Consider the following 72,089-nt stretch of genomic DNA (forward strand, 5'->3'; position numbering starts at 1 on the left):
GGTGCAGGGGGGAGAGTGATGTGAGGTGCAGGGGGGAGAGTGATGTGAGGTGCAGGGGGGAGAGTGATGTGAGGTGCAGGGGGGAGAGTGATGTGAGGTGCAGGGGGCAGAGTGATGGGAGGTGCAGGGGGGAGAATTATGGGAGGTGCAGGGGGAGAGGGATGGGAGGTGCAGGGGGGAGAATGATGTGAGGTGCAGGGGGGAGAGGGATGTGAGGTGCAGGGGGGGTGGGATGTGTGTGGTGTGCAGGAGGGTATTGTGTGTTTGATGTGGAGGGGGAGTATTATGTGTGTGGGTGAAGGGGAGAGATGGGGGTACGATAGATAGGGAGTATCGCAAAGGTTGATAGTGAGGGGTTCTGGGGGAGATATAAGGATAATGATGAAGGGTGCTGGGGGAGATATGAGGATGATGATGGGAGGTGCTGGGGGAGATATATGAGTATGATGATGGTGAGGTGCTGGAGGATAGATGATGATGATGATGATGATGATGATGATTTTACCCGTGCGGCCCAATTTTTTTTTCCTTGAAGCAGTTCGGCCCTTCTCACGTTACGAGTTGTGCAGGCCTGTTCTAAACAAATGCCTCTCTGAATATTTTAAGGAAGTGTTAAGCTTAAGCCTTTGAAATGCCCTTCAGATAATATGCAAGCATGTACAGTATGCAATGTTATATGAAAAGGGAGTGAGGAATGCTTCCTTCCACACGCTAATTGGGTGGAAGATAGCAGAAATCATTGTACAGTATTATTCTCGTGTGGTTTTGAATGATTTAAAAGAACAATGTTATATGCTGTTGTTTTGACTGTTATAAGCCCGGTTATGCCTAAACATACCTAATAAATGTAACTGGAACATTTACAGTGGTGTTGCATATCTATTCCGAACAGCCATGCCCCTTGAATCACCCTTTGCTTCTGCTTCACTCTCACTCACTGCAGTATGAGCATGTGACTGCTTCAGTGGTTTCTGAGCTGGCAGTCAGACAGTGACAGGATTGTTAAAATAAATAAATTACATTCCCAAAAAATGTTTATCAGCTCAATCTTGTACTACACAAACATGGCTAAGCCAAAAACAGATTTGCGCTGTGTTTAGATTTTAACAATGCGTTTAATGTATTCAGCACAGAATTATTACTCGAGTGTGTTAAATAGAAAAATATAACAAAGAGCCAGTGCTCATAGTACAATTTTCTAAATAACCCAAAATACCAGTGTTTCGTTGGGGACTTTTCATAAACTTGAAAAGGTGCACACTGCGGTTATGCTGTGTTTTAAAGGAGCAATCCCGCCTACAATGTCTTTTTTAAATCTGAACTAGGTTTGGGGGGGGGGGGAGGGTCCCAGGAGCTGACCTGTGGTCCCACGATGTTCGGTGTCCCTCCGGTTTCGAAGAACAGAGCCTGGGGTCCACCGGCAAACTGGAGGATCCAAAATGGCTGCAGGGACATAGCTCAGTACCACGGCCAATAGAAAAGCCACAACATCATTGGGGAGATGACGTTGCAGCTTCCTATTGATCTGCACCCATGTTTGTTGCTGTTTTGTGTAATATATATATATGAGTCACTCGCTCAAAAAATAAAAAATAAAGCCACTCGCCCCCTCCTCCCTCTCTAAACCCCCTCATTTTACCCGCTGGCGAGATTTACTGGCAGCGTGGTGCAGCGCCTCCCGGCATTTTCCTGCTTCTCCCCCTTCAACTCCCGGCATTCTCCTGCAACTGCATTGAATATGGACGTGTGGAGTCAAATAATGACGCATTGCCTTGACAACGAGATGCTACGTGGCATCTCGACGTCACGCGGCGTCCCGTTGTCATGGCAATGTGGCATCACTTGACGCCACGCAGGCGAGTGGGCGAGTGCATTTGTCGAGCCCTGATATATATATATATATATATATATATATATATATATCAGGAACAGGGAGATCCCTGGAGATCCCAGGGGACCAACATTCAGATCCAGGGGACAACCCGGTTAAGGTAAGCTAAAAATAATATATATATTTTTAAGTTACTAGGCGGGTTTGCTACTTTAGAGAGTCACTTCCACGTAGTAGGTACATCATGCCACCTAATAATATCATCGGTTTCCCTATAACGTTTCACCTACCCTTTAAGTTCAATTTCTTCTTATTTAATTGTGCAAAATGAATATATTTATGTTTTCGAAGGATCTTTTGAAATGTATGCTTATATACTTATTGTCCTCGATGCTTATACGCTTGGCTAATAATGGTTTTACAAAAGATTAACAAAACTGGGTAATCATTTGAAGAATTATTGTGGAAACATTAAAAGTTTAAAAATCTTAACAAATACATTCACTGGTCAGAAAAATGATGCCACTACCATTAGTTCTCCATCTCTGAAAGGTTTTCTTGGGATGCTAAATTGAATGTTACTTACAAGTAGCACTTTGTGGCTCAGGTCTTAATTGCTTAGGAGATAAAATTGGAACAAATTACTTTTATGTGGGTGACTCAATATTAAGAAAAATAAAATAAATGTTGAACTGGCATACACAGTATGTCTCTTCCGTTGGGTGCAGAAAATGAATGCAGTATATCACTGTCATCTGTATGACAGGTGAGGTGTACATGCATACAGACTAGCACTCCCTTCTCATGATGGAGACTCACTTATAACTTGCTGAAAATGTATAATGTTAACCCACTACCATCATCTTCTGTAATATGTCTCCCTGCCTGTCTGTGAATTTTACAATGAACCCCCTCTCACCCCCCTGCATCTCCTTCCCCTGCACACTGCTGATGGATGGTCCTGTGTCTCACTGTCCCTTTCATCCATGTATTGCCCTATCTGCTTATTCCTTCTCTGCATCATCTGCCTTAGATTGCTCTTGGTTTTTCTTTTTTTACCTGTGTTAAGCTCGTGGAATCTTTGTAAATCAGTATTGTGACCCGAGGAAGAGTCAGATCTCTCAAAAGTTTGTCTTATAGTATCAATTATTAGTCCAAATTAAAAAGGTATCACCTAATACTGAAGTACAGACAGTCCTCAGGTTATCCAACGGAATCCGTTCTGGAAGTAGCATTGGATAGTGAAACCGTTATAAAGTGAGTCCAATGTTAATCAGTGGCGGTGAGGGTTGGATAACGCATTCAGGTGTCGGATAACGCATTCAGGCGCTGAAAACCGGCTCATAGGGTTGCATTGTAAAGCGTTGGATATGCCATTCATTGTAAAGTGAAGCGTTGGATAGCGAGGACTACCTGTACTCATTTACTCTCCATGGTGGCAATTGGACTAACACGGCTTTTTCTACTTAATTTATAACGTTTTACGTTTTCTCCCTGAAAACCCCACCAATCCAATAAAAGCCAGAGGAAGACAAAACATTCTCATGCATTTTCCAATGTTCACTGCTAAAAACAGTTTTCAGTTGTTGGTACATGGTGTATTATAAAGATGACCGACATGTAAAATGTGCATGGAGAAAGCAATGAGTGGAGTGCATCCCTGGCAATGTGTCTGCAGGCGGATTTCAGATGCTTAATCCCTTTGGATGTGAGATACTGGACAAGGTGTGTGTCCCTGGTGTCACTTGGGTAAAAGATAAGAATGGGCGTGTTCCTGATGTCACTGATTAATAGAATAAGATAGGCATGCCCCTGATGTCTGGGAGGGAAAGAAAGCAGGGATGGGTCCTTAATGTCATTCTGGTGAGAGGATGAGGTACACTGTATATGTTTCTGGCATTGACCCAGCAGCACTGGTATATTGCTGCAGGGATGGTAGATTTGCAGCTATAGCATAAGAACAAGTCAGCATCACAACCAGCTCACTTCTACTTGTCAGCAAGCACTACACAATGCCTCACACACAGCTCGGGCACTGTAGTGGTCAGCAGCCGAGTCAGCGCTGCTCCATCACATTACAACCTGTGTGTGCAGGAGTGTAAGGTGCATTCAGCTCAATGTATTCGTTTCATGGGTTGTCACCTACCTGGCGCATCCTAGGTAGGTTGGAGGGAGACACCCCACCCACGGGTGTGGTGGGAGAGGCCATCTTCCTGCAGCCTGGGCTCCTGTCCTCTCCCTCCTTTTCAATCTGCTCCTTCTCCTGCAGGTTTCTCGGCACTGGATCCTCTTTCCTTCAAGCACCTTCCGCATAGGACTGTAGCATGTGCAATGATCTCACTGCCTCCCAGATCACACACCGCTCCCCAGTCCTCCCCCTTATCTATGCCTGTGTGTCTCTTCAACCAACACCGAGTCTCTTCAACCAACACCGAGGTGTCAGAGGTCTCCGTCTGCTCGATCAGGTGTCCCTGTGCGTGCCACAGAGGGTCCTGCGAGGAAAAAAATCACCAGCAGCCAAATGAATAAGCCAGTCACGTTTCACGGAGTGGGAGCTGACTGCATTGCGAGGCAGCGGCAGAAGCAATGACCTTCCCCAGCCCTAGTAGAAGTCAGTCGGTAGGGCTGCAGCAGGGAGAGCAGCACTCAGCGCCTGGCAGTCTGCAGTGTTTATGTGTGAGAGGAACAGGGGGAGAATGCTGCTGCTGCTGCTGCTAGTGCTGCTAGTGCAGCCAGTGCTGGGATTATTATAGCAGCACACACAGACATGCACACACAGGGAGAGGTGGAGGCTGGGCTGCTGGTGAGATCACAGACAGCTCCCAATCACTATCATGCAACAAGCACTGGGATCTTTTATCTCTTTATCACAATCTCTCTCTCTCGCTCTCGTATGTGTACAGTATATACTATATCGGTTGTAATAAAGATCACAATGCTATGTAAGCTCCCTGGATACCATTTTATTAGAGATTCGAAGATAAATAACAAATGTAAATAAAAAGGGAGTGGTAGCTTCACACCTCATTCTGTTATATCATACTTTAAACATATTTATATATATATATAGCGCTGCTCATAGCGTCATCTGCCGAGATGCAAGACAAAAACAGTATACGGTACATAGAATAAAAGTCAGCACTCTCAGATTTTAAAAAGTCTTAAAAATGTATTGCTCCAGCAGTAAAGTCGATGTTTTGGAGACTCCAGCTGGCCCTTTTTGAAGATATATATATGTAGCCCCGTTTCCCCCGTGACTAAGGGGAACCACACGTGCTGCCGTTACCTGTGGCTCACAGAAGGCCTGAGTCTCCGCCGCTGGGAGCCTGGGGTGGTCTGTCGTTCTACCGGATGCAGCGCCTCCACCTGGGAAAGATCCTAACGCAGTAGGATAACCTCTCCCAGGAACCCAATACATACAGTAAATACACACACCAGTATATAACAATAGGTTTACTGAATATGAACACGGTAATATAATATACAGTGCACCCACAATATACTGTCCCCACAATAACACCACCCTGGTGGAACCCCCAACGCACTGAGGTGCCTGGGCACTTAACCAAAAAGTGTCCACAGACCAGGCCACCCAAAGAGTGTGTGGAGTAGCGCTACCCACAATGTGTGTGTGGCCGTTTGTGCACGTAGACACAATACCTTCCTGGTCTTAGTCCAGCTCAGCCCGCCTTAACTGAGGGTTAGCTGGGCTGCAATGTGTCCCAGGCCGTGCGGATCCCCAGGCGTCCGGTCCACCTCTGAAGGAGCTCCCGTTGGAGTGTGTCCCTTTTCTGGTATCTCTGATAATATAGGCCCCGTCTGGTCCCAGACCGTAAGCCGAAGTTCACAGATGCAATTATACTATATAGTATGGAATGTTTAAAAGCACCCAAGAACGGAAAACATTTGAACTCAGAATGATTAGACTCTTTGACACCAAAACCAAAGGACTTAATGCGGACATGGGTTTTCTCACACCCTATCAAAATTGTTTGTAATTATCCTGCTTGCCTCAATTCTTATCCACACTTTCTCTCCCCCCCAGCATCCCTTCCCCTCCCCACCTTTCTTTGACACTGTCCCCTGGCTTCAAACACTTAACACCCTACCTTATCGACAGTAAATATATCTTTTTTTTTCCCCCTCTCTCTACACTGTTTTAGCCATTGAATCCTTTGTATATCAGTATTGCTTGACCTGAAGAAGAGAGGAGAACTCTCGGAAGCTTGTCCTATGACATAAATTGTTAGTCCAATAAAAAAGGTATCACCTAATACTGACTAATTCATTTATTCTGCACTATATATATATATATACATATATATATATATATATATATATATATGTTATATATTATATATATATATATATATATATATATATATATATATATATACACAGTGGTCGACAAATCACAAAGAAATCTACTCGCCGAACAAAAAAATCTACTCGCCACCTAGTACCAAACGTGTGCTGCTTGGGCCAATAGGCGCTCGCCACGATGTTAAATCCACTCGCCCGGGGCTTGCAAATGTATAGGTTTGTTGAACACTGTATATATATATATATATATATATATATATATATATATATATATATATATATATATATATATATATATATATATATATATATATATATATATATATATATATATAAAAATCAAAAAATAAATAAATGATACCGTTCTGTGGCTAACGAAATGCTTTTATTTGTGCGAGCTTTCGAGATACACTGATCTCTTCTTCCGGCGATGTTACAATGAATGAAGCAAGCAAAAGGTATACTTAAAAACAGTGTCTCTTGGAATGTTATCTGGACTAGCACAGATAACATTCCAAGAGACACTGTTTTTAAGTATACCTTTTGCTTGCTTCATTCATTGTAACATTGCCGGAAGAAGAGATCAGTGTATCTCGAAAGCTCGCACAAATAAAAGCATTTCGTTAGCCACAGAACGGTATCATCTATTTATTCTTTGATTATATATATATATATATATATATATATATATATATATATATATATATATATATATATACAAATACAACTGTATGCTCATCTGCATGTCTTAGGCAGGTCTGCAACCCCGCCTTTCCCCATTATCACCCAGCATACAGCACTTCCACTGCAGCAAGGGATTCTGGGAAATGACATGCAAATGAGCACACAGTGTCACTTTTTGCCTCAAAAACCATTTTTAACATGGTTCCCTATAGGCTTAAGCTTGCTGCATGGTCACAGCTTTGAGCACAGCCAGGGTTAAGGTGCATACCCAGAAAACCACCCACAGACAGCTGTTTCGACCTTGCATGTCATTTCCCAGAGTCCCTTGCTGCAGTGGAAGTGCTGTATGCTGGGTGATAATGGGGAAAGACGGGGTTGCAGACCTGCCTAAGACATGCAGATGAGCATACAGTTGTATTTGCATATTTGCTTTCCTGTGGAGGGTTTTTGTCACTTTTTTTACTCACCATAACTTAACTCAGTATTATGGTATATATATATATATATATATATATATATATATATATATATATATATATATATATATATATATATATATATAACAGCGCCCTTATTAGCCCACACCTATACCATAGCAAATCAAATCTCACACTGCAGAACGATGCACCCAGCACAGATGTCTTCCAATACAATTAAAATGTGATAGGAACAGTAGGCTAATAGCAGTTAAAAAATAAAAATATATATGTAGCGGTCATGTAAAATGCCTACAGTCATCTCTCCTGCTGGCAGCAAGGCCTGGTAAGTGTGGGCATGCCAGCAGTAATCATGGAGGTTTTCCCTCACACCCTGGTGAGGTGTCCTGTGTAGCTATGGGAGTGGTCACAGACTCTGACTCCCTGGTTGGTGATGTCAGAGTTGTGTCAGCCCCCAGAGTACATAAGACACAGCACTGTGACTAACAGTTAGTTCTTGCAAGGTTCAGGAAGGAGTTCCAAGTCTAGCAGGAGTGTTAGAGGAGTAGTCTGAGAGGAGTTCAAGTTCTGCAGAGTGTTAGTTATGTTATAGTAACTCCAGAGTAGACTGTGTCCAGGGACCTGGCACAGGGCAGTGAATCCCTAATCTAGGAGACATACCTACCAAAGGGAAGCGGCTGGAAAATGATTGGCTAAGTACACCCCATTGTGGAGGGCAGCTATGCCCACCAGTACAATAAAGATGGAGCTGATCAGAAAGACCCCTGTGTGTGAGAGTATGATTACACAGGAGGTTGCACCACCGAGGAGTTCCTCACCAGGACCATCCCCATGCGGACGCAGGGACCCTGATGAGGTGGAGGCGCTGCACTGGAACTAGGTGAGACTCAGCACACTACCTCAGCTGCCTGTCTGACGGGTCCTCCCCATACACCATCATGCGGGAGACTCAGGAGTCCTGTTGCCAACAGGTGCACCACCAGACACTATCACACTGTAATGGGGACCGGTTAGACCACAGGGGCCAATGTGAGATTGGGTGGGTCAGGCCGGGCCAGAAATACCGTTACATATATATATATACACACACACATTTACAGCAACATCCCCCACAAGGATGGTATTGAGGCATGCTTGCAATTTCTTTGAACATCTCCCCTAGATCAGAAATACAGCGCGGATGTCATTTAAAAACTGATAGAATACATCCCCACACACAACTACTTCAGCTTCAACAAGGAAATGTACCTACAACTAATGGGTACCAAGATGGCACCACAATATGCCAATCTTTTCATGGCAAATCTTGAACAAAAATTCCTAACTACATGCCCCCACAGACCTGTTACGATTGTGCTCGCCACAAACCGGGACCGGACCGCGGGGCTGAGGTGGGGTTATATAATCACCGACCTTAGTCCGCGCAGACTGATCCGGAGTGCGCAGTTCGTAGTCGTACATAGCAGGGTCAGGATTGGAGAAGGTAGGATCGTCGTTATTCAAGCAGGAGTTCGGCAACAGGTAGTCAGGAGTTCCCCGCTTCAGCTTAGGAGCGTGAGCACGGGAGTGGCCTCTGCGCGGGTCTCAGCAGGGGGAGACAGCAGGCTGGCCGAAGTACACCACGGGGCAGCGTCGGGAAAACCAACGCTTCAGCACAGAAGTCAGGAACGGGCGTCTGCATGGAACTAGCAGAAGTCCTCAGGAACAACGCTTCAGCACAGGAGTCAGGAAGGGCCCTTGCATGGAAGTAGCAGCAGGGCCTCAGGAAACAGGAACTAGGGATGACAACTAGGGAGGTTAGTACAACAGCAGACAAGTCAGGGTGGCTTGTGGCAGAGACAGTAACGTCCAGGGTAGGAATTATGCTCGGCACTGGTTCAGTGCCAACGCCCAGGATATAAAGGGCGGAGATCCAATCACAGGGGGAGGGTGTGTGAGTATTCCTCCAATGATGGAGCACAGAGCAGAAGCTGCAATGAGAGGCAGCACATGTGCCATTGATTGCCAGAGGAAGCTTTTGCAACTGCAGAAGTCTGCAAAAGCTATAATCAAAGCCAGGAGCGGATTCCTTACAAGACCCTACAAATACTACAGATACATTGATGACCTGTTTATAATATGGACAGAGGGTGAAGGAAACCTAAAACAATTCCACGAGTCCCTGAACTCATTCCATCCATCAATTAAACTCAAAATGGATTATTCTGCAAACCTAGTAAACTTTCTAGACACAACAGTAATACTGAAAGATGGCAAACTACACACATCTGTATACAAGAAACCAACAGACAGATGCAGTTACCTCCACAACTCCAGCTTCCATCCCACTCATACAAAACAAGGTATCATACACAGCCAGGCTCTAAGATACCACCCCATATGCTCTGAAACTGAAGACAGAAACAGGCATCTCACAACCCTGACCGAATCGTTCAGACAGAAGGGATACAAACCAAAGACCATTGCCAGAACTATTACATCTGCACTAAAAGCCCCACGAGAACACCTGCTACAATACAGACAGAGAGAACCTACCACACGCATTCCACTAGTGGCCACATACAACCCTACCCTAGAGGGAATACGAAAAATAATCAAAGATCTGCAACCCATGCTGGAAGAGGATGTGACATTAAAATAAATCTTTCCCAAACATCGCATTCTTGCATTCCGGCAAACACCAAACCTCAAACAGAAATTAGCCAACAGAAAACTTCACAACAAACTTAAAGACACTGATAACGGCACCAAACCGTGCAACAACTTACATTGCAAACTCTGCAAACATATATGCCAAGATCCCACAGCCAGTCACAACAATGGAACATTCAATGTTAAAGGATCATACAGCTGCACATCCAGGAACGTGGTGTATATGATTCAGTGCAACAAATGTGACCAAGGATGCTACATTGGGGAAACCAGCCAAAAACTTCAAGGCAGAATGAATATGCACAGACACTCTATACTACACTACGAAGAAGGAAGATACTGCTCTCCAGTGGGACATTATTTCTCACAACCAGATCATTCCATAATTGATTTAAAAATCAAAATCCTTAATGGAATGTTCAAACGCACCCAAGAACAGAAAACATTTGAGCTCAAAATGATAAGACTCTTTAACACCAAAACAAGTGAACTTAATACAGACATGGGGTTTCTCACACACTATCATAATTTTTGTAATGGTCCTCCCTGCCATTGTGCCATCTTATACCCCTTCCCCCTCCCCCCCCCCCAGCATCCTCTTCCCTCTCTGTGCTGCTGTGCATGTACAGCCCCCTATCCCTAATTCTCACTTTCCTTATCTCTGTTTTAACACCCTTCCAGTCCCTCTCTGTTCTTTATTCTTCCTTTTTTTTCCAATCCCTGTCTAAGTCATAGAAACCTTTGTATATCAGTATTGCTGACCTGAGGAAGAGAGGAAAACTCTCGAAAGCTTGTCCTATGGTATAAATTGTTAGTCCAAATAAAAAAGGTATCACCCAATACTGTAGAACTCATTGATTCTATATATAAATACATAGTCAAAAACGAATAGACAATACCATTCTGTGTCTAACGAAATGCTTTTATTTGTGTGAGATTTCCAGATACACTGATCTCTTCTTCCGGCGGTGTTAAAATGGATAAAGCAAGAAAGGGTTTTACTTAAAAACAGTGCATCCTGGAATGTATCTGTGACTGAAGCCTATCCCTCCCCCCTGTGCAGTATGCGATTTATGACTTAAGGTGTTAAATGGTCCTTGAATGTTAGTGATGTAAGAGTATGTGTGTGTGTATGTATGTGTGTAAATTGACATTTATAAAGCGCCCACAGTGTATACAGCGCTTTACAAAAGGTTATAAATACATATATACATATACCGTTCTGTAGCCACAGACGGTATCGTCTATTCGTCTGCATGCGCAGAGAGATAGGGGTGCGGCGGCCATCTTAGGTAGCTCCGTAAGACGCCACGCTTGACTACAGGTCCCATAGTGCTTAGCAAGAGGGGATGCTCACATGGTGAGTCCCAGCCAACAGGGCTTGATCCAGCAGGGAAAATCAGGATATCCTCCGCAGCGGAGAACACATGCGCCAGTTGGACGGAGGGCGGCAAGAGGTAGGGTTGCCAGGTGGCTTGTCCAAAAATACTGGACACAATGGTAAAAGATGCGACCCCCCTCACGAATACATATAAAAAATACCCTCACTCCCCCTAATACATATAAAAAATAGCCCCATGCCCCCGAATACATATAAAATATACCCCCACCTCCCCAGAACATATAAAAAATACCCCCATCTACCCAATACATATAAAATATACCCCCCCCCCCCTGAACAGTCACTGTACAGACATGCGAGTTTGGGCATTTTTTCAGCTACCACACTACTTGTTATAGCCAGACTGTTATAGCTTGTTAAAAAAGCCGTTTTTGTGCGATATTGCCATGTTATTGAAGCTTTGTGAATAGCTACACATGCAATATCGCTCTAAAAGGGCATTAATGCACTTATCAAAGTTAGGCCCCTAAAACTCCCAGAACACTATACAAAAATGATCAAAATGAATGCATTGTATATATTCTCCAACATTAATTTAATTAAATCACTCCCACACCCACAGGTTTATTCAGTAAATGAATGTCATACTTTTTACATAATTGATGGACAGGAATGACAAGCAACAGCTGTCTGTAATTGCTGCCAGTTTGCCTTAGGCCAATTGACTCCTCCCACTTCCCAACCACACTGCTAGCATCACTGCCAAGTACCAACTTGCACCATATACCCAATGGCGTGATTCTGTGCAGATACATAGGCATACTCTGTGGCTGTGTGAGGAAAAACATTAAAAGCAAAACTGCACTGTACTTACTCGATTCTGACCCTGTGGACCCTTCTACAAATCTTCCTTGGGAATGATACCGAACACAGGCTAGTGTCAACTGGATGCCTGCTTCCTGTAGCCACCGTTGGATGTCCATTATTCTATAGCCCTTCTTGTCAGGGCCGACAACAGATTTCCCACCTATATTTCTCACCCCCTTTCTCTCACTCTTCCCCCCTCGCTTCCTCACTCACTCTCTCCCCCCCCCACTCCGCTATCACTCAATTACCCCCTCCTCACACTTATTTCCCCCTCCTCTCCTGCTGGCCTCACACACAATATCCCACCAATACAGACACTACTACACCCCTCCAAATACAGACCACTGCACCCCCACCCAAATACAAACACCACTGCACCTCCCAGGTACAAAAACCACCACTACCCCCTCCGGTACAATTACTACTACACCACCAGATACAATTACTACCCCCAGATACAATTACTACTACCCCCCCAGATAAAATGACGTCTTACGTCTGATTGACCTCGACACCGCTGCCTGGCTCCCCCCAGCTGCTGCCTGCCTCTTCCCATGGTCTAGGATGATGACCAAACCTCAGCCAGTTCTCCACTGCCAGAACAACCCACTGCCAGGACACCTTGCCATTAGACATGTCTCTGCTCCTGTTACGATCCCCACTCCGATACCCCCTGCCGCTGAAATACCTGCTCAGATGTCCTGTATGGCAACTACTCCATCTTTAAATGTCCAATGCATGTGGGACATTTTGTAGATGGAGTGGCAGCCACACAGAACATCTGAGTTGAAACAGGACATTTGAGCAGGGATCTCAGCAGCAGGGATCGGAGCAGGGATCAGAGCGGTGACATCTTAGGCCGTGCTTATAGTGCCAGCGACAGCGACACTGATGTCACGCTGCTGTCGCTGGAAAAATCAAATTGATGTGACTTCCAGACATCGCGACCAAGCCGTCGCACCATCGTGTCGATCCTACTAAAAGCGCACGCATTTAGTCAATACATTTGATTTGCCATGATGTCACGTCGCTGGCACAATAAGTTGTCAGGTGTCCTGGCGGTGAGTTGTTTGGCGGTGGAGCAACGACAGAGGTTTGGTCGCAGCCACAAATGGCCCATTCCGCTCTTCCTACACCAGACCTCCCTCTCCCACCAGTGCGCACCAGGAGCTGAGTCAAACTTTCGGGCGCACGCACGTAACACCAGAAAGGCCCAGTCTGAGAAGAGGCAGGAAGCAGCTCGGGAGAGCTGAGGCCCAGCGGCGGCAACCAGAGGTCCAGCAGCTGGACACAAAAGTTGAGCCGGACCTATGATTGGGACTGCGTAGCTCTGCCCAGCACTGAATGCTGCCACTGTGACATCAACTCATAGAAATTGCAGTTCCCTTGTGCTTTCAGATATCTTTAGCTTGAATAGATCGATCCAGATTCTACGGACGGAAGAGCCTGCTTACTGCTGCTGTTCCAGCCCAAATCCTCCGAAAGCAAAAGATGCTACTGTAGCTCTACCGAGCAACACCCAAATCATCTAAAATGAAGAATCTGGGAACGGTGTGGAAAAAGAAGAATGGCAAAAACCCTATCCACTCAAATATTTCAACCAAGAAAACCTGCTTCTGCACCAAGTACCCCAATCCACATCAATCCCAGCTCCAGAACTTCTTCACCTCGCCCAGGATCCAGCTCAGTCAGATCTATGTTGGCAATAACGCATGGATATGTAACACCTGTCCCATCACAGACATACAGGGACAAAGTGGAAGCAAAGTAACAGGGCAATTCCCATTAATTTGAAGAAAGCCATTATAAGCACTAATGCACAATTCAAGACCATCAAAGACAAAAAGGAATGCACTTTTACAGCATCAGGGGAATGTTGGCGGGGGTCTTCTGAGTGAAGAAGAATTTTTGGATTGAATAAATACGTTTTTTTCTCTCAAAGTTTTTAATTGAATAAATACAGTTTTACAAAAAAATGTTGTAATCATGTACTTTATTGAAGTCATTGTTTATTTCTTGTTTTCTTTCTTGCTTTGTAGGTTTGGCAAGCTGATGAGCATCAACACCGGATGTAGGAAACACATCTAGCGATACTGTCAGGTAATGTACTGTATTGTAATTCATACATCTACAGTATTATCTTCTCTAAATACCATGCTCATAATTATTTAACATTTGAACATGTAAAAGAGACAGCAAGAAGATTGCATTATTTCAAAAAGTAATATTTTAGTCATTGTCAGGAAACACATCCAGCAATACTGTCAGGTAATGTTATATAATTCATGCCTCTATTTTTTTGGTCAATACCCGTACTGCGCATGCGTTCCATACCGTTCTTACATACTGCACAGTTCGCATGCACAGAAATTCAATGACGCATATGAGTTTCAACCAGGTTCAATATAAACTCACATGCTCTGAAATTCAATGACACGCATATGCGTTTTAAAGCAGCAGTTCAAGCAATATCCTACATGTGTGGTTTTTTTTTATACAAAATTCTGTACTTTGAGAAAATACATGTAGCATTTAAATTAAAAAAAGTTATAAAGACATTTTTAATGTTTCTAATGTAGACGGCATTTCCAAAGTGACAGCCCCCTTGCCTCTCCTTTCTCTAGCAGTGAACCAATTGTATCTAGTAACTGCGTAGTCAATCATATTCCATGATCTACATTGTCCAAAATGCTGTTCAAGAACTGAATCAAATAGCATCAAGTAAGCGATTGATTACAGGAGAACAGATCGATCTGCATCTTAGCTAATCACTTGTCAGTGTGTAGATTGTATTAATGCACATATTGAATGGGGAAAATATATATATTTTTTTAATATTTTAAAAATACTTTGTAGTCATCTGATGTTTTTAGGGGAATAAGTGGTGAGTTACAATTAAATACATGGAATATCATATCAAACGAAATTAACGGGCATAAGGGATGAGTTATATTGCATTTAGATTGAAGACACACTAGCGCAACCTATCTTTACTACAGAGTACTGCCACCAATGCTAAAACTCCATTTTTTATGGTTGCGAGGCACTCGTGAGTCAGCTGCGAACACCCAACAAAACATCGGGAGATCAGACGTACTCTGCAAGACCCCACCAAAAGTAAATGATGCTACGTCTGTATCTGTACAGGAAGAGAACTTTGAACCAATTTGATGAAGAGGGCACTGTCTCACGGTCTAGGACATTTGGCCGCTGGACACCGGGACAGTTGGCTGTTTGGACATTTTGCTCCGTATCTGTTGAAGCCAGGAATATGTAACCCCTAGCTTTAACCCATAAACCTAACCTCTGAACTTTACGCCTAAACCTAACCTACCTCCGACTACCAAATTTGGGCCGCAAAACAGCCGCAGATAACTGTCCCGCAGCAGCCAGCTAAACGCCCATGACAAAAAGTACCACTCTGCTTTCTCACCAGCACATATTTGCTAATTTTTGGCTAATTTTATTGATGGTTGGTGGTTTTGTGTAATTTTTGAGAGCAGTGAATATCGGATATGTAACAGTTTTGCAAACTGGCATGCAAGTTTTGAAGATTTCTAGTTGGTGTGGTATTGCAGTTCATATATGTATGACATTCGAATCTCCTTAAATTGGTAAAGAGCAGCACTCCAGAGAACTGATTCAAAAGTAGGAAGTTCCTTATTAAACAGAACTGACGTGTTGATCCATTACTCGGGCCTTTGTCAAGATAATGAAGTGCATTGTTAACATTGCATAAATACACACAAGAGTGATTATACACCTGTGTAGCTGAAGTCACCACATTACCTATACTACAGACGTCATTACGTTGTGTGCGCAGAAACGAGATTGGTATAAACAAATGGTTGCCTGGCAACAATATTTAAATGCCTGACCAACCATTATAAGCAAAATACAGACTGAAAGTCCAGTGTAACCGTCGTGTTCTAGCAAAATGATCTAAAAGTGGAATATTTAACCCTTAAAGAAATTGTGAATACCAATTAACAAAACTGTAGAAAGTAATAGACGCACATTGAATACAGATCAAGAACGGCAAAAATACAGTCAACTAAAGCCACTTATGCATGTTAGTGAAATAAGCAGATTAGAAAACATTCCGAGAAACTGGATAGCAAATTACTAACTAATTGCAACAATTTAGTAAAGAGTATGTTGCAACTTGCAATTCTGAATCACTATTGTGTATCATTACTTACTCCTTTGGATCCTAAAGAGACTCCTAATATAAGTAATGTTATCATGTTACGAAATACTCTCAAAAATTAAGTTTGGATGGAAACTAGATGCTTGTAATACCGTATTGCGGTCAGTGGGTTTCATGTACAAATTCGTTTTCAACAAGGTATCTGATTTATTGATAAAGACATTCAGATAATTGATACTAGTTAAATCATAATTAATAGTAAATCGTAATGAACTTGGTAAAATGTTTAAGGAATTATTCATTTACCTTCTGTCCTGGACAATAGATAAAATAGATCATCAATATATCTAGAGTAATTAGATATTAAATATCTATATTTATCATCACTAAGGATGTATATGTTTTCAGAATGCCCTATGTAGTAGTTGGCAAAAGCCAGGGCCACACTGGAACCCATTGCTGTGCCTGTCAACTGGAGGTAGAAAGACTTCTCAAACTTTAAGTAGTTACATGCCAAAACTAGGTTGAGCAATTCCAATAAAAATGGAATTGGAGATCCAGCAAAATCAGTGGATTGTCTCAATGTATCGGCAACTCATTTTAACCCTTCTGAATGCAGAATGAGAGTGTATAAACTGTGTACATCCATAGTGACCAATAATGATGGAACTTAATGTTTAAGGTTGATTTTATTGAGAAAAGTTGTCGTATCATTGTATAACTGGAGAGCTGTGACACCAGTGGTTGAAACCAAAAATTTAAATATTGTGAAATAGATTGACAAAGGGACCCACATGCAGAAATAATAGGACAAACTGGGGGATCAGTGAGGGACTTGTACATTTTGGGAAGTGCATAAATTATAGGACAAATAGGATGTGCTTGTGTGAGGAAAAGTGCAGTATCAGAATTTATCCAATCTAATTGTACACCCAGTTAGTTGAATAAAGGGTCAAAAGTTAATTGTTTGTATGTCAACCGATCTCCCAATAATTTCAGCATTTGTGATATGTATTTCGTATAGTCCTGAACAACAAAGCCACCTCCTTTATCAGCTGAGTCAATTATTATATCTGTTATTATATTTTTGCCTTTCAAGATAGGAAATATTGGAATACGATTTTTGAGAAGTCTTAATATGTCCTTTTAAGTCTTGTGATAATAGTCTGTTAAATGTAACTGTAGCCGTGACCCCTGATTCACCCTGAAAGAGTGGGAGATTGCACCTGCACAGAGTATTTGCAAAAGCCTGCGAAGGAGGAGAGTGCTAATTGGCGGGAGGGAGCAGACCCTTGTCCCAGCAGCCCCGCGGGGAGTGTCATGTGTGAGAGTGAGCCAATGGGCTGAAGAGGTGGAGGAGATATAGGGAGGTGATTGCGCGCACGTGGGGCAGTTCTGGTTGGAGAGGAGAGGAGACGGAGTGTCTGTGTAGGGGAGGTTATTAAAGCCACCCCGGCGTAGGCCGTGTGCCCCCGGCCCACTTAGGCCCTGAGTCACGTTAGAGACAAGCAGAGCTAGGGATCGCCATAGCGAGGTTCCTGGTCCCGTAGTAGCATTAGACATTGAGCTGGACTATATTATCGAGTGGGAGGTCTGGGCTCAGACCCCGCTTGTTTGTTGCTGAGGTTCGGGTGGGATCACCCTGGACCATCGCCCAAGAGGGAGGACAGTTCGACGTGCGGAGACCCTTTGTGAAGAGTGTAGCAGTTCCGGGTACTGGAGTGCCCGGCAGGTATTTCATCAAGTGCACCAACGGTACCATTCTTTCATTCGGAACACAGTGGCTGCGCAGGCACCCATACACACATATAGTTTGGCTCACTGTTGAGCATAAGGACTGATCTGTGGGGAATTGGACACGGGGTGGGATCACCCGGTGGCGGGGTCGGGGAGAGTGTTGGCGCCCGCCGTGGAGCATGAGAGTGTTGGCGTCCACCGAGGCGCAAGATAGAATTGGCTTCCGCCGTGGCGTGTTATAAAAAGGTCTCTGACAGGGATGTTATTGCATGTATCTGTATATGAGTTTTGTCTGCAAGTAAAAGAAGTTGGTTACGGTAATTGGGTGTGTTTTGGTACTTATTGCTTAGATGTCCTGCGAAGACCCACTCCCCCACTGGCGGGAACTGCCGCAGGTGGAGGCGCTGCACCCAAGAAATATATTGTGCGTACCCCAGGCTCTCTGTGGCAGAGACTTAGGCCCTGCGAGCCTACAGGTGACAAAGCACATAGTAGCGGCTTGCTAGCGATAGGAAGCAGGGCTACTGAGGCATTATTTGTAAAAAGGTTCAAACGTGCCTTTTCTTTTAAAAATGTGGATTGATTGTATAGAATCAGAAGTAGTGAATGTAGTCTGCTCATTTGGCAAAGTTTCACTGTTTTTAAAGTACCATATTGGCCCGAATATAATGCGACCTCATACTTAATACGACCCCAACAGTTTTTAAGGTGTTCTACATGAAAAATAAAAGGTGTTAGGCTGCGCATATAATACAAATACAGTTTTCGGAAGGACATTTTTAGGAAAAAAACATAACACTATATCCAGGCCAATACGGTATTATTTAAACGATAATGTGCGTGTAAACTTAATTTAGTCAATGTGAGAGGCAAATGCACCTGGTTTGGTGGTCGGTATGAAGGATGAACCTTTTTCAAAGAACTGAGATTCTATGGGAGTTAATTGATGACTTGATAAATTGTAAACTAGGAATACTTCTGACACGGAGGTGTTTATGTATACAGGCAGGAGATGCACACCTTTCTGGTTCTACACTTCTGAAACCAAATACTCCATTGTGGTACTGTAAGTACTGGGTGCTCACACATTACATCTGCTTCATTCTGCACAACATCTAGAAATGAAGATAGCCGTGTGGCTCAGCCAGTATTAAATCAAATGTATTTTATACGAGACTGGTTTGAGCCACGCAGTTAACTTCATCCGTGGTATTGCAGACACCAAAGAACCATGTTTACTCAAGATTCATAACCCAACCAAACCATGTGTTATGGAAATTCATGCAAGCTGCAATTTAACACCCATGGCGAGACTTCTGAAAGGTAAAGCTCTAATATGGCTACATTTCTCAGGAGCTCCCATTCAGCCTACTAACAATCCGTAGACATCACTGTTTTCTACAGCAAAAGTGCAGATTAAAAGGTGCCGCTAGGGAGTGTGCCATCAACCTGCTTTACTGAGACCATAATTGATCTGATTAGTCATTTCCTCAAAAGTCAATACTTAAAAGAAAATATGACAGCCTTTGCATATCTCAGTGCACATACCAAGTACCACATTCAAGGCCCAAACTCACAAGCCTCGGTTAATGATAATGTCAACAAATAACATTAATTCATAACTAAAACTGGCATTACTCCCACCCATACACTGAAACAGGGCAAAAGCAATACTTTTAATTGGGCAAATCCCTATTTCAGTGTCTGGATGGCAGTAACATCAGGTTTAGATGTACCGTATTGGCCCGAATATAGTACGACCTTGAACATAATACGACCCTAAAGTTTTTAAGGTGTTCTACATGAAAAATAAAAGGTGTTAGGCTGCGCATATAATACGAGTACAGTTTTCGTAAGGACATTTTTAGGAACAAAACATAGCACTATATTCAGGCCAATACGGTAAGTTAAATTACATTGTGTTATTTCACTGCATTATCTCCATCTCCTCCCCTCCAAAAGCCCTATGTGTGTGGCTGAGAGTATGCCAAGAGTTTAATAAAAAAAAAGTTATGTGTGCTGAGCATGCGCATTGTAAGTGAAACTTCTTTGTGTTTTGTCACTGTTTTGTCACAGAAATTGTATCTGTGCTGGTGATGTTTGTAAATGAAATAAAGAGATTTGATGTTATTTATCTGTTGACATTTTCATACAATCACTTGGAATACATGAAATAATTGATTTATGGTAACTAAAGTAAGAAACATATATTTTGGATTCTAATGTATCTAAAGGGCGTTGGAAGACTGCATCAATAGTAGAACCTGAGGTTGTAGTGGCTGGATTGGTGTTGAGACTTAAAATGATTTTTTTGCTTCAGGAATGTAATGAACAGCATTGCTTCTTCAGAGTTAAAGTTGATGTTAAAATCACCACTTAGATGTATGGGTATTGTATGATAATCTCTTTTCAATGCGGCTGCACCGTCCATAGAGTACGGTAGCAGAATGAAATCGATGAAGTTGATGCTATTGTTGACTGTTTCATTTGGAGAGATGTAGATGATGGTGGTGAGTATAAATTGGCCATAGGGTAATATGCTTCGTGCTGCGCATATGTCTCCGACCAGTCTAAGAGTAACAAGTAAGTCATGCAATCATGTCTAAATCAGGTGTGACACTATGAGTTTGGTTTGGGTTCTTATGGTAAATGCCTCAACATTTCTGTGAGATTTCTGCTGCCAGACTAATGGCCCATTGGATTAACACAGCAGGGGTCCCTGCAGTCCCATTCAGTTTGAATGGGACTGCAGGGACTGCAGGGACCACCCCCCCCCCCTGTGTTAATCTGATGGGCCATTAGTCTGGCTGCAGAAATCTCACAGAAATGTTGCAGTTTATTGGGAGATTGCCCGAGATTTTCCAAGGCAAGTGATTGGATACTGGTGGCTGCATCTGTATCAATGGAAAATGATTTCTTTTAGCCGTAATTGTTCTGTTGATGTTTAAGACTATACCGGTATTGTGTCATGGTAGTGGTACAGCTGATGAGCTGATGCTATGGGCTTGTATGTAAGTTGCTGCTTTTTTGCTTGCTATTTTGCCAACTTTGGGTGATGTAAGAAACTGAAGCCAAAGGCGTTGAACTTGGCCATCCTCGTTGCATTGTGTGTGCACTAATGTATCTAAGGCGCCATTTGCAAGGCCATCACATACATCCACATTAGTAGTGAGGAGGTAGGGTTTTCCAATGACAAGAGGAAGTTCGTACGGTAATCAAGTACAGACATTTTATATAGTTTTGGGCGCACGTGTGCTTCTTGTTCTGCATTTCTACAACCAACAAAGATATCTTGCACGGTAGAAATCACTGTGTCAGTGGCGCAACTCAAAATTAATTGGTTATAGGTGTTGACCGAATTATTGTGTAAATAGAGACATTCAATTGGGACATAGATGGTCGACTTCTTCTTTGGTGAAGAAACGTGATTCAATCGGTTGATCACATTTTTCAAATTTTTCTAATTTGATGCTATTACCAACCTTAGTTAGAACACTTGAAAAGGCAACGTTTGATTGACGCATAACTGTACCAGGTTCATAATATTTAAGTCCACGCCATAGTGTTGAACCCACATTACGCTGTTTTATTTGTTTGTGTATGGGGGTTGCGCGAACCGGAGGTAACTGACGCAAGTCACCAAATAGAAACATGCTTTGACCACCAAAGTTGGTTTCAAAATTTCCAGTGATCAGTTTTATTTAGCCGTCTATTTATGACAGCACCTCGGCACCTATCACACTGATTTCGTCAATGATGATGACTCACATATTTGAAGAGCGTTCGATATTGTTGAGCTACTTCAATGGACAGTGGTATATTTCAAGAAATAGATATATTCAGAGTGCTGTGCTCAGTAGTGCCATCAATTGCCATGGCAGCTTTACTGGTGGAGGCACATGTAAGGTACACATTGCAGTATCCATCTGTGTTAGTGAAGCATTGTATATGTCCATCAAAAGGCATATTACTAAAAGGATAATTAAATCTATTGAAGAACCGCTATCCGCTGTGACCAGCTCACTGACAGTCTGGGAGGGAAACAGATGGGTTACATGAGACTCAAGGACCTGGAGGGTAGGAAAAGCATAAAAACATTTGAACAAATTAAATCTGAAAAAGATATCCCAAATTCCGAATTCTTTAGATACCTCCAGGTACGGGCATTTTATACCAAATTTCCAACATGTCCAGGACGAACAAATTTTGAGCAGCTCTGTTCAAGATAAAAAGATACTAGAGGACTCACATCCAGGATGTACGGGGAAGTAGTTCATTCTAGCAAAAACTATGACAACAGACTAAGCTACATGAAGCAGTGACCTAGGAGAAACACTTGAAGACGAGGACTGGAATAGGAGTATCTTGGCAGCAGCCAAGAGCTCCATCTGTACAACGTTAAAGAAGAACGCATATAAAGTCCAAATGAGGTGGTATCTCACCCCAATGAAACTCTCAAAATTTGTCAAAGGTTAACCCCCGACAGGTACCTCACCTAAGTGCACAAATATTCCAAGGGATAGCGCTTTCTTTTACACTTTGGTGGGCCTTGACATTGAGAAAAGGACATCAGGGTATTGGTTCCTGGCACCCAATGTACTTTGGGGACACTCACTGGTGGTATCAGGTTTGGGCCTATGTTACTGTGTGATACAGGGTACTGTTATTGGGGTGTACATATACATATATATATACCTGAGTGTGTATTACTGGTATTGTTCCTGGGAGGGGCTTATCATACTGCGCAAGGATCCCTTTCAAGTTGAGGCGCTGCAACGAGATGGACACACAGCCACCCGAGGCTCCCAATGGCGGAGGCTCAGGCCTTCTGTGAGCAGTACCGGTAGCCCTTTAGTTGTGTGGGTACAAGGGCTACAATCGAAAGTTGGCTTGGACATGCCAACTCGCATTCTGATTCTGCATGTAGCAAGGAGCCATTTTTCTCGCAGTTACCATGCAGTGTCCCACTCTTTGAAGTATTCTAAGAGGTCTTGAGGTTGTTTTTGTTTATTCCTTCTGGTAGGCATTCTGCTGGTAGGGTGGACTGTTAGAACATGTACTATTTTGTGATTATTTTGAATTGGTTTAGGTGATTCATTTAAGTTAACATAGCCTGTCTAGTGAAAAACCTCCCTGTTCAGCGTCATGCATGCTCCCCTTCCCTCCCATTCCCTTCCCCACCCCCCACCCTGCCTACCTGATTTATAGGCCTCTGGCTCAAGGCAACATGGAGTTAGAGGTATTTCATTACAATATCATAACGCCAACCTATCTCCAACATTACCTCATAAACGCGGTCAGCATCTCACATTTGATACAGGCACCTGTTGCTAAATCCTGCCAATATTTCCTCTGCAACATTGTGAGAATCTGCCCTTTCCCCTGTCATACTACAATGTAGTACTACATACTACATACACGCATGCCCTTATTATCTCCCGACCAGACTATTGCAGCCTTCTCTGGCCGTCCTGCCGACCAACTCCATATGCTATAATCTATTGAAAATGTAGCTGCTGGAGTTCACTCATTTCTAGGTCTCCCTATACCCACGGTCTCCTCCTCAATGGATCCCCATCAAAGCTTTAATTATGAGATTCTACTTCTCTCTTTCCAGTCTCTACATTCACCAACCCCCTCTTATATCTTATGCTTCATTTGTCTCTACAGCACTCTCACGCCTGAAACCTAACTTTCAGCTCCCTACCTGTGGAACTGGTTCTCCCCCACCCCCCACCCCATTTTCAAGCCATACCTGAAATCTTATCTACTCGGCAAAGCATTTGATTTGCTTAGGCCTGTGGATACTCTTTGCACTCCTGTTGTGTTCAAAGTCTCCTATAATTCCATTTAGATTATAAAGTCTCTAGGGCAGGGTCTCCCTAATTCTTAAGCGCTAAATACTTTGGTGGCACTACATAAATAAAGATATACATACATTATCTCACTACTGTCTTTTTTTTGTTTTATTTAATTAAAATATACATCGGATCCAGAATTGCATGCGACTGTCCTTGTGACTTCTGCAGGTCTCACCAGCAGACGTTCAGATGTACATCAGCTGAGTAAAATGTACTATTAAAGGTGGACAGGATGTCACTCGTCTGTGCTTCGCAGGTTTTTGTATGTGCTCAAATAATCATAAGCAAGTTCCTAAAACGAGGGGGAAAAATTGTTGGTTTTGCCAGACTGTAATCAAATCACTTTACATTGTTATATAGTGACACAAGGACATCGAAAACTTAAGCCACATACAAAAAGGTGACATTCAACTTAAAGCCTCTGGTCTAAAACATCAAACCTGACATATCTAACTGGATGAAGTATGTAAACATCTGCCTCTCCCCTCCAGAATATATACTGAATATATTGCTGAAGTATTATAAGTGATACAGTATATATATGTATGTTGCCCTCCCTGCCCAGCTTCTAGGGAGATTACATTGGTGTGCAATATTTGGCTACTTGGCATAGGTTACTGGCTCAGGGTGCTGTATTCGGGCAGCTAGGCAACGAGGCTGCAAGGAAGAAAATAGTGGGTGCCAGGAACTTTTGCAGTACAAGATCAGTCTTTATTCATGTCACTAGACACAGGGGGACACACATCTATATAGTATACCCTTATAGCCCAAGTAAATCTGTTTAGCAGCCAACAGTACAGAGGAGAGTCATAAATAAACAAACGACACTGGTGAGCCTAGTATGCTGTTTAGCAGCCAATCTATTATTTTTGCACAGAATAGGGTGTAAGTGGGATGGCGAGGTGCCTTATATAATGTGCCCTCATGGCCAGCTGATCCTAGTATGCTGTTTAGCAGTCAGTAGTATCAAGCTAACAATACTGCCTTCTGACTCTGGCTGTAGTTCCGATCGCAGCAGGTTTGTGATATTGTGCTCCTGATATTATTGGCTGCTAAACAGCATATTATATTGATTTGTGATAGTTTATTAATTTCTGTCATCTGTATTGTTAGCTTAATACTAACTTGTTAGTTTCACGTTGCCGGCCACGTATGCCGATCGCACATGTGCACAAGCGGCTGGTAAGTGTCAATCGTGCATGAGCGGGTGGCAAGATGTATACCGTCCCAAAATTGTGCCGCCCTAGGCCCGGGTCTATCGGGCATAATGGGAAATACACCCTTGAAGCTGCCAGTAACAGCTTAGGAGGGGATTACATGCATACATACACAATACATACATATATAGTACATATAATTGCCAACAATAAAGTACTTCTATTATGTAAATCCCCTTTTGTGGCACATTCTTGGTTTCTTGGCCCCTGCTAGTTACAGGACTGCACTTACTGTGTAAGGTTGCTCTTCAGTGTTATGGTTGTCATTCTGCAGGAAAGAGAGTTATATTGAGTGCCTCTGAATCAATACACACTATCATAATGCATAGCAATTCATTCATTAACAAGTTGACTCAAAATCCTGGAGCCTGAGCTGGAAATGAACCTGTACTTAATCCATGATTATTGTATTGTATGTCTTTATTTATATAGCGCCATTAATGTACATAGCGCTTCACAGTAGTAATACACGTGGTAATCAAATAGATAACAGATAATATAAATAACAGATCATGGGAATAAGTGCTTTAGACATAAAAGTAACATTAAGGAAGAGGAGTCCCTGCCCCGAGGAGCTTACAGTCTAATTGGTAGGTAGGGAGAACGTACAGAGACTACTACAGAAGGGAGTTCTGGTAAGTGCGTCTGCAGGGGGCCAAGCTTTATGTATCATGTGTTCAGAATATCCACAGTGCTATTCATATGCTTCTTTAAGCAAGTGTGTCTTAAGGTGGGTCTTAAAGGTGGATAGAGTGCTAGTCGGGTGCTGAGGGGGAGGGCATTCCAGAGGTGTGGGGCAGTCAGTGAAAAAGGTTTAAGGCGGGAGAGGGTTATTTTAACTCACCTCGTAATCAGCAGGGAACTTGAGGGGAGGAATGGAAGGCAATCTTCTCACATCGGGCTGAATGTAGTCCCCAGGAGAACTGTGCTCAGCTACAGGGAGAGATGCAGGAATTCATGTTATCTAGCACCACGCATTAGGACGTAAATAAAGTGTGGCTACTTGCGATGCCTAGTAAATGTAGAATTTGTTTTGTTCTCCAGTTTTATGCATGTTAAAAAAAGCACCATATTTATCAAAGAGACTACCCCATCACTTTCCATAAAAATTTTAGTTTAATTATTATGGTTCTGTTTCTTCTTTTGTGCATAACTTCTAAGCAAGGAGAAGTCGGCTTCATAGTATAATGAACAAGAGCCCCAGTGATTTGTCCAACCCAGATTAAAGTTGCTTGTTGACAGAACTTGCAGACATAAAGGCTGTAAGAACTACAGGTATTGCTTTCTGCTCGGTATTTAACTCAAATGTAATTGTAGTTAATGTTATTCTTAAACTCAGTGGCAGATTTCCCATAGGCCCTAGACCCGGGCCTAGGGTGGCAAAATTTGGGGGTGGCAAAAATGTCTGCCCCCATATACATTTGCCGAACTCTCTGGCCTATTGGGCCTGATGGGAAGTCACTTAGCTGTTGTGGCCGTCTCCTTACCTGCCACCCTCCTCCTTCTCCTCCTGAACCGCAGCGTCAGTTGCCAAGGCAACGCGATGTCGCAGCGTCCAATGACGTTGCATTGCCATGGCAACGCGACGCCACGTTGGTAAAGTCTGCTGCGTCATTTGACGCTGTGGTTTAGAAGGAGGAGGGGGCGGCAGCAGCAAGGAGGCGGCCACAACAGCTAAGTGCCATGGGGCAGCAGATTTTCAAATCTGATTCTTAAACTATATTTTAATTCTGCTCCAATTTCTTATACAAATTCATTAACTGAAAATGCCAAGGTCAGGAAGGTCGTGGTTTTAGTAGAGAAATAATTTTTGAGTAATAGGGGTGCATCTTGAAGCTGCTTGGTGAGTGTGAGCTAAAAAGTTGAAGCGAGAAGGAAAAACAGCTGCCTGAGAAGGTCATTATTTTCCTGAAGCCCCACTTTGTTTTCCATTTTGGTAAAATCAACATATATATGGAGTTATGGCAGAACCTTAGGAAGAGAATGCACAGTGTGTGTTGGCTGATGATTGTATTGCTGCTGTTTCTTGGCTTCCAGGCAAAAGAAGTGACGAACAAAGAGAAAGAGATCATTGAATTGAGAAAGTAAGAAGATAAGAACTGGAGAATGATGCAAAGACAGAAAATTGGGGGCAGTGTGGGGGGGCCTGGGTAACAGTTAAAGAGAGGAGCAGAATACAGTGCACCCCAATAAAAAGAGACAATCACAGAAAACCAAAGAGAAAATTGGGATATTCGTTACAGCAGCAACAGCTGGCACTGCGTAGTGAATAACTCGTAGAGAGAAAGGGTGGAGGAAACTATTCAATAAACTTCAGTTAGCAGCTAATTAGCAAATTTTGTTTGCTACTCCTTGCTTGAAATGTCATGTAAAAACCTAGGCATATTTAAAAATGATCTAAATTGCATGCATGTAAGGGAAGAAATGTGAGACGTACCATGTGCTTTAAAACATGAACAATGCTAAAACAATGCTAAAACATGAACAATACTGTACATGCCAAGTCTATAAAAGATCATGCCCCATTGTAAAAAAAAATCTCAGTTGAGATTGTGTAGAGATGACAAATCAAGAGCTCCTGCATAAAAGAAAAGATGGATTGAACAAGGTCCCCTATCCCTATGGTCTTGGTGTTTTTTTCTTAATGTTTGTGATTTTTGGGGGGGGCTTCAAAGAGCTAAAGATAAAGAAGACCAAGTGGATGTTTATTATGATTGTTTTAAATTCTGTGGATCATAACATTGATTACAAGCCCAGAAGATGGACCACCCCAATTAATTAATTCTGGGGGTAGATTCAGGGCGACATTTTTTAGGAGGACTATGAGTGATCGTATTTGACTGTAACTTCTTTGACATTGAGGCTGCGTAGGCTCTCTTTTAGATCGCCTAGTACTTTTACTTGTTGGATTTTTTTTTTTACATTTTAGGTTTGTCTCTATGTTGACCCATAGGAATCTAGCAGTCATGGCTGACTAACAGATCTCTATGGTACTGTATATATAACATGAGAAGAAGTGATGACAATTAAATCATTAGTATGTGGCTATATGCTGGTTGATACAGGGTTGGTTCCTGGGAAAGAGAGTTAAGCCTCCCATTGGGTTTGGGGTTGCAACCTTTAACAGTTAGTATTAATTTCAATGCCTTTTCTATACATGGAGTTGGTATTTAGGGATGTGTTATAGATTATTAGGCATTGGTTATATTAATACCCAAGTAATCATAGTGGCTATGAAGGAATGGATTGGGGATTAATAAATAATAAAATGCTAACATTGTGTATTTTTAAATCTTGTGCCTTCTAGTCTAGACTGTGCACTTGAGGAGTTATGTATATTACTGTCACTAGGCTGCAGATAGTAGGACAATCCTTCTCGTCATGAAAAAAATGTAGTTGAGTAATGTAATCCTTTTATCTCTGGCTTTGGCACTTTATTAGATGGTGTGTGAATAAATCATTTCCCCCCCCCCTCTCACTTAATTTTGTATTGAAATGTTTGTAGAGAAGGGGCACAGAAGAAAGTGTCATTTTGGGGGGGGGGAGGGTTGAGAACGGTCACCATCAATCAGAACAAAGTAATTTCTTATAAATACAGTATCCAGTTACAAGTTATAGTGTACATACATATTATGTGGTTCTGAAGGCCATGAGGCCTAGGGGAACGCTTGTGTATCTCTCTAAAAATTGAACAATTTCATGAAGGGTTTCTTGTTTTAGTTTGCAATTTGTAGGGATGATACAGTTTTGCCCTGTATGGATGTTCATGTGACCATGGAATCTATAACAGAAGTTGGCTGTGGGTATGATATGCACCCTGGTTCCCAAGTTTATGTAAACTTGTCCATTGAATCGTGGAGGAACCTAGTTATCTTTTCCATGTACATTATTTCCCACATACTGTTAAGGTTTGAGGACATTACACGAGCCAATTGCTTACTGTTGGCCACAATCATACATCTGGTGGGAGAAAACAGGTGGGTACTAATTTTCCCTTGGTATTTAGGCATTCCCAGGATTATTCTATGCAGCAGTGCTGCCTAGGGGACTGGGGTTAGACTCAATCTTAAAATTCTGTGTATGATATATGGTATAGATTTGGTTCTATAGATTTTTAATCTCACATGTCTACAACATGCCCCCCCACCTCTCCACACTTTCTGAAACACAGCGGGGGGAGGTTGGGAACATTTTGTTTAGATACCAGCGAAAGAGAAGCTTATAACTATTTACTTTGATTAGTTTGCTCAAAGAGACCTTTTGGATGAATTTCCATATTTCTTCCCAGTCCTCCCTCTCCAGAGACTCTCCCAGCTCCTCTTCCCACTGCTTCATATAGAGCAGTTTGTTGTCTAGCTCTGTTAGTAGAAAGGTTTGGTATAGGGTTGAGATCATACCTGTTGCATATGGGTCAGAGTTACCTATGGTTTCAAAGTATGTGTTGGAGGAACTGGGTTTGCCCAAGAAGTAGGGGGAGGCGAAGTGCCTCAGTTGAAAGTATCGAAACATTTCTGGTATGTAGTCTGTCAAAAAACACTGGGTCTCCTATTCTTGTGAACCTCCTTTCTTTCCACCTTGAGAAGTCTGCCTCTGTCATTCCTGGTTTAAAGGCTGGGTTCTGTAATAAGGGGGTCATATTTGTTTCCTTTACGATCAACTTATATTTAAATTTGAGTGTATTTCAGAGACAGAGTATGTCAATACAGTATAGATGTACTTTGGTAATTGGTGGTCTGTGATCGGGGAGTCACCAGAGTAAGGATTTCATGGTCTGGGTTTTTTTTGTCTCCTCCGCGTCTATTTCTACCCATCTGTTTTTTTTGTCAGATAAATGCCAAAGAGTGAGTTGGCTAATTCAGACGGCCCTATAATAAGCTAGCAGGTTTGGTAGTGTTAGTCCTCCAGCAGATATTGGTCTATATGACTGGGCCTTTTAATTACAGGTTTTTTTATTTTCCAAGATAAAGTCTGATATTCTCCTCTGGAAATATTCCAATTCTTTGAAATTGATGGGGATTGGGGAGAACAAAACAAATAATGCCGTCTGGGAAGCGTACCGAAGAGACGGGGTACTTAGCCTACTTTATTAGATCCTCCCGCAGGGTTCTTACTAATGAGTGATGGTTGTATTTGTACAAACAAGCTACTGATTTGCTCAATTTTACTCCTAAGTATGGCAAAGATTATTTTTCCCAAGAGAGATCAAAATTGGGAGAGATTAGTTTAGTCACTGGGTGCGGTATATTTATATTTAAGGATTCGGACTTGGAATTGTTCCCCTTGAACCCTGATATTGTCCAGAATTTGTCTAGTAATTCAAACAAATTTGGTAGAGAGGTGATTGGTTTAGTTAGGGTAAGGAGGATATCATCAGCAAATAGGCTGGTCTTGTATTCCTTTTCACCTATATAGTACCCTTATTTGTTTGTGTTCCATCTGATGGCATTGGCTAGTGGGTTGATGCACAGAGCAAAAAGAAAGTGAGATAATGGACATCCCAGTCTTGTTCTGTTTTTAACACACTGGGTCCGTAATGTACCCCATGTTACATATACTGGCTTGGGGGTATTTATATAGAGCATCTATGGCTTTCATGAAGTTGCCACCAAATCCAAAGGTTTCTAGGGTGAGCTTTAAGTATTGTCAGTCTACCCTGTTGAATGCTTTCTCAGCGTCGAGAGTAAGTACCATGAGAGGGTTATGGCTGACTTTTGCATTATTGATTATATTGATAGCCCTTCATATATTAGCAGATGCTTGTCTATGAGGTACAAATCCCACCTGATCCATATGAATCAGGTCAGGTAAAAGCCCATTCAGTCCGTTAAGAATATTGGCCTGTAATTTGAACATAGTGTTGGGTCCTTTTCTGGTTTGTATATCAGTTATATTTGCCTTGAGCACTCTGTTAAGATTCGTTTCCCTTCAACAATTTCGTTAAACATTTTATCTAAATGAGTGGATAGAATTTCTTACAATATTTTATCATATAGGTTAGTGATCCCCTCAGGTCCTGGGGTTTTTGAGGCTTTTAGATCTTTGTTCACCTCTATTAAATCCTCTGCATCATGGGCTTGTATAGTTTAACTAATTCTGTTTTGGAAATGGAAGGCAGATTGCTCGTCCTGAAAAATTGAGATGTCAACAGTGTGAGATTTGGAGTTTGTAGTCTTTAGGCATCATACAGAAAGGAGTAGTCATGGAATTCCTTCAGAATTAGTTTTGTTTCGTTTGTCAAATTACCAGATTTCTGATGAACAGACTGGATATTGCCACCCCTCAGTATCTTACTCAGTCGTCTTGCTAACATTGTATCTGGTTTGTTGCCTTTTTCAACAAATGTTTGCTCTGTCCATCTCATCGCCTTCTCTGCTTTGTCATATAGACAGTCAAATTTCCCCTCTAAGCCTATTGATCTCTGAGCGATTTATTATTGGGTTTTGCATTATGTTGGGCTTCCAGCTTCTCTAATTGGGAAGTAAGATTTTTAAGATTTTTGTGTCTCCTTCCCTTTCTAAAGGAAGCTACATTAATTAGATATCCCCTTATTACCGCTTTGTGAGCTGCCAATAAAACAGGAGTTGAAAAGGTTAAGGGCTTTTTTAGGGCGAAATAATCTGCAAGCTCTCTCTTGAGATCTGAAATTACCTCAGGAATAATCAGCAAGGAATCATTCAGTTTCCATGATGTTTGCCTACCAGGAGCAGAAGTGTGAGATATCTGAATATCAATCATGGCGTGGTCTGACCAAGTTATATTGTATATTGTTGTAGCATATAGTGAGGAGGCTGTATGGGTGTCAGTTAATAATAGATCTAGCTTTCGAGAGTTCTCCTCTCTTCCTCAGGTCGGCAATACTGATTTACAATGGAATCTATGGCTAAAACAGTGTTTGGGAGACCAGGGAGAAAAAACAACAACAGAGATGTATTGTAGATAAGGTAGGGTGAGAAAGTGCTTGAAGATATGGAAGGGTGTAGGCTTTTGAGACACACACACACGTGTGTGTGTGTGTGTGTGTGTGTGTGTGTGTGTGTGTGTGTGTGTGTGTGTGTGTGTGTGTGTGTGTGTGTGTGTTAAGAAAATGATGAGCGCACAATCCTGGATATACAGTTAATGAACATTCAGCCAGTACACAAGTTGCTGCTTTCTTACCTGTGGCTGGTTTCTCAGGTTCATATGTTGGTTTCCGCGAGGTTTTGTGACATTTTTTAAACAAGATTATCACAACAGCAACAATCAGACTAATTCCAACTATTGCTCCAACTGCAATGCCCGCCACAGCACCGACAGAGTTTCTAAAGCCTGTATAATTTTGTCACATCACAGAAAACAAAAGAAAGAGAACAAACCGTTAGCATTGGATGTCTATGGCGAAAGGAAGTAACATTGCTGTAACTGTATAACTTGTTAGCGAGCACTGGCAACCCCTGCAGCCCGCTCTCCCTCTGTACCCAGCGCAGAAGGAGTGGAGAGGTCTTTTGTGATTTAATAGGAAACAAAATGCAGAGATGTGCAAATGTTTTTTTTTTTGTTTTGTTTTTATTTACGGGCTTACAACATTTTTCACCAATATCTCTTACATAGTGTTTTTTTTTTTTTTTTGCCAGAATTTCTCAAAATAGCAGTATGTAAAAGGCCATATGACCTGCAAATTTACTTTTAATTTTTGACAATATTTTTGCAAACTTTTTTTAAAAAAAATAAAGGAGGATTTCACCAGGGAAAATTTTGCACATCTTTACACAAAAGGGTTAGGATACAGATCTTCATTTGCAAAATCTTGTCACAATAGATGAGACCAAGAATGCTTGTTAGCAAAGGAAAACTTAACTGAATTAAATATGGAAATTCATCAAATGGGAATGCGGTTAGGGTGCCAAATATAGCATAATTTTTCCACTAACAGAAAAGTGCTGTCATAGGAAGTGCATGTGGTACCAAACCATCCACAATTTGACCTTTTTGAGTCACGAACAAAACGCCATGGCTGAGCCAACATTTGCAAGCAATTCGCCAAGCATCAGGTCAATGGGCATTGCTACTGTATTTTGTTTAATATGCTTATTTGCCAAGTTCTCTGAAATTGGTGGGTTCGCATAATCCTGACACTATAGATAGGGTACACACTGTTTCACGCATTTGTGAATATTTTTGCACAAAGTTTACTAATTTGACAACATTACTTGCCCTTGAAAACTTGGCAAAATGTTTAGCTGGGAACTGGATTTTGTGGGAAAATGCCAAAAATGTTGCAAATGCATTTCGGACAGTTTTGCATAGTTTTGCAGTTTTGATAATTGGATAAATAATTTATAATTTATAAAATGTTTTAACAGTTTTGTTTTTACCAATGTTTTTTACATTGAGAGTTACCTCTCGTATTCAAGTACAGTATGTCCTGAGCACAGAGTTATGATGACAAATGTATGGTGACATTAAATGAACAGGGTTATAGATTATATGTAAAGACATTGCATGAATAGTTAAAGATAATATATGGTTTAGGCGTATGTAACAGACCAGATTAAAGTGTGAGGCAGCTTTTGTTTTGAAATAATTTAGATTTATTACTTCAATATAAACTACGTGTTAAACCATTTAGGTGTTTCAACAGCTTTAAAAATAAGTCTTGTGAAGTTATTAGAACAAACATTTTTCTTGATTTCTGGCTGTCTTATGTGAAAGTTTCTAAATGTATATGGCTCTTTATAATTACAGGGCTAAAGCCCTGCATTGCAAGAGTTACCATAGGTACCTTCCACTATACCTATATAGGGGCTTATTCTTGAAGCTTTGAGGTTATTAATGCCAGATCAAATGGTTTGGTTTGACCCTACCTCACGGTCTGACGCTTGTGTTAACACGGTATTCAGAAAGAATTGTCGCGTCACAAACCGTGAGGTAGGAAAATTCCTATACCGCTCGGGATAGCAGTGTCCTTATCTCAACCTTTTTCCAAGTTCTGCCCGTGCGATCTGCCTGCAGTCTCTAAGAGCTGCTCAGAGAGAGCTGCATCTCCATGCACAGCTCTTAAAGGCAATTGCGCTGTTTTTCTTTTCTTTTAATAACACAGTAATGAAGCAGGGGGTCTCCGTAGCTGATATTAATCCGGGGCAGATCCGAAGACACTCGGCTTCAATCCGATGCAGTAAAAATTTATTTTTTCTTCAGTCACATCGCGGATCCCATCTCTCCGCCCTTGAGGTGGCAAGATCAGAACCTGCGAGTTGCAGCCGCGATGTGCATCTCGGAGCTACTAAAATGACTCGATATTTTACAAAATGCGAGTTTGAGCATTTTGTGAGCTCCCGCACGGTTTATCTGTACGGGAGCGCTACCAATCGGGGAGAACCACATCTCGAGCGAGTTTGGAATGTTATGGAAGCTTTCTGAATAGCTACACTTGCAAACTCGTTTGAGAATGCCCAAAATGCTCGATAAGTCACTTATCGAAGCTGCTAGAATAGGCCCCAAAGGATCCCCAAGTCTTTCTACCTTCACATCCCTTTTGTCTATTTGTATCTTCTACTGTTCCAATCTTCATATATTAAATGACTATCATGGGTGAGCCTTCTTTTGGCCTTACCCATCTAGTTCACTAGGCCAAAACGTTCATTCCCAATCAATCTATTATGAAATCAATCCTCCCTACTCTGTATGGCACACGTGTATTGCTCTTTGTTTCTCTCTGCCGTGTGCCTCTCTCACCTTTTGGCTCATCAGATCCCAGGAAAAGAGGTGAGTGAGTGTCATATGGTGCAGGAAATTGAGGAGTGACAGTCAGGGCCAGGGGTGGACGAAAATACAAAATACAGCTCAACCCCGTTATAGCGCGATCCGCTAGAACGCGGATCCGCATACAATGCGGTGTGAGCGTGGACCCGAATATTAAAAAAAAAAACTTTTGCCAAACTTTACACACACATACAAACACACACTCACACACACATACCCCCCCCCCCCCCTACCTCTGGTGGTGCTCGTTAATCTGGTGGGGCTGCTGGGGGAATGTCCTGGGGCTGCCGGTGCCTCACTCCTGCCTCCTCCCTCTACCCAATATGCCTGGGGATCGTGGTGGGGATCGTGGTTGGGCTGCTGGGGGAAGTGCTGGGACATCATGGTGGGGCTGCTGGGAGATCGTGGTGGGGCTGCTGGGGGAATGTGCTGGGGCTGCTGGGGGAATGTGCTGGGGCTGCCGGCACCTCAATCCTGCCTCCTCCTTCCGACCAGTTTTTTTTTTCAATTAGCGCGACCCCGGTTATAACGCGGTCGGTTCGGGTGGCCCCCAAGGACTGCGTTATAACGGGGTTCAGCTGTACTTAGGAGCCAGCATTTTGGTAGATGCGCGGGGGGTGTCACTGTTGGTGTATCTGTGACACACTGACACACACTCATACAGACACACTCTCTCATAGAGACATACACTTTATCACACAGACACACTCTCATACAGATATAAACACTGTCTCTCATACAGACACACACTCCACATACAGACCACTCCTTCATCCCAGTGTGCATTGAGAGCAGGGAAAGCTCCATCTAGCTCCACCTCCTCTGACTAGCTATACCCCGGACCACCATTTATCCCCTCCCCCAATTATCACGCGGCCAATGCCTACTGCTCTCCTATCTCTCCCCTGTCCTAACTGAGCTGAGCGGCGGTGACTTGACCTGTCAATCAGTTCAGTCATCACTGCACACAGCACAGGTGCCGGGGGGACATTTTTCCATTCCTGGTCAGGGCAATTAGTAATATTCAGGACAGGAGGTGGCTTAGTGAGAGCAAAAACTAGATGTACAACATTACAGTAGGAGTAAGCAGAGAGGTAGTGACAAATGAAACAGAACCTGGTTGGGCGGCTGATGGTACGGTGGTTTCAGAGGCAGCTGTACAAATGAAAAGAAGAACACAGAGTGAGGCCTGTAACAAATAAAATAAATTAGTGAGAGCAAAAACTAGATGTACAACATTACAGTAGGAGCAAGCAGAGAGGTAGTGACAAATGAAACAGAACCTGGTTGGGCGGCTGATGGTACGGTGGTTTCAGAGGCAGCTGTACAAATGAAAAGAAGAACACAGAGTGAGACCGGTAACAAATAAAATAAATACATTGACAGGATTGTCTAAATGCTATATACATTGTCCCAGGGAGGCAAACACAATACACAAACCAAGACATATCTCATAAAAAAAACATTTAGAGGGAATAATAAAATTCAGTGACTCACATTGAATAAACTCTGAATCAGCAATAAATTAGATTTTATTGGAAATTACGAATGAACAATATTGTTAAAGAGTTGTCACTGTATTAATTAACATTAATGTATGTAAAGATATTTATTGAAAAACAACCCTCACTGATAACTATGAGAAACTTGCAATACTTGTTCATTCGATTGCCATTTTAACATTTCAGAGTTTCCTAATATAATTAAGTAAACAAGTATTAAAAACTTGCAATATTTGTTCACTGAATTAATGACACATCATCCAAGAATAATATATCTGTTATAAGAGAATCTTTTTCAGAGGATTCTGTGAGTCATAACTTGTGGTCGATAAAACCCCACAAACAGCTCTCTTATGCAATAAGTGCAGCAGTATTTTCAATACATATATTAAACAGATATAAAAATATACTTGTGACGGTAAGGGGTAACCAGGCTATACAATAATACATGTAGCCAGGTTCCCCATGGTGCCCCCGGGCATGCGGACGATCAGTGGCACTGCAGCGGTGGGCTGGAAGAGAGAGGGAGCTCCGTTGTTCCGGAGCTCCGCAGCGGACACCAAGGCAGGGCGTCGCCATTACAGTATTGCCACGCATGCACCGAGAATGCGGAGGTTGCGGCGGCCATTTGGAGAAAGGTGCGCATGCGCAGTACCCTGATAGTAGCGGCGGCCATGTTGTACATAGCTCCGCAGGGGAACTACACTCTCCAAAGTGCTTTATGTGGAATATGCCCACGTGGGCAGTGTTAACCAATAGGGGTCCCCGGATCCTCTGAGGAGAGGATTGATACATTTGGCACGCTTAGAGCACAAGGAGCAGTTGGAGCCAGAACAGAGAAGGGGAAGGTAGGATCTGGGTGTCAGTGGCACCCAGATTAAGACAGATTACCCTCTTAGGTCCAAGATAGGCCCCACTCACCAAATAGATTGTGGCTGCTTCAGGGAAAGGGCCCCAGCTAGGGACATTTCCCCAGTAGCCTGATAATAGTAGGCACCAGCGAAGACGCCACGCGGTGACTCGCGGCCTGTGGTCTGGGACCAGACCACCTACGTTAAGAGACTCTCAAAGGTGAGACCCTCCTACCGAAATTCACCCAATAGAGGCGGACGCGTTCGCGGACGACGACGTCGCTGGACCAGCGGATCCCTGATGCTAGTCGGCTGCACCGGAGTACCTGGCAGGTACCTCAACAAAGTGCACCAATGGTATACAGTGTTCAACAAACCTATACATTTGCACGCCCCGGGCGAGTGGATTTAACATTGTGGCGAGCTCCTATTAGCCCAAGCAGCACAGGTACTAGGTGGCGAGTAGATTTTTTTGTTCGGCGAGTAGATTTTTTGGTGATTTGTCGACCACTGTATATATATATATATATATATATATATATATATATATATATATATATATATAAAATCACCACGACTATTAAGGTTATGGTGGGTAAAAAAAGTGACTAAAACCCTTCACAGTAAAGCATAAAGCAACTGTAAATATTCCTGTATATTCATTTGCATGTCTTAGACAGGTCTGCAACCCTGTCTTTCACCATTATCACCCAGCAAACAGCACTTCCACTGCAGCAAGGGATTCTGGGAAATGACATGCAAATGAGCACACAGTGCCACCTTTTATCTCATGCTCACATTACATGAGCTCATGTAATGTGAGCATGAGATAAAAGGTGGCACTGTGTGCTCATTTGCATGTCATTTCCCAGAATCCCTTGCTGCAGTGGAAGTGCTGTTTGCTGGGTGATAATGGTGAAAGACAGGGTTGCAGACCTGTCTAAGACATGCAAATGAATATACAGGAATATTTACAGTTGCTATATATATATATATATATATGCTGTGAGGTACAGGTTGCGTATATATGTGTTTAGTAAAGCCGTTATTACATACTTGTGGTGTGATTATTGTTAGTATTGGTGGGGATCATCCCACTGCGCTGGGATCCCCCACAGGTGGAGGCACTGCACCAAGGGGGACAAGTGATACCCCAGGCTCACAGTGGTGGAGGCTCAGGCCTTCTGGTAGCCAGACAGGTAAAGGCAGTACCTGTAGTCCCTTTAGTCAGGGGGAAAGAGGCTACATTTGGAAGCGCTGCCCGACTCAGTAGTGCAAATTACAAGGAAAAAATATACCATGTTCTCCCCTTCCAAGCAACAAGTCCGCTACTAGGCCCTGGAGCTCAACGAGTCTCCCTGCCACGTGGTCACAGTGGGGGACGTGCCATTTGACACCACCCCTCAAGAAGTCCTGGACAGACTGAGGCCCCTCCCGCGTTTTGCTAACATCCGGCAAATAGGCCGAAAGTGGGACCCCACTTTCCACTGGAATATCCTCATCATGGCGACCAGCTCCCTACACTTTCCAGGGGCCCTGCCCCCGGGCTGCCCGGTAATCTTACCAAAACTATCACCACCAATGGCAACTTCCAGTCCCAGAATCACATCCGAGGTGCCATACCCAGCGGGAACTCTGCGTCCATCTTATAGCCCTGGGAAGTATGACCCTGCTCATGAGGTGCTCATTACTATACTCAGATCCTCTACTACCCAGTGTGATTTTCAGAACAGGGACCGTGCTGGAGGCACCCCTCCAAACCGAGCCCCCGCGACCACCACTAGCTTAAGGCCAGAACCTCACAGTCACCTGTCCACAGGGAACTCAGCATTAGGCGTAACTCTACCTCAACTGGTGGAAGCGCTGACACAATCCTCTCAGTCCTATGAATATCGCAAGCTAAAGGCTTTCTCAGGGACTAGGCCTACGCCCTTAGGAGAGGAAGAGTTCGAAGAATGGAGGAATCATGCGGTACAAGTGCTCCCCAAGTGGTCCTGCTTGGACGCAGTAAAGCGGCAATAAATCATTGAGTGCCTGCGGCCTCCAGCCGCTCATATGGTACGATTCTACAGTGAGTGTCACCCCAATGCTGATGAACAAGCGCTAATCCAGGCTCTAACCAAGACCTATGGAGTTCCGGGTGATGCCATATCTCTACTGGCCCGGTTCCACACACTCACACAAGCCAAGGGAGAAGATGTGTCAGAGTTCCTCCGACGGATCCAGTTGGTCCTATGGACTCTGGTGAAAAAGAAGATTATCCAAGCATCCGAGGCCGACGGTCTTCGAATCGAGCAACTTCTGCGGGGCGCATTGCCTATGCATCCGCTAGGCATACGAATCAGTTGCACCTCTCTCCGGAACAGTCTCTCAATTTTGAAAACCTGATGGATAGAGTACAAGCCCAATAGGGTATCTTACGAGTTAATGTATCCAAACGCTTTGTGACTCTGCCAAAGGAGAGAGGCCTGCTACTTCCGCCAATGAGTATCGCAAGGAAGAGGAAAAAGGGGCATCTGTTCAGAAGCCTAAAGAGAAAGAAAGTGTTCAAGACACCGCTCCTCTAATGAAGTCTGTCCCCACCATCAGGGTGCTTAGGAGCTCCGCTCCTCATTCCGGATTTGACACCACCACAATACTAGCTGCTTTAATTGTGGCCAGCCCGGTAATTTCTCTAAAAATTGTTCACAGCCAAAAAGATCCAAACCAAGAGTCATGACCCTCAGGGAGCAACCGCCTGAGACATCCTCTACGTCCGCGCAAAGAGCCCCCTGCGCCTAGCTCCACTGAAGCACCCCAACTGGACGCCTACAGTCGTGTGGGGCCTGCCGCAATCATACGGTTCCTAGTGGAGTGTATATATTCCTCGGCGTTGCTGGATACTGGGTCCCAGGTGACCATTATTTACCGCCTTTTTATGACCAACACCTGAAGCATCTGCCCCTGCAGTCGGTGGAGAGGATGAAGCTGTGGGGACTCAGCAATGAGGACTATCCCATTGACGGTGTGGTGCAAGTTCGGTTAAATATACCGCAGCTAAATACCAATAAGACTCCTCCCATGGAGGTGGAGGCCCTGATCTGTCCTGAGCCGCAGGAACACCCAAGCTCCCAAATCATATTGGGCACCAACGCCGATGTGGTGCGGGCTGTGATCCGGGCTTATCTTCATGAGGCGGGCGAATTACCCCAATCCTCGCTATGAATGCATCCGGTACTCAAAGATGAGTACTATCGGGTTGTTGCACAAGATTGCACCAAATTAATAAAGGGGATGGACAATCTAACTTCTGAGGAGAAGCTAGCTAAATTAGATTTATTTACATTAGAAAAGAGGCGTCTAAGAGGGGATATGATAACTATATACAAATATATTCAGGGACAATACAAGGAGCTTTCAAAAGAACTATTCATCCCACGGGCAGTACAAAGGACTCGGGGCCAACCCTTAAGGTTGGAGGAAAGGCGATTTCACCAGCAACAAAGGAAAGGATTCTTTACAGTAAGGCCAGTTAAAATGTGGAATTCATCACACATGGAGACTGTGATGGCAGATACAATAGATTTGTTAAAAAAAAAGGTTGGACATCTTTTTAGAAAGGAAAGGTATACAGGGATACAACAAATAAGTATACATGGGAAGGATGTTGATCTAGGGATTAATCCGGTTGCCAATTCTTGGAGCCAGGAAGGAATTTATTTTCTCCTTATGAGATATCATTGGATAGCTGGGTTTCTTTGTTTGCCTTCCTCTGGATCAATAAGTAGGTATAGATATAGGATAAAGTATCTGTTGTCTAAATTTAGCATAGGTTGAACTTGATGGACGTCCGTCTTTTTTCAACCTCATCTACTATGTAAATATGTAAGAAGAGTATGGTGTGATCTTCAATCACGAAGAGGGGATGATCGAAATTCCACCAGGGGGAGTGAGACACATGACCGCAGCAGTACATTATCTAGGACATGACAAAGACGACCGGTACTTCTCTCTGGAGACCACCCCCGCAGAAGAGGCCAAGAGAGGGTACACGATGGTCCCAGAGATACGGGAGTGGAAACCTTCCATCCCAAAGAAAATGACAGTAAGATTCGAGAACATCTCACTTTACACGGTACCATTTGACGTCGGGCAGAGACTGGGTCGTATATACCCGGTCACCACTGTAGAGATTATGGCGCATGGGCACGCCGCTACAGTGCGATACGAGTTTGCCGAGTTGCAGTTTGGTTTCGGGGAATCGACCCTGTCAGAAGACTGGAAGAGACGGCTAAGTGCCAAGATGAAGGAACGCCGAGCGGTGTTCTCCACTAGCGAGATGGACGTGGGTATCAGCAAAAACGCCCAGCACACGATCCGGCTGAATGACACCACGCCATTCCGGGAAATGTGGAGAACGTAAGAAACGTCCTGACGGAGATGGAGACAGAGGGTCTAGTGACTGAATCTCGTTGCCCCTTCTCATCAAGAGGCTTGACCTGGCCATTCCCTTTTATGTACTGTAGCCTAAATATTTGGCTTTGGTCCTGGCTAGCGTGCACTTAAGGCTGATTAAAAAAAACATTGCAGCTGGTTATGGGGACCTTGCCAGATTTGGACAAATACAACGTTTGTGAGATTGATAAATATTGGACATTAACAAATTTGCCTTGAGTGTCTCTGTCAAAAAAAACTACTTTACATGTTGCATACATGCAGGAGAGAGGGAGAGAAACCGATTGAGAAAGGGAAATTCAGTTTCAAATATTATATAAAATGTCCCCATCACTTTATTTACCACTGACACTACTTAACATATTTAAGCAGCAATCTGTACTGCTATTTTTTTTGTTTATTTAATTTTTAGTCTTACTTAATAAGTGCATATATAATTCTTATTGCACAAAATCCTATACACGCACATATCACACTGTATACATACATACACACACACGCACGCGGATACAGAAAATGCATACACATGTAACACCCCTATCCCACCCCCCCCTCCTCCCGCTGCAGAGGATGGGGTGTACATGTGTGAACATGGTTCTGCCGCGCTCCCGATGGAATTAGAGTGTTAGCCCTCAGTCAATTACCTGTTATCTCAGGGTTCCCTCTGACAGGTTCAGGCCTTGGCTGTAATGGAGGATAGTTGGTGGTTGGAAGAACAGGACAAGAAATAGGGCGCCAGTATCTTTTGCAACTCAAGGGTATTTTATTGACAGGCACAACAGCTCCAGGCTTGCACAGGATCAATTATTATCATATAGAACACAATACAGGCATACCCCGCATTAACGTACGCAATGGGTCCAGAGCATGTATGTAAAGCAAAAATGTACTTAAAGTGAAGCACTACCTTTTTTCCACTTATTGATGCATGTACTGTACTGCAATCGTCATATACGTGCATAACTGATGTAAATAACGCATTTGATACAGGCTCTATAGTCTCCCCGCTTGCGCACAGCTTCGGTACAGGTAGGGAGCCGGTATTGCTGTTCAGGACGTGCTGACAGGCGCATGTGCGAGCTGCCGTTTGCCTATTGGGCAATATGTCCTTACTCATGAGCAGTGTTCGACAAACCTATACATTTGCTCACCCCGGGCGAGTGGATTTAACCCCCGGGCGAGTAAATATTGGCCCAAGCAGCACACGTTTGGTACTAGGTGGCGAGTAGATTTTTTTGTGTGGCGAGTAGATTTTTTGGTGATTTGTCAACCACTGCTCATGAGTGTACGTAAAGCGAGTGTCCTTAAACTGGGATATGACTGTACCTCATTAGACAGGTTCCTGTATAATGCTCTCTTTAGGGCAAGTCCCTCGGTGCCCCTTCCCATTCAGGTAAGTACTTCGGGACAGTCTTTGGCCTCTAGTCCACCACAAATCTTTGGGCTCCTAGCTCCCTGCATCCCAAAATACTGCTTCAGCCTGAATATCACTTAGGAAGGGCTTGCTTCTGTTCACTTGATCTTTACTGTTCATCCCAGGAGCTGGAGGATTCCAGGCAGTCTTCACTTAGCAGTCCCTGTTCCTTACCCCAAGTGGAGGAATGAACCTGCACTTCCCTAGGTGAGGGAACAACTGACTGCCTTTTGCAGAACCCACTTAAACATACAGCAGGAGGGGCCAAACTATCCCCCCTCTGCTTGCAACTCCACAAGCCCAGACTTGTGCCTGTAAATGGCTACACTTTGCAACTGAGAGGACGTGATCTCACCAGCTAACTATTAACCCTAGCACTGCCTGCTCTTACCAGGATTTATATGCCAAGCTGGGGGAGGGGGAAATTAGTGAGGGGGTGACACACATTAACATCACGCTGTGAATTTTTCACCCCTAGAATATCCCACTGCACAGCTCAGATGGATTCACACCTATAGACATAGAAACATCACAATGCATGGTCCCTGCACACAAACATACACTCAACACCTACTGACAATGAGATAAACATACCCCTGGCATTGGGCTACTCACGATATACTGTAATTTCAGTTGTCTTCATCAGAGGGTAGCCTGTGGTAGAAAGCTGCAAAGTGTAGGCCCCACTGTAATTAGTCAGTAGATTTGATATCTGTAACGATCCATTGTCCAGTACCGTCTCTCTCCCAGTGTACATTAGCCCATGTGTGACGGGATAGCTTGATCCAGGGCTATGTGTCAGGATATTTCGGTTGTCTTCTATTGCACTCCCTCTGTACCAGTTGATGATCAGGATCTTCCCTCTATAATCAACAGAAAGCAAAACACTCCCTCCCACGGTTGGAGACTCTGGTTGTGGTGTTATGGATAACTGGCCCCAGCACCTCTCAACTTGAGAGTAGACGAGGGCTAGGAAAAAAGGGAGGAAGACAAAAGAAGACACAATTAAATGTATTATAATTATTACAATATATTAAGTGGTATTTATGTACTTTACAGAAACATATATAGCCCCTCTCCCCCCCCCCCCCCTAATCGCAGATCAGGTCCCCTAAGGTGTTCTGGGGTCTGGCTATATGTCTCTGTGTGGTGCATACCTGCTGGCAACAGGAGGGCCTGAGTCTCCCGCGATGACATGGGGGATAATAGGAACAGGTTACTGGGGTGGATGCCTTCGTCTTTGTTCAATGGTGCAGTGCCTCCATCTATAGTAAGCCCCAGGAATGCGGGGTGAAATCGCTACCACAGAGATTCCCCACAGGGATGAGAGATTCCAGTCTCACACACAGATTATCTTTAAAAACAGCAGTCTCTTTATTCTCTTGGGCAGCAGCAGCAGCAGCCGACAAGTACAGTTGATGCACAGTCCACTAACTGTTCTCCCTTGTGATGTCCCTGCCGCCACTCTGGACCCAAAGGGCATCTAGAGTGGGGCTAGCTCTTCCCTCACCCCCCAAAGCAGGGTGATAGGTATTTGGTCCACCTCACTGACTACAGCTATATCAGCTCTACTCATGAGCTGATCCCTCCTCTCCTCACTAACTCACTATCACTACTGTCAGACTGACAGAACAACCACTAAATAGGAAATGCACTGCTCTTTTATGATCTCAGCAGGCACCGCCCCTATGTTTCTTGCTTTGACACAGGGTCAGGTGACCTACCTCCACCATTCAGGGCAAGTGCTTGAAGTGGGGAAAACCCATGATAACTCCTGGCAACCTGCCCTTACCAGGGATTATACCAGGAGGAGGATAGAATTATAGCCCCATTTCTTACCAGGGCTACACTCTCCCTCAGGTGGAATCCAATGGTCCCCACTTGGACCTAATTTGCTGGACCATCCTGCAGGTGAACAATCTGTGAACATACAAAACATAGTTAATCAATATTGTGTACACTAGACTGTAACACCCATGATGGCGACATAACACAGTGGGAAATTCCCAACATGGAGAACCCTAACTCAATAGTAATGACGGGGGTCATGCTTCTTCACTTCCCGCCCGTTGTGATCCTCAATTTTAACAAAGAAGGGTTGTACAGGCCCATTCTCCAGTCTGTACAGAATGTTATGCATAAATATATTCCTGCCTGTACTCCAAGCCTTCATCACAGAACATATTTTGTCTTCCCTTATGTAGGCAGTGCTACCAAACTTAATTCTTAAATGCTCAGGGACTGCATCTCTGAGCCAATATCTCTCTGGTCCTCGATCTCCTGCATTATCGACTCTGGCACGTATGGAATCTCATATCCATGAGATTGCCGGTATCTCGCCGCTATGGCTTTGTCTGCCCTACTTAACTTAATAAGGTTCCGGTTCCCAGCCTTTCCTGGCAGTACCCAGAACTTTGGCTCCTCAGGTGCAATATCATCGTACAGAATAGATGAGCCTTTGGGGGTAATCACTTTTTGCATAATTTCTCTCCACCTGTTATCTAACTCATCGGCAACCTCCTGTGGAGAATAGGTGCCTACGTCCCACCAATGATCTACAGTATTTTCTTTATTAATACTAATCTGGTGCGGTCCATCCCCTCATGATACCCTGTGAATAACGGGGCCCACCATTAAGCTCGGTGCTCATATGAGGATGACAGACTCATGCCTTCCTCAGACTCTGCTCTGGAGGATACACCGGATGTCGCTGCCTCTGTAGAGTGCGAGCCTTTATGCCTCCCTCTAATGACATTCTTATAGATCATGGGGTTCATCTTAGGTGGTTTGGGACTTATGGGACCCGCTTTTGCAGTTGACTGGGACCCTCGGGCCCTACCTCTAGGAACAGGATTAAACACAGTGGGGTTAGGTACATGTACAACACTTGACAATGGTATCTCCCCATCAGAACCCTCATCACTTGTCACCCAATCCGCCTATCAGTTGAAAACTTGGCCGTCTTATCCAGCTTACTCCCACTAGAACCCGGTGGCACGACACGTGACGGGGCAGGATCAGTGGCCGGGGCAATGGCGCTAGGGGCGGTGACCATAGGATCGCTATAGTCCATTACAGTGTCTCTGAGTCGGGCGATGCCACGACTGGTAGGTACTTTCTTACTGTCTCTTGCGGCAGCACTTCGTGCTCCCCGCTTGGCTACTTGGGCCTTAAACTCCTCGAACGCATGTTCCAGCCCAGCTCTCTTTAGTGAAGCAATCAAAGATTCCGGGCCTCTGCGCCAGTCTGACCCGGAAGTGACGTCATCGCTGGTTGTCACGGAATCTCCATCCGCTCCTTGGTCTCGCACCGGAAGTGCGTCGAGGACCGGAAGGGGCGGTGGTGGACCATCAGGGTCGCGGACGGGCTTGTAGGCCATAAGCCCTTCTCTCTCCACGGGTTCCTCCTTCACCTGGCGGGAATAAGGGGGTGGTGGTGTCCTCTTACCACTCTGCTGTCTTGCGATGCTCATTGGTTCCTCCGGAGCCGTCTCGGATCCCATCTCCGCAGCACTGGGAGTTGCCACGGCCGTGGGACTTGCCTTCTATGCGGTTCAGGCCGCACCAGCGCTCGCCGTCGGGGGGTCTCCGGACTCGTCTGCTCCATCTCAGTGGTAAGTGGAATTTCTTCTTTACAGTTGGGGTCGTCCGCCGGCCGGCGCATCACCACCGATGACAGGCTGTCTCTCTCATCCGACGAGGACTGCAACGGCTCCTCCGCTCGGGAATCACCTCGAGTCCTTGCGGCACCACCAGTGGGTATAGGTACGAAACAGGCCCGCTCCGGTACCTCCTCTGCGGTCGCGCTCTCCTCCATTGGCACATCTCTTGGTGGCTGGGCCTGGGTCCCTACCGCAGGGGTGACATATGGGACCAGGGCAGCCTTCGCATCCGCTTCCTCTACCATGATCAGCGTCGCTGGAGAGGCATCTCGCGGGTCATTATTGTAGGGCATGGCTCGATAGGCCAGAGATAGAACGTGCCACACTGTTGGCACCGTGCCATAGTACTTGGGGCCGGTCCGGGTGACCTACATTGGATGCACAGGCACCGCAGATATTCTCGGCCATCAACCTCCACAACCAGGAGGCCTCCTGGAAGCTGATAAGTGGTTACGCTTAGGTCAACCATCTTTTGCGCGGGGGTTGATTCGCTCAGCTTGCTGGTTTCGCACTTAGCTCCTTCTCTTTCACCAGTCAAGCAGAAGTGAAGTTCCTCAGCCTCACTTCCTGTCCCTCCTTCCTCTGGGGAGGACTGTTGGGATTGGTTCTCAGTGTGCCCCCTCCCTCTGGTGGAAACAAGAGGAGAGGCACTCTCTCTCTTCGTGTGATGTGGCTTCGTCCATCGGCCAGTCACTGCACAGGTGGGTGTGGCTTCGGCTTTTGCGCCGCTCCCTTCTTTTGGCTGGGGATCTGGGTTTGGCGCCAAACCCCTGCACATCTCTCGCCACATTTCTCTTACTGCCTGCTTGCACGCAACACGTGCGTGATCTAGGCTTGGCGGGAGTCGCCATTTTGGATTGGCTGCAACACGCGTTGCAGTGAATGACGCGGCTGTTGCCATTTTAACCTCCTCTATGCCCTGCAGAGCAGATGTATCTCTCACCGCCATCTTTAGTGAGCCCTCTAAGCCCACGATAGCGCTACTCTCAGAGTCTATGGTGAATATAACGCATGGCATACCCCAGGCTAGGCAGAACTCTCTCCTAGTACACCGCACTCGCTGACGGTTCATTACAAGCACTCTTTGGTGTGTTTTCTGGATACCGGCTAGTGTACTTGGCATTCCTAAGTACTGGCGTCAAACTACGTTTGGCCACTCATAGTGCAGACCCTATGCTGAAGTCCCTGACCTTGTTAACAAGCTACCCCCTCAGGAATCCTACACTATCTGCCTCAAAGCGACTAGAACAGCTATAGCCTCTGTATCCAAATTTACATCACCCTTCTAGGGCACCTAGGGTGTACTGTGCGAGAGGACTGTCTCTCCTGACTACCCCATGTCTCCAAAAATGCCCGTCCTTCTGCAGCGCTTGCTCTGAAAGTGTACATATTACTTTCAGCTCTGCTTCGCTGAAAACCTGTCCTGTTTATCTCAGCAGCGCCTCCAATTATAGCCCCTCTTCCCCCCCCCCCTAATTGCAGATCAGGTCCCCTAAGGTGTTCTGGGGTCTGGCTATATGTCTCTGTGTGGTGCATACCTGCTGGCAACAGGAGGGCCTGAGTCTCCCGCGATGACATGGGGGATAACAGGAACAGGTTACTGGGGTGGATGCCTTCGTTCTGGTTCAATGGTGCAGCGCCTCCATCTATAGTAAGCCCCAGGAATGCGGGGTGGAATCCTTACCACAGAGATTCCCCACAAGGATGAGAGATTCCAGTCTCACACACGGATTATCTTTAAAAGCAGCAGTCTCTTTATTCTCTTGGGCAACAGCAGCCGACAAGTACAGTTGATGCACAGTCCACTAACTGTTCTCCCATGTGATGTCCCTGCCACCACTCGGGACCCAAAGGGCATCCAGAGTGGGGCTAGCTCTTCCCTCACCCCCTAAGCAGGGTGAGAGGTATTTGGTCCACCTCACTGACTACAGCTATATCAGCTCTACTCATGAGCTGCTCCTCTCCTCACTAACACACTATCACTACTGTCAGACTGACAGAACAACCACTAAATAGGAAATGCATTGCTCTTTTATGATCTCATTGCTCTTGCTTTGACACAGGGTCAGGTGACCTACCTCCACCATTCAGGGCAAGTGCTTGAAGTGGGGGAAACCCATGATAACTCCTGGCAACCTGCCCTTACCAGGGATTATACGAGGAGGAGGATAGAACTATAGCCCCATTTCTTACCAGGGCTACACATATAAAACATATAGTGGATTAAGTTACAGTACAAGTTGTGCACAATAGTAAAGGAAGACATCCTGAGCAATCCAAACAAAACTCGTGTGAAAAACCTAGTGAAAAAAGATTTTTCCTATTGCTCTTTCTTTTTGCAGGTTGATAGACAGAGGGGCCTATTAACCGTATCACTGACACAAATGGGGTTATGCGTTACGCTGTGTCAATAGGCTTGTACTGCTTGGGCACTAACATTCAAGTCAATAGGGAGTTTGTGTGGTAGTGCCCGATTTGCACTTTTAACAAATATGTCCCAGCTCCTATTCCCCTAATCTGTAAAGCCATCTTCTCCATGCTCAGAGAGGTTTCAGCACATTCAATAAAAAGGAAATCACAATTCCATGAGTAATCAAGAGCATATTGTGCAGGAGCCACTGGAACTGTTTCTCAAATCAGTCAATTTGTTCTTTGCCATATACAGTGGTATAGTGATAGAACGAACCAAAAACCCACTGTGGCTTCTTGCAGTAAGCGTCGATAAGGCACATATTGACCACTTATCGGCCAAAATGCCTACTCAGATTCAGAAAGCCTGGATAAGTGGGCGATAACGGCCTGTATCGCCGAAAAAACTTTTGAACAAAATCAAATCGCTGACTGAGCGGCGATAAGCCACTTATCGACACTTTGCGGAATGTTCATAAACACGCGTGATTCTAGTAGCCGCGAGTCGGCGATTGCCGCCTATCGCGGCCCTAAAATGGCGATTTTCTCCCCAAATCAAACACCAGTAAAAGTTGGCAGATTGGTGGGGAGAAACGTCGATAAGCGACGAGACAGCTCTTAGAAAAATGTTGGCCTTTTTCCAGCCTTGGATTGATGCCCGGGGTCTCAGGAGCTGATACTCATTAATACCCGCACCGGAGACCCCCGGCATGAATCTGATGCTGGAAAAATGCATTTACAGCCACTGCATTACCTTAGCGGCTAACCGCTAAGACAATGAAGGGGTTAACCACCCGTGCCAGGCTTATTGTGGTTAGCGGGGGTGGGTGAAGGGGGTATTTGGCCCTTGGTGGGTGTTTAGGCCTTGCAGGGGGGTTGCAGGTGGACTTAACCCTTTCATTACCTTAGCTGTTAATACCGCTAAGGTAATGAAGGGGTTAACCCTCCCGCTACCCACCCGCAAGGCCTAAACACCCATCCTTGGGGCTAATACCCCCTTTACCCACCCACGCTACCCACAATTAAAACAATACACACAATACACACACAACAGACCCAAAACCCACCTACGAGGCCACAATAAACATAGCAATATTTAATAAACATCAATACACCTCCCCACATGCCCCCCATAATGTAAAATCATTATTTATTTTTTAATACTACAGGCCTACGGTTTTCCCCGGTGGTCCTGATGAGTGTCCGCAGGCCCCATAGTGCACAGAGGGGGGGTGCCCACAGGGTTTGGGGGTCTTCGGGTGGTCCCCGCTAGGTGCTGTAGGCCTCCAGGTGGTCCCCACAGGTCACGTGGGCCACAATGGGGTCCACGTGTGGGCCCATGAGTGTCTGGGGGTCCCCAGGTCAACCCCACAGGTGTCTGAGGCCCTCCAGTTCCCACGGGGATCTGGGGGCCCTCGGGTGGTCCCTGTTGAGCCGCGAGGCCCCCCACAGCTGTGGGGCCCCCGGTTGTTCCCCGCAGGTGGCGTCCGGGGGTCCTCAGGTAGTCTCCATAGGTTCCCGCAGACCTAAGGTACCAACCCTGTATGTCAACAAATAAACATGGCCTACATTTCAATCAATTCTCCCCCCCCCCTCAACCAAACACATACAGTACAGTAACGGGAAAAATAACTATTATCCAGATATGGATAACAGATTATTTGCCCATTATTAAACACAACATTAACCAGCATAAATAAAGTAAATAAATGCAGTTCTACTTACCAGAGCAATATGACGGATGTCCTCATCACGATACTGCAGGTACCTGTTCTCTGTTGCCAGAAAGCATACATACATAATAAATACAATCTAATGGACCCTAACCCCTTAATCACCTTAGCGGTTAATAACCGCTATAGTCATTAAGGGGTTAACCCACCCTGTCCTGCTACCCACCTGGAAGGCCTAAGCACCCACACCGGACCCACTATACCCACCCTGTACCCATTGAGTAGTATAATGGTACATCATACCCATATAATAATATGGGCATGATAAGCCTCTATGGAACTCAATGGGCACCCTAATCAAAATAAATTGATGCTCCAAACACACAATAATAAAACATTACAAAACTCCAAAAAAACACAATTTACTAAATAAAAACACTAGTCAGCTAATGCAATTAATACAAGCAATAACCAGATCAACAATGAATGAATTAAACCATTCACCAATCATAACAATTAATTAATAAAACAACCCGGAACCAATGAAACCAATAAATTACTAAACCAACTCTAAATTAATAGTAACATTAACCAATCAAAACAATTAATTAATACAACATTAATGAATTAATTGAAACATTAAACTACAAATAAATAAATAAAAAAAATATCAGAAACAACCATTAAACATATTAGCCAACACTAATTAATTAAAAACGAAAAATAATCGCCAACATTTTATTTCAATTAAACAGAAAAATACCAAACAATGACAACCACATAATAAACTGACATTGAAAAAAACAGCAGCTATACAAAGCCAGAAATGCCCCCCAAATATTGTCCTAATAATGTATTGATCTGTACCCTAAAGTGGTACAGATTAATATATTATCAGTCAATGTGCAAAAAATAAAATCAAAAACACATCCAATGTAAATACCTGTAAAAAAAAAATACATTTACAAACATTCACTATATTACTTACCATTAGAAGCGGTGGCCCTCCGACTCCCGAGGAAACAGGAAGCTCACGTACCTTGAAAGCCTTAAACAGCATTCGATGCCATCCGCCATAAAGATCCGGTTCAGGTACCCAAATCTTCTTTCTTCTATCTTTAATTAGCTTCTTCTATCTTCATCTGTAATTAATTATTTCTGTATCTTCTTTATCTTCTGTCTTCATCTGTCAATCCATAAAACCCCATGGTAGATCCCAACCGATGTTGTCTCGTCGTCTTCTTGGGCTGAAATGAGGCGTCACGGCCTTCAATAGGGTTTGTGACGTCACATTTGGTCTGGAACTGGTTTAACAGCCATCTGATTGGCTGTTAAAACCATGTGCCGACTTAAATTTTTTTTTTAATGACGTCACTTAAAGGGAATGATGTCAGCCAATCAGAATGGCTGTGCTTCATTTGACTTTAAGATGCATAGCAGATACCAGCACCCCATAAAGGGGCCTGTATTTCAAACTAACGCGGTTCGGCTCCGGAGATTTTCGCTGTGAGAGGCGGCTCTTTCTGAGCAGCTCTCTCTGCAGCAGAAATGAATCGCCGGTTTAGGCCTTTTCAGAGGCTCGATCCTTTCTGGCTGCAAACAGTGGGTTGTTTGGTCAGAGAAAGAATGATACTGTAGACATTATCTTAAACTGCTTATTCAGAAACTTCCCTCTCTGGGAAATTTACTCTGGCTACAGGTCAGTGTGGTGCTACCTTTTTGATTCAGGAGAGGCTGAGCTTCCAGGATGTTGTGGTGAAACAGGACAGGCTTTAGGCGGTTTCAGGCAGTAGTTCTTCTCATGGTGCTGCACCTCCAGTCACAGTAGGCTCAAGAGTTCTGGAGACAGTCCCTCCTGTGACAGTCCTCTGAACATACCCCTACCCAATAAACTGTAGACTCAGGCAGGGGTATATAAAATGGGATCCTTTATTGAAACAGCCACTGCAATTCTTGTTACAGCGGATGCATGATGTTACTAGCAGGATCCAGGTCTTCGGGTGGCCATAGGCCACACTGGTAGGCTGGAGTCCCGGCCAGGTGCCTCTACTCTTCCCCAGCCCATAACGGGGCTGGAGACATAGGTCTCTACCCCATGAAGGGTGAACCTGGACTCACTAACTTTGCATGCTTCTTCCCTAAGGCACAGAAGGGGGAGGGCAGTAGGTCTGCACCATGACTGGCTGTACACACACCCAGTTTCACCTCCACACCCTGTCACTCAGAGAGGCTGCTGGAGGAGGGGAAACCCCATGATGACAGTCTGTTATAGCCTGCATCTATCAGGGCTTACATAACAGGGGGAAGTAGAATAGCCAAAACCTACCATGGCTACAAGTGATTCCCACACACCTTTAACCTATGGTAGCCAGTGACAGCGACATCCAGTGTCTCCTACAATATATTACAACACAGGCAAAAGGGATCATACTGTAGCTCACTGACAGTCTGAATGAATGCTGCAGATCATTGCAGCCAGAAAGGTTCTACTTAGGAACTTTGTGCCTCTTTTCCCCCTTGTCTCTATACTTTGGTCTCCTGTTTTGTATCTTTGGCGGGCTTTTGCGGCTTTCCTCTTTTTGTTCCCCTTCCTTCCCTTTGCTAGAAATTAAGATTTATTTTCTTGGTGTTTCTTTTTGTCAGAGTAACCATTACACTAACCCTAATACGTCAGCCTAAGGCTACGCTTATAGTGCCGGCGACGCGATGGTCAGGCTACAGTTGCTGGAAAAATCAAATAGAGATGACTTCCAGCGATCGCGACCAAGCCGTTGCTCCGTCGCGTCGTGCTTACTATAAGCGCATGCGACGGCGGCAATGCATTTGTTTTGACGCGACGTCGTTGTCGCCGGCACCAAAAGCGCAGCCTAACCCTAACATGTCAGCCTAACACTAACCCTAAACAGCAATGTCTATATCCTAATAATCTGGGAGAAAATAATCACGAGCTAAATAAGGGATAGGGAGAAAGATTTGGATTGTGGGGCAAACAGACACTTTATTACACAAAGTCATTTTAACATTTATGTGACTATTTGCACCAAGATATTACACCCCTTAGTCTCACTGCCAAGATTTCTGTCCATCCCTTCTTATATATTCACCCTTTGTTATCCCTCTTCTCCCCACTATATCCCCTTTCTTCCCCTTATCAGAGTAATTCTCCTACCTGCCAACAGAAATCCCCATCGCTGCCGTATGAGAGAGCCATGTTTGCAGTGCATCTCAGCAAATCCACACTGAGTTCGCAGCTCTGTCTCACGACTCCTTCCTCTGAGTTAAAGGAAAAGTGGCGAAGAAACTGGGAGATGTTTTACATAACATTTTGGTCACAGAAGCAGGAAGAAGTGCACTGGGAGCTGCTTTTTCTTGTTTGGCATTTCCCGGCACATTATTTCCCAGGCACAGTGTCATGCCTTGTAATTAAATATAATGAATATCTGGCCCATCCCAGAAATAAGTACATCAAGAACCCAGGGTTAAACTAGATATAGAAAACACCATTTACAAAGAGACTACAGGAATCAGGACTGTTTACACTAGAGGAACTAAGCTTATTTTCCACAAATATAGAAATGCAGAAAAATAAGGACTTTTTTTTCAATTTGTAAAGAATTTTAAACAAAGGAAAAGTGACCACGGAAAAAAATCACATTGCAAAAAAGACAAGATAGTTGGAGATGATAAACCTGACAAAACTTGACACTTTTGTCACTGTAAAACAAGTGTAATTTTAATACTATGTGAATTTTTCAGTTTCATGTAAGACATAAGTGAAAGCATAAAACATTTAAACAAAGGGGAAATAGTGAACTTTACTGAAACTTTATTGGGCTTTCCTCTTATAGAACTTGGCACAAAGAAACCAAATGTCAAGGGGTTAGTTCCCTAAGTAAATATGATACATGGCTTCTATTTTGGAAGGAATTTAGCAGATTTAAGCTGCTTGTGCATTGTCAAGTTATATATTAATGTTTTACTTAAAGAGAAGACATCTATTTTTGGATTATAATTGGAGAGCGTTAATATACTTGTTCTATAAAATACATTCTTAATTATACTTAAAAAAAAATAATCGGATAATATAAACCAGGGATGTTCAAATTCTTCTCCCTGGGCCCCCCTGCTTGCTCGGGCCCCCCTTCCTGCTCTCACCCCCTGGTCACGACTCCCCCCCCCCATGCTCGGCTCCAGCGTCACATGACGCCGCGGGGTCATGTGACGTCACAAGATGCAAGTGAAAAAATGGGTGTGCCAGTGAACCAGCACCAATGATAAAAATGTTAAATGGGTGAAAAGGATGTATCGAATTATAATAAAACAAGTTCACCAATCAGATGTGATAAAAAATGCAAGCAAAAAAGGGGGGGGTGCTAGGGAATTGACAACACCAATGGGAGTAACACAATAATGATGTGCTGGGTACAGTTGATACCTCCGAGGGTGGGTGTTGGATAGAATTTAAATGGTGGAACTGGATGGGGATGAAACTTGAAATGAGAACCTCACCTAACTGGATGAGAATGTGTCTGTGTATTATTAGCACAACCAACAATTATATTAATCTGACCAATAGCAGTAATATAATTGTCTAAGCAACAATATAATCTATGACATGAACCACTGAGGACCTACAATTTGGGTCTCAAAACAGCACCTAGGGCATTGTTCTCCTAATTAAGGTCTCTGTACAGGTAGTCCAATGAACAAATATCGCAATGGTTGCAGCCTCACGTTGCCATGGCGACGCAGCTCTGGAAAGTTAAGGTAAGTAAAGTTACAGAGGCCTCGCGCAATCCCTGGCATTTAAATGCCTTCGGGGAAGTGCGGGGCCTCTGTAACCGCCACGCCTCCTCCCCCCCCCATACATCTCTAATTGTGTTAAGATATAATTTAACATGATTTTTGGTTAAAGAAGATGTTAAATAAAAAGTACACAGAAGGTTATTGTAGCTCATCCATATCAAAGAAAAATGGGGTGAGAATATTATTTAGCACACAATTTCAGTTGCAAGACATTAAAGGCAGTTATATTCTAATCAAAGGGATATATAAAGAAAGCAGCTTCACATTTGCAAATGTACAGTATATAGTATGCACCCAATATAGGACAAGCTGAGTTCTTGCAAGACTTGTTATTACGCAAACACATATTTAGAGATGGAGCTCTATATCTAAGGGGTGATTTCAACTGGGCACAACTGGGCACTGAACCTTAGATACCTCCAGTGGAAACACGAAAACAAGCAAGAAGCTGACCAGCATTTTATTAACATATGCTGTCAATATGCCTTGATTCATGTGATAACTTATATTACATATGTAACACCCCTATCCCCTCCTAAGGGATATTTGCGGGTAATGTGGTATTATGGTGCTAACCTGTGTGGTAAAAGAAGGCCTCAGCCTCCGCGCATAGGGAGCCTGGGGTGCAAGATGCAGCACCTCCACCTGTGAGGATCCCGCCACGGACGGGATGACCCCCTCACAGGAAACTATACTCTTGGTGAATAACCACTCACACAATAACGTGAACCATAATAACTTTACCAACAGGGCATAAACACAACACACATAGGAACAACAGTAATAATAATACACCATGCAATAGTAATGATATCCCACAACGTCAATCCCTTCCCCCTCCTTCCAATCCTATCCCAGTTAGCCTTGGGTAGCCCGTGTCACCCACATGGTGCAATAGTTTGTGAAAGGTAGCACTACACCACTAAGGCTGCTATATAGTGGTGGCGGCACTATAAGCGCAGCCTTAGTGTTGTTGGTGCACAGTTGGGTACCTTCCCTCTGATGCGCGGGCAATGTAGGCCTCACTACCTGGATGGAGGCAGATGCAGCGTCCTACGATGCGGGGCCTCTGACACAACTCCCCTCCTTCCTCACCACTGGCAGCCGCACACGTGGTCTGTGAAGAGTGAGGAGTTCCTCACTGTTGTCTGTCCCGCTCTGCTTAGTCACCGGATTGTCACTAGTGTGAAAGGGTCCTTAACTATGGGCCTTGCCTACAATACTCAACTACAGGAATTGGGGCCTAGCTTAGGCCTTTAGGGAAACTGCCCTAGTCCCAGGCAGCCTGACTGGCTCCCAGGACAGTGTGTGCGCCGTGTGCTCCTCCAGCACTGACTGTTGTTCGTCACAGTTTCAGCTTATCACAGTCCCTTGCTCTGCCTCTACCAACGTGGCCGCCACAGTCCCCTCAGAGTAAGGCGGAGGAGTTTTACAAGAGCCCCCGGCGGCCAGGAGGTTTACCCTGCTACACATACAATTATAAACAACTACTATAGGCTGTGCTACAAACTCAACTGAAAGTCATATTAAACACAAGGTAATTGGAAGCTTTGTTAACTAATGTTTCATCATATTAGCAATACACACCCTGAGAATACCTGAGGCCAATGTCATATAAACACATATACACTATGTGAAATAGATATGAGGGTGGTACCTGGAGTAAAATAGAGATGAGGGCCACTTACTGAGGTAAAATAGAGACGAGGGGACAGTTACTGAGGTAAAATAGAGATGAGGGGCACTTACTGAGGTAAAATAGAGATGAGGGGGCAGTTACTGAGGTAAAATAGAGATGAGAGGGCAGTTACTGAGGTAAAATAGAGATGAGGGACAGTTACTGAGGTAAAATAGAGATGAGGGGGCAGTTACTGAAATAGAATTGATATGAGGGGCAGTTACTTAGTTAAAACCCATAATGGATACATTGAATGTGCACTAGAAAAATGGAAGGGAATGAGGGGGATGAAAAGAGGGAGGGTGGGGGGAAAGAATAGGGGTAGGGAGTGGCGGGGAAGGAATGGGAAGTGGAGGGAACGAAGAAAAGGGGGATTTAACATCATGATCCAATAAGACATAATGAGTTATAAAAAATTACTCAGATCTGAGTCTGAATTGAGGCTCCTAGGAATTCTAGTGCCCAATGTGAAGATCCAATATATTTCCCTACGGTCAAGCTTGTTGACCCTATTACCACCTCTGATCATTGGTGGAACCATTTCAATGCCTTTACAGGTGAATTTTTTTAAGATCACCATGTGCACATTGAGATATGTGCTTGGCTGGTCTGTTTCAACTTTCTTAATCAGCCCAACATGTTCCTTGATCCTTTGTTTCAAAGGTCTTATGGTCCTCCCCATGTATTGTTTCCACAGCCACAGGTCAGTAAATATACTACATATTTTGTATCGCAGTTGATAAATGAATTAATGCGAAAATTTCTGCCCATGACTGTGAAAGCAAAACTAGTTGAGGCCTGTATAATTGTGCAAACATTACAGTGGTGGCTTTGAGTGCTCTCTCAGTAGGGTTGTAACGCAGGTTCCTTGTATACAAGGAAGTAATATCCCACGGGGGAAACATTTAGGCACTGAAAAAAACCTGCCAACCTGAAAACGGTCAACCTGAAAAAAATTATGGAGGCTGGATCGTTTCAACAGATGAAAAAAAATCTTTATTGAATCCTCTGCAACATGGTATCACACAGACTGTGAGAGGAACCTCTGATGCATTTCGCGCATGCATGCGCTTTGTCTTTGATATTACTTCCGCGATTTCGACTGAGCAGTGAGCATGCGGACTTCAGGCCACCACTCAACAAGTTGGGAGTACTTTATTGCCGAAAACTGTTGCTCGGTTTATTACCACTTGTTCTCTAGTCTAGCACTTTGCACCAGGGGAGGTCTGGGTGTTCCTTTGTTATAGGGGACGCGGACATCCCCTCATCATTGTCATCAATTCTGTTATCTTTCCTCAAAATTGGAGCATTATATGACCTGTTATTCAGCAACCTTTTATCTCAAAACCTGATATCAATGTCAACATACTTCTACCACAGCATTTTTATATGAACGTATATATCACTCGAATTGTTAGACATAATCGTTATGAAGTTTTTTGTATGTACACTCTTGAGCATTGATACAGGAGCCCATGTGCTCTGATTTTTCTTCTTTTCCTTGTACTATATACAAGCTCTGCATCCAGCAGGCTTGTTTGGTTTTGTGGAGATTCTGTTATTGGGTGTGGGTCCCAGTCAGGTCCAGCCGGCCTGGGGATCCGTACCAACCAACGTCTTCATGATTGGGGAAAGTCTCTCAGCATCTTAAAGCTGCAGTTCAAGCTCCCGTTTTTTATTTTTTTTTATTTTAACTTTTTACTTCAATAGTTTCATGTGGGCAATCTCTACTTACCTAAAGAACTGCATAGCTGCCGGTCAATTCGTTCTCCGTCTATTGATCGGCGCAGTTTGGCTACATCTTTAGATCTGGGGAATGTAAATGGTTGCTATAGGAACAAATATGCTTGTTAAAATGTAATACAAAAAAATTGGTCTTTCAGAGTTGTTTTTTTAAAACAGAAAATGCTAAAAGTATTTTTTTCTTACTACAGAACTGATTTATTAAAAAAACACACACATGCAGGATATTGATTGAACTGCAGCTTTAAGGACAGGCTTTTAAACCCCTTTGCAGTCAGTTGTCCATTCTGCATTAATTAGGTGCACCTGCAGCTAGCCTCTCCAGAGGAGTTTAACCATCTGCATACTAGAAAGCACACATACTGCACCGCACTCTAGCATACAGAATCCATGACCCTGTCACAGTAAATAAAGTTTTTACTATACAGCATGTGTTTGCTACTTATTTGTGAGTGGGTCTCTCTTTTCACACTTTCCTTCCACTGTTCTGCCAGGGATCATGGTACATCAATGCATTTTGAGGCACAATTTTCACAGATTTAGCAGTGAATGGTAGCCTCTATCTGATGATCAACGCCAAGCCCAAGAAAGTCGCAACCCAAAATTTACTGCGGAAACGCAACCCCCTCAGTTTAAGCTGCAATTATATGACTTTACCTGTAACTCCTCTGCATCCTCCTCACCCTGGTACCCAGTAGGTGATCCAATTGTTGGGCTACTAGCTGGCTTCGCTAGGTGACTAACAATAAGGGAAGTCCTGCCAATATCGTTGCTGTCTTCCCGACCAACCAAGTTTTTCCTGTTTCTATTTCTTCCTGCATGCCTCTTGAATAATTTGGGACAGGCCCGTAAAACTCAGAATAGCTTTGAGAGCCATTTCTTGAATTCGACAGCAAGATTCGGGCTGCATCATTAGAGGGGCAGATGGACAAAAAATCATGACTACAGCTGTAGCAAGACTTATTGTCCCAGGTACCGTGATTTTCACTGTGCCAGTGTGGCTGCAAATCTCACAGCCAGATGTCTGTAAACTGTCCAGAAGGATTAATGCAGCAGGGTTCCATGCTTCTTAATGTTAATCCGTTGGGGCCATCTGCAGAGACAAAATCCCACTACTCACCTTTCAGATGAGCTGCACAGCCATGACCGGTTCCTGTCAGGGACTGCGGGTTTCCACATTTCCCTGCGCAGCCAAAAGGACAGAAAGTCTTGGTACATCTGAATAACCTACACGTCCATTTTTTTTCTTGCACTTTACTTATTAAAAATATGGGCAGTGATCTTGCAGCTAGTAGACATCATTGAAGCTTCAGGCTGGGTGACCATGCAACCATCTTTGTTCTACTTGTAAGTACTAGCAAAAGTAAAACCTTAAATATGTCGGCAATTAAGGGGTACCCGGAGTTTTCAATGTTGTGGTTCAGCTCCATAGGATCCATTGGTTCATTCATGTGGCCTGGGTCCCCCGTCATCCCTTACCTTCCGCTGCGGCTGCGACCGGCAGCGGAGGATGGGAAGAGTGCGGGGAGGGTTGCGGGTGACGCGTGCCAGCAGCGGAGGCGACTAGGTCGCCGGCGGCCCCCTTTGCAAGGCACCACAATCTTCAGTGCGGTGGCGCATGCGCGAGATGGTGCGCATGCGCAGTAGAGCCCGGCGGGCAATACTACATAGCTCTGCTTGGGGAACTACAACTCCCTGCAGCCCCTGGGGCTGGGAAACACACCCCACAGCTAATAGGGCTGCAGTATCCCTCTGCTGAGAAAATAATACATTTGGCATGCTTGCACCACGCTAGTCAGTCGGAACTGGGACATCTGAGGGTAAGGGTGTAGGTGCAGGGTGTCTGTGGGCCCTTGCACTAGGCCAGAGTCCCCATTAGGCCCCAGCTAGGTCCCGTCTCACAGTAGCTTATGGTTGCTTCAAGGAAGGCCCTTAGATAGGTTCTGTTCCCCAATTACTGTCTAGTGTCAGCGACACAGTGAAGGTGATTGCGGCCTGTGGTCTGGGACCCGACTACCTCCCTGTGAGAGACTGCAAGGTGATATTATCCACGCCGGAATTCAGCCCATGCGGAGGCGGACGCCATCGCGGATGACAACGTCAGATCCGACAGATCCTCTGTGTTAATCTGCATCACTCAGGTGCTGGAGCTCGTACCCAACTAAGTGCACCAACACTTCACGGGATAGCGCTATCTCCTACACTTTGGGTGGGCCTTGACATTGGGAAAAGGGACATCAGGGTATTGGTGCCTGGCACCCAATGTACTTTGGAGACACTCACTGGTGGTATCAGGTTGGGGCCTACTGTATATTACTGTGTGGTACAGGGTACCAATATTATTGTGTTCAGTAAAGGTTGTTAGTATATATGTGTGTGTATATTATTGGTATTGTTCCTGTAAGGGGCCTAATCCAACCCCGTTAGGATCCCTTGCAGGTGGAAGCACTGTCACCAGACAAATCAGGTACAACCCAGGCTCCCAGCGGCAGAGGTTCAGGCCTCCTGTGAGCCACAGGTAATGCACCACACACACCGTAGCCCCCATATCTCCTATAGGGTGGGGGAGTGCTCTACACATAAAAGGTAAAAAAATTAAAAATACTTGATTTCGGCATGGATTGCTGCTTACGAGTACTAAAGGTCACTTGCAAATCTCCTAGCTGTACTAATCAGGTTAACTTTGCTGCCTCCTACTGGACATGTCGAAATCTATTTTGCTGTTGAGAGAATCTTGGATACCTATGTCTTGCGACTATGCTGTATATTGACTATTTCTGCATTATCATTGCTGAGCAGTGGACAAATCTTTGCTATAATACTGGTTATGAGCCAATCCTTTCATTTGATTATTTTTTTTGTGCAGTGCCACTCAATATGAAATATACATAGCCATATCAAACGTTTTATTCTCTATAGTTGCTCTATACCGTTTTTGGGTTATGCGCCTATAAAAGAAACTAAACCAATGCACATCATGTTTTCATGTTCTGGCACAAATCCTGATTGAAAGATGATATTGTACTGGGCATTTGAGGAAATATCAGAACAATAGATATAAGCATTCCCAGTTATGAATTTCCCTAGCAAGTTACCGGAGGCATGAACAGCAAAGAGACCATCAACATTTAATAACTACAAGGTTATAATATTTCAGGAATATATCTATGCATTACAAATTAAGAGAATCTGCATAAACATGTTCTTGGCTTTACAAACAAAAAAAATCACCCTTTTCTACTGTATTCAGCCCTATTCACTAGAAAAAGATATAACCTGCATGACATTTTAAGGATTATTACTTGCCATGGAAATGAGCACAGTGGGAATTTCTATTCATTTTTACGTGGATTCCCTAGAGGCTGTTTCTTCCTTTTGGACTTCTCAGATTGAGTCAGTGATTCTGCATTGCAAAGCTGGTACTATATGTATATTTTTATGTTTTTCAATGGGCAAAAGTCCTACTAGGCACATCGCCTAATAGGACTATTGCTAGGGTGATCAGACATCCCGGTTTAGCCAGGACTGTCCCAGATTTGCAGCCCATGCCCTAGTGTCCTGACAAATAGTCCCGGTTTTGGTGGTAGATGAGGGGCATAGCCAGTATAGTCTGGGGTGGAGCCACTATTGTATGCGGCGGGGCCAGTGTAGTCAGGGGCGTGGTAGTATCATCCAGGGGTGGGGACATATCATCCAGGGGCAGGGCCAGTATCCGCAAGAACAGAGATGCTCTGCTATAATGGAGAGAAGCATGCAGCTGCAGATTCGGCCACAGAGCACGCCTGTGAGCATGGTTGCTCCTCCTTGCAGGAGAGAAGGAAACAGCATGGATCAGAGAGGGGTGTGTGTCTAGAGTGTGTCGCACCTTTCACTATTGTGTCCAGTACTTTTGGAGAAGCCACCTGGAACGCCTAGTTGTACAGGTAAGGTGTTGTGCAGATGAGGGTCTGTGTGTTGTTCAGGTCAGGGTCTGTGTGTGTTGTTCAGGTCAGGCTCTGTGTCTGTGTTGTGCAGGTCAGGGTCAGTGTGTGTGGTGTGTTGTGCAGGTCAGGGTCTGTATGTGTGTGTTTGCAGGTCAGAGATTGTCTGTCTAGGAAAGATGTCGGATCTAAATTAATTTCTGTGTCAAGAACTGATTCAAGCGGATTCTGTTCGCTGGAAGATCTCCTGATATAGCTATGATATCAGACCCTTATGGTACTGTTTACTTTTACATATTGTGGCAGGACAGCCTTGCGGCGGAGTCAGTAAGACGCTAGACACGATGGGAAACTTTAAACTGTAGTGGTTTATTAGCTACAACCACAATAAAGTACGGGTGCACTGTCCCTTTAAGAAACTACTTTCTAGAAAATAAAGCCTATTCCCGTTAGGGAAACGAACTCACTTCTTGAGCCCTTACTAACAGGGCAGCCAGCTAATCTGGTTATGCCCAAAACATGTGCTCTACAAAGTATAACAAATAAGTATCATAATAAAGTCTTATCTGTAATGCAGCTCCAACAGAAAACAGGAACACCGGTTCCGGGGAGCAGGCTGTGTCCAGCTCGCAGCAATCTTTATCTTTATCCTGGGTTGGGGTCCCAGCTGGTCCCAGCAGCAAAGCTCCTCGCAGGACTGGGGGACCAGAGCAACAGCTAGGGCTTCCTAGCCGGGAGAAGTCTCTCCACCCTCCTGGGGAAAAACAAGCTCACCTTGTGTGATCAACTTCCTGCTTTTTAAAGCACTTGTTTCACTGATGAGTTCAGCCCCTGTTTAATCAGTCTTCAGCTGTGCTTTCTCTCTCTGAGGAGATTAACGCTTGTGTACTGGCTGCAGCGTCTCTCCATTCACTGTTCCAGCCTACTGAGTCAGTGACTCTGTCACATATCCCTCCCCCCAGCGAAACATTGTCCTGTGGAGCGGCCCGTGCACCATTCTCGTGCACCAGCATCTTTGTCGAAAATGTCCGACGACGGCCCTTCCCTCCCCCCTTTTATTTTCTTGCCTTCCAATTTAGGCATTTTCTTTTTTGGGTAATTACCAGGCCATCTGGGCCTGAAGACTGGTACCTCACTATCTCCTTGTGTTGTGACAGTTTAAGGTTGATGCTCCACTTTTGTTGTGTCTCTTCTTGCAAAGGTTCCTGAGCATCCTGCTGTCTATTAGCTCTCTCTACCAGGACTCTACGCCACGTTGTGACCTTGATCTGCAAATCCTGAAGATGCATCGTTCTCTTGTGCTCAGAGTCTCCCTTACCCTGTAGAAGAGCCTTGACCTCTGTCAGCTCATTGCATACACTCGCCAGTGACTGTTTGGCCTTCTCTTGTGAAGACAGCAACTCTGTTTTAGTGGTGATGGCTTTTGGACCTTTCTCCATCAGCTTACCTTCAGTGTTGGGTTCCACAATATTTATCTTTAGTACTTCAACTTGGTCGGGATTCTTATTAACCGAAGTGCACCCCATGGCACCTCTCTTTTACCGTTAGCAGACTCATAGGCTTGGGCCTTTCTGTCTTGACTCTTTAACTTACTCTGTTGAGAGAGTCGCTGGACAATCTGTGCGGTCTTTCGCCTCTTATGATCACGGGCACACTTCCATCTCATTCGCGACTGTCTCTTCACAGTGGCTACCCTCATGGCAAGGAATCCACTTTGGGTCCCCCGGGCACTGTAATATGATTGGATTCTTACTGTGTTACTGCATCGCCACTTGGCATTCGCCTTCCGTGCCTTGTGGAAAGTAGACTGTAGTACTGCAACGGTATCATGGTCATGCTTCCTGGTGCGTCTCCCTTGCTTTATCTCTACCGCCACCTTTTCCTTGGACTGCTTCAGTGACCCAAACGTCTGTCTTGAGGTTGTAAGCTTTTCCTCCAGCTTAATCTGAGAAACCTCCTGCTGGGCAGCAGTAGAGTCCGACGTAGCGTCCCGCTCAATCTTCAGAGCCTCGAGCTCCTTGCCTAGGTCACACTTTTGTTTCTCCACCATCTTGCGGCCAGTACACTAAGACTCCAGGTCCTTCCTCAGGTCTTGAAGCAGTCCTTCTGCCTTTCTTCTTTCATCCAGTACAGCTTCTTTAGAGTTGAGTCGTGATTCTACATCTCCTAGCAGACTAAGAGCAAGGCTTAAATCGGTCTCTGTTTCTTTATTCTGGACCTGCAGCTGCTGGTGCTCCTCCCGGACTTTGTCCAGCTCCAGCTGTAGCCGGGCCCCCTCATTGGTCGTGTAGTCCAGCCGCTTTTGGATATCAGCCATCTCGGTTTCATGGTGCAATGTCAGGCAGGCCACCTGACGGACGGACACCTCCTCCCACTTGGCGCGCTGCATCTCGCACTCAGCCATCTGCATCTGCAACTCTTCAATCTGATGCTGCCAGTCTCCTCTCAGGGCCTTCACTGCTTCCTGGTGCTTACTCTGAGTTTGCATCAGCGCCTCCTTCATCTTTTGGAGCTCTGCAGTTCTTGTCGCTAGGATTGCTGCTGCTTCTGTTTTCCAGGCCCCTTTCTCCTTGGTATACTGACTCATTGGGATGGCGCTGCCTCTCTGCTTCTCCAGCTCCTGCTTCAGTCTTTGGACCTTCTCATGTTCTCTCTCACACAGAGTCACCTGACTTCTAAGCTCCGCCTCCAGCGATGCTCTTGTGGCGCTCAACGTGACCTTCAGCTGTTCCAGGGCGAGGCATTCTTTTTCCAGCATTTTCTCTGCATTCTGCAGTGCAGCCTGTACTTCTAATTTTTCTTGAGCCAATTGTGTCTTCACTTTCTGTGCTTGGTGAAGCTTCTCAGTCCCATCACTGACCTGACTAATCAGGTTTAAAACCTCTTCCTTCAGGTTTATATTCTCCATTTTCACAGTCTCTATATCCCTTAGGACCATCTCATTGGCTTTCTTCAAAGTACCCAGCTCTATAGTTAGATAGTGGCCCTCCTGGCGTGAGAGCTCCAGCTCTATTTTGAGTGCGCTAGCTTCTTGGTGAGAAACTTCTAAGTCTTTGATGAAGTTTTGCACATCTCTCTAGGACATCTTATAGCATAGTCTCCAGTCAGGACTTGTTCTCTCTGATTCCATGGTACCAATTGCCGTGTTGGCCTTATCCAAACTTGTCGTCAGCTCCTCCAACTCACTCCGTAAGAGACGCTCTGTTTTCTTTAAAGCCTCCTACTCTTGTATAGCTGGGAGTATACACCTCTGTACCTCGGCGTTAGCTTCTCGCTCCCTATTCAATTGTTCCTGCAAGACATCATAATCACGATGGGCAGTTTAGAGTGCAGAAATTAAGGCCTCTTTTCCTTGGATCAAGGATTCAGCTTCCCTTTGCTCCTCCTTTTCCTTTGCCACCGTTCCTGTGACAATTCTGCCCATCACTCCGGTCTGCAGCACATCTCGGTGCCTTGCTGATGCCTGTTGTCCTGACATCGCAGGCTCAAGTGGTTCGGTCACTTCCTCTGTGATTTGAGAAATATTTTTCTTCCTCTTTGCTTTATTAGCTCCAGAGACATCAGTGGTATCACACACACTGGTATCAGCTTCCACATCTTGCTTGTACTCACAATGCGTTGCTTGCTTTTGCAGCTGTGGGAAACAATATTCATCATGTTGCTCCTGTTGCCACTGTTTATAGTTGAGAACTTGGGGAGACACCCCTCCCGTGTGTCCTGGTTCATGACAGGCCCAGCATACTGAATCCTTTAGAAAGTCACCTGGTTTCCTTCTAGCCGGCACGGCTCCGAACTCCTGTTCACCGACTCCAAGGTCCTGCGCTCTGGACACTGGTCACTTTTGCAGCTTTCATCTGCGGGTACGTCTCTCTTCTTGGGGCCACATATGCGTCATCATCATAATCATCACATGGCCTGAAGGGACACTGTTTTGTATGGTTATGTACATTGCAAAACTGACACTTGACGGCGGCCATTTTAAAACCCCGTTTTTTTATGTTTTTTTTTCCACACCCGACGAGGCAGACTTTGCACAACACACGTAAGTTGTACGTGCTTTACAATCTTTGAACCTTCTGGGTTCTTCTTAGGGCAACATCTTTGCCAAAATCCATTTTCACGTTCTTTTATACCAGACAGGGCAAATTTTACACACAGCACTTGCTAGCTGCAAATTCACTCGCTTCAGCAAAAGGCCTTACCTTTACACAGCAATCATTTCATACCTGACTGGGCAAACTTTACACTCAGCACTTGCTAGCTGTAAATTCAATGCTTCAGCAAAATAACGCGTTTTTTTTTCTTCTTCTGCTTGAGTTCAGTGTCTCAACACATCTTCATCTACTGACCCCCAGAGGCATAGCATCCCACTTCTGACACCACCTGTGGCAGGACAGCCTCACGGCGGGGTCAGTAAGACGCTAGACAAGATGGGAAACTTTAAACTGTAGTGGTTTATTAGCCACAACCAAAATAAAGTTCGGGTGCACTGTCCCTTTAAGAAACTACTTTCTAGAAAATAAAGCCTATTCCTGTTAGGGAAACTAACTCACTTCTTGAGCCCTTACTAACAGGGCAGCCAGCTAATCTGTTATGCCCAAAACATGTGCTCTACAAAGTATAACAAATAAGTATCATAATAAAGTCTTATCTGTAATGCAGCTCCAACAGGAACACCGGTTCCGGAGAGCAGGCTGTTTCCAGCTCGCAGCAATCTTTATCTTTATCCTGGGTTGGGGTCCCAGCTAGTCCCAGCAGCAAAGCTCCTCGCAGGACTGGGGGACCAGAGCAACAGCTAGGGCTTCCTAGCCGGGAGAAGTCTCTCCACCCTCCTGGGGAAAAACAAGCTCACCTTGTGTGATCAACTTCCTGCTTTTTAAAGCACTTGTTTCACTGATGAGTTCAGCCCCTGTTTAATCAGTCTTCAGCTGTGCTTTCTCTCTCTGAGGAGATTAACGCTCTGTGTACTGGCTGCAGCCTCTCTCCATTCACTGTTCCAGCCTACTGAGTCAGTGACTCTGTCACAATATGTTTTCAAATATCGTGTGCCCTGAGAATGTTTGGGAAGCTGAAATATGCATCACAAAATTTCTGATCTGCAAATAGAGGAATAGTTTAGATGGTTGTATTTCAAACTTGGCCATAACCTCTTGAAAGTCAAGTATCTTCCCCTTTTTTTAGCAGATCTCCCGACTTTTCCAGTTCCTCAAAAGATCGGGGTGACATATCCGGCTGAAAGTTAGGATTACCAAATGAGGGAACTATTTTTGAAGGTGGAGAGAGAAGATTACACGTTTTCCTAGCCAAATTCATTATATACAGTGTTAATTTTATTGTCGGAGAGGGGTTTAGAAATTTCGGGATTTGCTGCTTAAACATCCAAATCCAATCAGATAGCGAGACTGGCTTAGATAGTGCCTCCTCTTTATCTACCCATCTGAAATATTTGATCCATGATCATCGTTCAGAGATCGTAGGACATGGTACTGCAAGCTTCAGGGCCGGATGAGCTGTCTCCTATTGGAATGGTTGTGGTAGGGGACAACTCAGTAGAGGAGGCCACGTTCTATGCGGAACTTGTCCCATTCCCTCATGATAACAGCGACTGTGTCGGTAGGAGCACACTTCACTAAGGAGGAGTTGTTTTCTTGGATGGCCCGGCATATGGCTCTAGCACCGGGTCTCGCATGTGGTGTATCACCAACTCTTTAAATCTCATTATGGTATCTTGCATGATGGACATGCCTTCTGGGTGGCAGTATGCTGCTGGAAGTGCCGTCGACTGACATCCCAATGAGTTCACCACTCTGAGTTTGGAGAAAGCGACCTTATCCTTCACTATCGCCGCGGTTGAGCACATTGCCCGAATCCCAGGACCAGGAATTTCTTCCCACTTGCCATTGTCTGGTGTTGAACGCTGTCCAGGCCGTCTGTACAGAGTGTCGGCTCTGACATTCAGGGGGCCTACTTTTATTTTGGGGTGAACTGGTAATTAGATAGAGCAGGCAACCACCTGTAGCCGGTGGCATCCAATTTGGTGGAGGTCCGGATATAGGTCAACGGATTGTTGTCGGTCCGAACCTCGAAGGATACCCCTTAGAGATAATCATGTAGCTGTAACGCCTGTATGCCCGCAGACCTGGCCAGTCCCCAGTACTGAGGTGGGTAAGGTTATAACACGCACCCACAGCAGTGAGGGCGTGCCCGGAGTGTGTAATGCGTTGCTGGGCCTGTTGAGAAAGGGTTAATGTATACTTGCAATGTCCAGGATGCCAGAGTTTGGATAGTAATGTCCATGTGCCAGAGTTCAGTGGTAATAGAGGGCAGCGTGGTGATGTCCGTAGGCCAGTGTTCAAGGATAGGAGAAGGCAGCGTAGTCGTATCCGAGTGCAGGGTTCAAGGGCAGGAGAAAGCAGGGTAATCCAATTCAAAGCAGAGTTCAAGCCAGGGAGATCCAAAGGTAAGCAGGGACAGGAACCAGCACTGAAAGAGACAGGAGAGCCAAGCATAGAGACTGCACACACAGGGGTCACAAGAAGCTATGCAGAGCAATGAGCTAGAGGACAGACAGTGATTATAAAGGAGGGAGCACCAATGGGAGAGGGAGGAGGAGCAGAGGGTTGAGTGAGAGGTTGCAGGGATAGGTCAGAAGGAGTGAGGGAGGAGACAGGTGAATCACACAGGGATACGGCTTGTACGCTGTGGGGGGCGGAGCCAGAGCTCTGGGAAGGCCTATATCTGGAGCGTGTGCGCGCGCCCTCTGTAAGGGTTGGATGCGCGCGCACAGTGTGCGCCAGGGAGCGCGAGGAGCGTCACGCCGCGGGGGCGCTTGCCAAGGAAGGCGAGGGGGCAGGAGGAGCGGCTGAAGAAGGTAATGTGCAGGAGAGGGAATAGAGAGACACTGCGAGCAGTGAGTGCCGCGGAGGGGATCGGGTGTTTGGGGATATGCACGCACCTTGAGGGGAACGTGCGTAACAGCTGGGCGCGCGTCCGGACATGCCGCAGAGGAACGGGTGCGGGAGGAGGAAGGGAGAGATGGACGAGGAGGCGAGGGAGAAAGGTCAGAGGCAGGGGAACAGGGGTGATGGGGACACATTGGGAAGCAGGAATCCCCTGAACCGTCACAGTAGCTTATCTACACCGGGCCCACTTGAGTGCTAGGAATTCCAGTTTATGGACTAGGTAGTTCGGCTCGCTCGGCATCAGACTGCAATTCACATAGGCTACTGGCTGGAGGCCCGCAGGGTATTTTTGATGTAGTACCGCTCCTAGCCCGTTGAAGCTGACATCCACATGCAGGATATACGGATGCTCCGGATTGGCATAGGTCAAGACAGCGGCTTCAGTGAGACTTTTCTTGAGCCTGTGAATGCCTTATCGCAAGCGGACGTCCATTTGTCCCCGAACGGTGTTCGCGGAGTTGCAGCTTTTTGCCGAGGTTCCTCTGGGTAGATTTTCAACACATTGTTGAGGACTTTGGCCTTGCTGGAGTATTCCTCTACGAATCTTCGGTAGTAGCCGAAAAAAATCCAGGAATGATCGTAGCTCCATCACATTATCTGGTCTGGGCCAGTTCTCTACGGCTTCGACCTTAGCAGGGTCAGTAGCCACTCCTTCTGCAGACACTATGTGGCCCACATAGGTGATGAAGTGCGGCAGAAGCGACATTTGTTCAAGGACAACTTCAGGCCATCTTTTCCCAGTCGTTCCAGAACCTTGAGAATACGTTCTTCGTCCTCTTATAATGTTCTTCCAAACACAATGATATCGTCCAGATAGACCAGACATTCCCAGGGATTCATATCACCAATGATCTTTTCCATTAACCTCTGGAACGTTACAGGTGCACCACAAATGCCTTGGGGCATCCGGGTGAACTGGTAAAACCTGAGGGGGCAGACAAACGCTGTCTTCTCCTGGTCTTCAGGGCTCATGGGTACCTGGTAGTATCCAGACCTCAGGTCCAGCACGCTGAACCACTGACTGCCGGATAAGGCGCTGAGGATCTCTTCAATCCGCGGCAAGGTGTATTCGTCTGGGACCGTGTGGCGGTTCAGGGTGTGGAAGTCCATGCATAGGCGCACAGATCTGTTCTCTTCCGCACTACCACAATAGGAGAGGCATATGGGCTAAGGGACTCCGTTACGATACCCGCCGTCTCCATCTCCTTCAGGACGTCCCTCACATCCTCCACATCTCTGGGAGCTATGCATCTGGAATGCTCCTGAAATGGAGTGGCGTTCAATCGGATCGTGTGTTGAGCACTCTTGCTTCAGCCCACATCCATCTCACTGGTGGAGAACACCTCCTTGTGTTCTGCCATATTGTCGCTTAGCTGTTTCTTCTGCTCCGCTGGCAAGGACGATTCTCCGAAGTCGAACTGCAATATGGGAGGGGCTTCTCGCACGGTAGCCGCGTTTACATGAGTCAGGGATTCTATTTGAGTAACCGGGTATATCTGACCCAGTGCTTGACCGACGTCAAACCGTATAGGATGAGGCGAGATGTTCTTGAATCGGCGAGGAAGTGAGGATTTCCACTCCTTCATCTCTGGTACCACCTTGAACCCTCTCTTAGCATCCTCTTTGGGAGTGACCTCTAGTGAAAAGTACCAGCTGGCCTCGATGCGGCCCAGGAAGTACAGCGGCCATATGCCTCACTCCCCCTGGTGGAATCTCTGTCAACACCTTGGTGTTGAAGAATTGTCCAAATCCTTCTTGGGCAGAGATTCAATAGAACTCCTCTTTGAATACGAGGTGAATCCGCAGATATAATAAGGGTAGTTCACCGGTTTCTTGCAGATAGTCCCAGATCAGGGCTCGTGCCACATCCGACTTGGTCCCCAGTATGAAGGGGGAATTTGGGTGTTCCCGAGGCTCGGGACATACCAAGGCTTCCACTTCCATGGGGTGGGTTTTGTTGGTATTGAGCTGCGGTATTTCCAACCGCACTTGAATCATGCCATCAATGGGGTAGTCTTCACTACTAGGACTCCATAATTTCATCTTCTCGGCTGACTGCATAGGTACATGCTTTAGATGCAGGTCATAGAATGGCAGGTAAATGATGGTCACTTGCGGCCCAGTGTCCAGCAATGCAGAAAAGTAGGTGCCCTCCACTAGTACTCTTACTATGGCCAATGGTCTTACTTGATTGTAG

The 72,089-nt window shown here is 44.8% G+C and overlaps 2 protein-coding genes across 4 annotated transcripts in view; both read right to left on the minus strand.

The window, feature by feature from the left end:
* The window catches only part of ANK2 (ankyrin 2), a 613,918-nt gene extending 609,356 nt beyond the window's left edge, over positions 1–4,562 (minus strand). Inside the window, exon 1 of the mRNA XM_075616768.1 lies at positions 3,978–4,562. Within this exon, the coding sequence (XP_075472883.1) occupies positions 3,978–4,040 (63 nt within the window). The 5' untranslated portion in view covers positions 4,041–4,562. The remainder of the gene's footprint in view (positions 1–3,977) is intronic.
* Positions 4,563–23,976: 19,414 nt separating this feature from the next.
* Positions 23,977–54,141, minus strand: LOC142471808 (uncharacterized). 3 transcript variants are annotated; one of them, XM_075578281.1, is made up of 9 exons: positions 53,953–54,141; positions 44,880–44,960; positions 43,656–44,009; positions 36,123–36,161; positions 35,956–35,994; positions 32,257–32,406; positions 25,946–26,034; positions 25,334–25,369; positions 23,977–24,176 (listed from the first exon to the last, which is right to left on the minus strand). In XM_075578281.1, the coding sequence occupies exons 1-9, from the start codon at positions 54,005–54,007 to the stop codon at positions 24,120–24,122; spliced, it is 900 nt and encodes a 299-aa protein (XP_075434396.1). In that variant the 5' UTR covers positions 54,008–54,141; the 3' UTR covers positions 23,977–24,119. The 3 variants fall into 3 exon arrangements, with proteins under 3 accessions (XP_075434396.1, XP_075434398.1, XP_075434397.1); XM_075578283.1 differs by lacking the exon at positions 44,880–44,960; XM_075578282.1 differs by lacking the exon at positions 36,123–36,161.
* Positions 54,142–72,089: the final 17,948 nt, after the last annotated feature.

The sequence above is a fragment of the Ascaphus truei genome, chromosome 1, assembly GCF_040206685.1.
Source record: "Ascaphus truei isolate aAscTru1 chromosome 1, aAscTru1.hap1, whole genome shotgun sequence".
Lineage (NCBI taxonomy): Eukaryota > Metazoa > Chordata > Amphibia > Anura > Ascaphidae > Ascaphus > Ascaphus truei.

What these genes read in the sequence shown, in the direction of transcription:
- LOC142471808 (XM_075578281.1), bottom strand. Translation starts at nt 54,007, where the DNA reads ATGCACTGCAAACATGGCTCTCTCATACGGCAGCGATGGGGATTTCTG. An exon ending in ATGGGGATTTCTGTTGGCAG is followed by an intron (nt 44,961 to 53,952) that starts GTAGGAGAATTA and finishes GTATGTTCACAG; the next exon opens with ATTGTTCACCTGCAGGATGG. An exon ending in CTGAAGAGCAACCTTACACA is followed by an intron (nt 24,177 to 25,333) that starts GTAAGTGCAGTC and finishes CCCTCGTTTTAG; the next exon opens with GAACTTGCTTATGATTATTT.